General features: G+C 31.3%; 4 protein-coding genes across 4 annotated transcripts; 2 read left to right on the top strand and 2 right to left on the bottom strand.

Annotated features, from left to right (window-relative positions):
- The first annotated feature begins 709 nt into the window (after positions 1–709).
- Positions 710–7,493, top strand: GS1 (Haloacid dehalogenase-like hydrolase (HAD) superfamily protein). The gene is given in 7 exon segments (XM_021421895.2): positions 710–980; positions 1,706–1,930; positions 3,032–3,092; positions 3,260–3,407; positions 4,584–4,663; positions 6,880–6,911; positions 6,914–7,493. Coding segments are annotated over 7 exon segments (678 nt in total). The 5' UTR covers positions 710–910; the 3' UTR covers positions 6,976–7,493.
- An 8,360-nt stretch (positions 7,494–15,853) lies between these two features.
- Positions 15,854–17,152, bottom strand: IAA33 (indole-3-acetic acid inducible 33). The gene is given in 4 exon segments (XM_021421463.2): positions 15,854–16,277; positions 16,437–16,792; positions 16,795–16,823; positions 16,826–17,152. Coding segments are annotated over 4 exon segments (510 nt in total). The 5' UTR covers positions 16,884–17,152; the 3' UTR covers positions 15,854–16,210.
- Positions 17,153–29,067: 11,915 nt separating this feature from the next.
- RUXF (small nuclear ribonucleoprotein F) lies at positions 29,068–34,201 on the top strand. Its single transcript, XM_021421902.1, has 5 exons — positions 29,068–29,191; positions 29,395–29,482; positions 29,594–29,631; positions 29,883–29,947; positions 33,844–34,201. Exons 1-5 carry the CDS (start codon positions 29,186–29,188, stop codon positions 33,911–33,913), a joined length of 267 nt encoding a protein of 88 aa, XP_021277577.1. The 5' UTR covers positions 29,068–29,185; the 3' UTR covers positions 33,914–34,201.
- Positions 34,202–43,225: 9,024 nt separating this feature from the next.
- ATR2 (P450 reductase 2) lies at positions 43,226–48,636 on the bottom strand. Its single transcript, XM_021420565.2, has 17 exons — positions 48,129–48,636; positions 47,958–48,017; positions 47,779–47,855; positions 47,626–47,683; positions 47,385–47,505; positions 46,568–46,637; positions 46,280–46,474; positions 46,090–46,182; positions 45,684–45,909; positions 45,507–45,590; positions 45,265–45,416; positions 44,805–44,901; positions 44,331–44,480; positions 44,176–44,253; positions 43,944–44,066; positions 43,689–43,802; positions 43,226–43,332 (listed from the first exon to the last, which is right to left on the bottom strand). Exons 1-17 carry the CDS (start codon positions 48,480–48,482, stop codon positions 43,252–43,254), a joined length of 2,133 nt encoding a protein of 710 aa, XP_021276240.1. The 5' UTR covers positions 48,483–48,636; the 3' UTR covers positions 43,226–43,251.
- Between the last annotated feature and the right edge of the window lie 12,730 nt (positions 48,637–61,366).

The following is a 61,366-nucleotide window of genomic DNA, read 5'->3' as shown; positions in this document are numbered from 1 at the left end:
TTTTTTTTCTTTTGGCCCACCGGACTGGCCAGCACAAACTCGGGTCAACCCTTAACCCAAACGGGTTAACCCATTTAGACTCGATTTTAATATGAGCCTAAATTTTATGACCCAATCTATCCAATTTTTAATTAAAAATGGGCGCTAGGCCCATATTGACAAGTCTAACAGTCATGATCTTGATCTCTTGTGATTATAAGTCATACTTCTATGAATTGCTTAATTAGTGTTTATTAGTCATTGGTAGGCCTGTTTTTGGGGTATTGGTTTACTCTTATAAGTGATAAGCATAAGCTCATTACATTTGTTTCATTTTGACAAGGGATTAAGAGAAAAACATGTGACACTTGTTTTTGAAAAAAAAATCATATAAAAAATTAAAAAATTTTCGATTGTGGGGCAATGCACACATGCGCCCTTGAATATATATAAAATTGAAGAAAGAAATAAAAATTGAAAACAACTTACACGAATATATTAAAAGAAAAATAGATTGCGAGTGATTGACCTTAAAAAAATTTTTGTTCTAAATGAAGTTATAACAGCAGATTGGAGTGTAAAAACATTGAAGTCTGAGGGGCAAAAATGAGATAACATTTTCAACCCTTTATTAGTATAATGACAAATAAACGGCGTTACAAAATAAAAATATATCTTGGACACATAATGTATATAAGAAAATAAATTGAGCACACGATAGAGTTACACTTCCAGGAGATTTTTACTCGTAGTCATTGCCACCCTGGCGGCATATAAAATAGCTGGGAATTAGATTCCGAGTTTCTCACACTCAAAGGCAAGGCAGGCAGCCTCTCTAAACTCGACTAGTTGGGCAACGAATCAGAAATCAAGCAGCAGTCTCAGAAAAGAGAAGAAGAAAGTTCCAGCCAAAGCCACAACTGATTTCTCAATGGCAGCTGTTTCAGGCAAAGGACTCACCATTACTCACGCCATCTTCGACATGGACGGTCTCTTACTTGGTAATTCCACGCGAAAATTCTCTCTGAGTCTTCCTCTTTCTTTCCATCTGAGCTTTTTCAATTCCCACGTTCCACCCCATCCTCAGTCTATAAGGTAGGGCCTAGCTTCAATTTTACAGTTCCATTAGCAGCATTGGGGAATTTACCTGAATAAAATATATGATTAATGATTCAGTGATTCCAATGACTCTCTGGATGCCTTAAATATCCAAATGCTTTGTTCTGGTTCGTGTAGTGATTTACCCGCGCATTTTTAGACACAGGCGCTGCTGATCTAGTCTAATGCACCTGATTCTAAACTTGTCGGCTACTTCTATGGTTGTCTCACCAATACTTCTCTGTTGTCGACATTTTCTCGATTATATGCAATCGTTTCTCACAATTACGGTTTAATAGTATTATAATATATTTAGTTTATGAGTTGTTGTCAATATGCTATTCCTTTCATTTAACTCGATTGTTATATGTCTACGACCAAATGTTCCTCTAATTGTTTGCTGCTTATGGCTTTAAATTGATATTTTTCTACATGGCAACCACATTGGTGTTCCTTTTATCTCTGCCTGTTGTTTGATTTTTGGAAATTCAAAAATATTACTGTTTTTTTCGTTATAGAATCCTTGCATTGTTATGGTTTTTGGGGTGAAGGTATATACAAACTGTTCTAGGAAACAAATAAACTATCTGATCCACTGTATTCTACTGTATTCTACTGTATTCTGCAGATACAGAGAAGTTCTACACTGAAGTCCAGGAAGTTATTCTTGCTAGATTTAATAAAACTTTTGATTGGTCTCTTAAGGCAAAAATGATGGGGAAGAAAGCAATAGAAGCAGCTCGAGTCTTTGTTGAAGAGACTGGGATCAGTGATTCTCTTTCAGCTGAGGATTTCCTTGTAGAAAGAGAGGCGATGCTGCAGAAATTGTTTCCAACAAGTGAGCTCATGCCAGGTATTATTTATTAGAACATTACATCTGTCGGTTACTTATTTATAAAAAACCTTGTGCAATTTCTTTGTTTAATCTTTAGGGAGATAATAATGAATCCAAAGACAAGGATCAGAGCTATTCAAAAGATGTGTTTTGAGAAATACAATATTTTCTTATCTTTAATGCAATGATAATAATAGTTGTTGACTTGGCCCTACTGATTCTTTAGCAATTTTCCCCTCTTACGTATCATAGTTTCAATTGTTTTTAAAATTAAAGTTCAACAGCTGATTCTCCACCCTTTTTCCTGGGGTGAGGATGATATTTCTTATTAAAATAATTTATAAGGGATTTTTTTTTTTGCTTTTATCAGTTAGAAACCACTATCAAGAAAATTGCTAAAATGTTGTGCTTTTTGGAATTTTCTCACAAGTCAAACAAAAGATTTTTAGAAAAACTTATGGGAAGATGAATATGGATATAGACTGTCGAGGTATTGTTGCATACAAATTTCATTTTAGTTTTTAGCTGTCTTGAATACCTTATTATCAAACATCACTATGATAAAATTCTTTTTGATTCTGTTTTTATAAAAGGATTTTTTGAGCTACAGAGCTACCACCAAGGCTTAGATTGTTGGTGTTGTTGAAGCCACTAAATCAATCATAACCATCTGATTTCTACACAAATGTGTTCTGTATAAATATTTCCTACAAAATATAGTTTCAAGCTACAGAGCAGATTTTATTTGATAGCAAGTTGCATATAATAAATTTGAACCAAAACAAAAAAGTAGCAAATGATGAGAATTTCTAAGTGGGAAAGTACAAGGAGTAAAATGGAGAAAAGAAATTCTTTGATTCTTGCTCAAGAACAACTGAGGAGTTACTTTTAAGGATTCTGCATCTGAGAACCAGCCACTTTTTAAGTTGCTTCCCCTAATAGTTGTAACAAAGATATCCCATAATATCTCAAATCTTGTAAACGAAAAGGGATTCAATGATGGTGAATGTATGAAACTGGACAGCAAAAGGGGAAGATATACTTAGTATTTTATTTGCATTTTCTTTTTTATCACTGCAAATGAGTTAAGTAATAAGTTGTTGTAAATTACTATTCTAGGGGCTAGCCGTTTGATTGAACACCTCCATGCAAAAGGAGTACCAATTTGCTTGGCAACAGGGTAAGCTTTGTCCTTTCCAATTTTTATTCCCTTTTATTGCTTTATTTACAAATAAACGTGGAGTACATACACACGTGAATGATCTTTGCCATCCTTTTCTTTTTCAATGAAATGGTTGAGGTATTGAAGGGCCATGCAAGCATCACTTATCTAGATGTATTTTGCAGAAGCCACAGGCGGCATTTTGAGCTAAAAACACAAAGACATGGTGATCTTTTTAAACTGATGCATCATATTGTTCTTGGTGATGATCCAGAAGTTAAACAAGGCAAGCCATCACCAGATGTATTCTTTGCTGCAGCTAGAAGGTTTGAGGTATAATATAAATGTATCCTAGTATTATCTCTTATTGTACTTGATGATGATAATACATGATTGGACTTACATAAAGATTATTTTTAATTCAAATAATGCTTTAAAAAGCCCTTGAACTATTCAAGAGAACTCAAATAAACTTTTATTCTTTTATTGTGTTCGATTAAGCCTATACTTTTATTTTGGGTCAAATAAGTGCGTATGACTAATAGTTGACTAACTGTCATTAGTCAAAATATCACTTGTTATCTTTATGCCACGTGGCATTGATGCGATGTTGATGTGGAGGGTGAAAATGCCATGTGAACATGTAATCATACAATATTAGCATTCGATGTCATCATCTACTATGACATATTTGCACTATGTGGCATAAAATGACAAGTGGTATTTTGACTAATAATAGTTAGTGAACTTTTAGCCATAAGAGTCTATTTGATTCAAAATAAATGCACAAAGGGTTGATTGAATGTGATAAAAGAATAAAGGCTTATTTGAATTTTTCTGAATAGTTCAAGGGAATTTTTCAGGTATTATGCTTTTATTGTTAGTTATGTGAGAAGAGAAGTGATAAGAAAGAAGTACATAGAAGTGATTTTAAGTGAAGTTTACGCCCTCTGCTTGTTTGGAATTGATAAAACTAATAAGGAGAGGAACAAAATAATTTGACAAAAGTAGGAATGAAATATTAATGTGTTATTCATGAACATAAGTGCCATTTTCTAAAATAAAAAGGGCTGCCTAGCCCACAGGGCTCATGCATTGCAGAATCTAGTGAGTGTCAGATATGCGTAGCATTTCCATGCTATGCAAAGAGGCTGTTTCTATGGCTTTAACCTGTGATATGAATGGAGTAATGTTATTGTTGTTCCAAGGCTCATCTCATTTCAGAAATGATTAGAAAACGAAGATCTTATTGTCAATTCACACCAAAATCTCTCAACTTTCAAAGGGACTAAAAGGTGGTTAAAAGAAGCTATAAGTGGCAGTTTTTCTTCTTTACTCTCCTTAGAAGAGTAGTTTGTCAATTACTCTCAACTTTGACTTCTCCCCAGTTCTCTCAATGCAAACATGCTGAATTGTCCTCTTGTTTCAAATTTCTACCTTTCTATCTGGCCTTTGAAATGTCCAGGATCAAGCTATGCAACAACTGATAGAGAATTTGTGGGTTAACAGGGTTGGCCAATAGATTCACAGAAATTTCTTGTTTTTGAAGATGCACCTGCAGGAGCTCTTGCAGCTAAAAATGCTGGGATGTAAGTGAATTTGTTTTACTAATGTATTAGTACAATGGATTATCATACATTTCATGCTCTAAGTTCAATTATTGAGTTTTCTGTTCATTTATGTTCATTTTATGCTGATTGAGTTAATCTTGTGTAAAATAAGATTTCTTCATTCCATAGGGCTATAATTGTTGAACAGCTGGTAGTATTATCCCTTTGTTTAGCATATATCACACTTGATTCGTGGTCAGTTACATTCCTTCACTTCCTATGCTGACAATTCTTTTGAAGTATATGCTGTAAAAATATCTTGTAGATTCACATTGTCATTGCATTTAGCACCTGGTAGGATATATTTTATGACCAAAAAACACTACCTCCCACTAGATAGCATCCAGCAGAATTTGGTTGCCAATCGATCATATCTGATATTATACCTGGGGCAGATATGTGGTCTGTTGCCTCCTCTTTTGACAGCTTTAGTTATTGTTTTGCTTTCCTCCCGTCTGTGCAGCATTTAACATACATTACTTGTTTCAGATAACAATAACATTTTACCTGTTATCATGGCCTTTCCATATGCACTACTGAATTTAAACTATTTGTTGTTTTCCCAACAAATCCTGCTTTTCAGTTCCGCTTCATTTAAAGAGTTTATGTAAATTGCTATGGAAAGTGTGGGAGGTTTTTGACAGTTCAAGTTTTCAGCCAACATGATAGATGATGACCTTTGGTAAATTAGAATTAGGAAGACTTTTTCCAGCTATGTGCCTACTTTTCTTGTATTTTTTTTTTGGCGGAGAAAATGATATGTTTGCATAAGTTCTTCTATGTTGAATCAGTTAAAATATCAGGGTTGTGATTTTGTTCTATTACAAAAATTCTCACAGTAAAGATCTATGTAAGTTGGCAATGATGCACGCTTGCATAGTAGTAGTCAGTTAATGGTTGATGAATAGCTCAATATTTTATGGCATACATTGACAGGATCATGAACTAGCGAGGAGGTGAGTGTTAATATCTATTAGAGATTAAATTTATGGCACAAAATTCCTTTTTAATGAGTCCAGTGACCAGGTTCTATATAGCTTAGTCAGTTTTAGCAATATCAGCTTTTGATCTCTGGATCAAACAGGAATTAGTGCCACTTTCTAGGGGTTCAAGATTCTATATTGGATACATTTCTCCGCACAATCCAGCCTTGAATGGATATGTCTTTAGCTTTATAATACTAGTGATTAATGAATTGGGACATCATAGGCATGTTCCTCTGGTTTTAGAAATGCTATATCATTTTCTTTCTTATTACAAAATGAGATAGTTTTTAGTAGGTTATTGACCATAAAAACTACCTTCATAAGATCATGTTCAGTCCGTCAAGAAGTGGCTACCTGCTCAAACTAGTGCCCTCTCCAAGCCTTTGTTTCTTGGCATTTTTTTGACGTTTACAGGATGTTGTGGCATTCTTCATAATTTTTTTATCATCATGCTAATTTTTGAAATTAACTAGATGGTCCATTACATTCCATTGTTTGACGCATCTTATTTTGGTCATAGGAGTGGTGTATTGATGATATTGCCCGACAGTTTGGAGAAAATGCGTGTGGTTCAAATTAACCAATGATTAATTTTCTAAAATTTTTGTACATAGACTGACCTAAATAAATGGGACATTGCTGGCTTTTAGGGATTTCACTATGGATATATAGGATTGTGGAAATAAACTCTCTGTGGCACAGGCAAGTGCAAGATGTGTGATTGTTGTCATTTCTCTGAAGTTTCCTGGAAGAAGAAATTTGAGGTTAATTTTCTTTTCTTGTGAGGATTGCAACTTGGCTGAAGTACCAGGGATCCTCCATGCTTGATTACTAGATTTGAGTTATAACTATTTTGATCTGTTTGCGGGTACACATTCAAAGAACTTGTTACTTTCTTATATATGATGAGCTTTGGTTTATGTGGCAAACGAGTCAGTCGTCTAACACAATTACTGCATCATTATTTCCTTGGGATTTTTTTTTTGTCGTGAGGCTGGAAGTTCCTCTAAAAATATTGTTCTTGATGAGTTGATATATTCATTTGCTAGCAAAGCATTTAGCTTGTTTCTTATGTGGTTAAGATATATTGCCCTTAATCTAATTGTATGATGCTTTATCGTTTATAGCTTTGTGTACTACTGAATGCTTCCCTTGTGCTCCTTCTGACCTCTCTAAGTTCTTTCCCCCTTTTATTTGGCATTTGCATAGGTCTGTGGTTATGGTTCCAGATCCGAGGCTCGATAGCTCTCACCACGCCATAGCAGACCAAGTTCTGAGCTCCTTAACAGAATTCAACCCAAGTGAGTGGGGTTTGCCTCCATTTGAAAGTGCAGAAATCTAAACTGTGCTTCATGACCCTCAAACCTTTCGTTGTTGCAAACAGAAGAAAAACTGTATCAATTGATTCTTAACCTTGATCATTCTCCAGCTTAAGGTATTATTTATATGCTCTCGACCACATTAATAAATATGGAAAGTGATTCCCTAGCTCTATAGCAGATTGCTTTGCTTGTGGTTGAGATATTTTTCCCCTCCTTTTCTGCTTCTATGGAAAAGAAGATGGTAGTGGTGTAACATAGACATAGCGGTAGCATAACTGCTTTGATTGAAGGTGGTTGCCGTTATGGGGAACCGCACTAGAGGTGGTAACAGCGTTGACGTGACACTGTAGATTTGGTTGAATTTCCAAGAATGACCGTGCCTGGTCGGATATATCACCATTGTACCACACATCTACAACGTTAGTGGTGGAATGGATCAACGGATGTGAGACCTTGTAACAACCAAAGCCGCCATACCTCGTACTCTTTTCCAACTCTCAATTTTGGTGTCCTCTGCAATGATTCATGTATACGTGATCAATAAAGACATTTCATTCATATTTTCATTTTAAATTTTTCATAATTACATGGGAGTGTGATTTTAAAAGGATAAGTTTTCAATTAACAACATTATTTATTTTTTTTAAAACAATTTTTTGATAAAGACAAGTCAAATGCACGTGCAAGTCTTCATTGAAGTGGTTTTTGCATTTTGCTAAGCAGTACAAGTAATTGTGGTTTATTGGTGAAGGAATTTTTGCTGCAAAAGAAAAATCTGTCATTGGTTTGATATTTATAGTGTCAAACACATCATTTATTATTGTATCGACATATACTGCTTAAATTGATTAATAAATGTAATTGCATTTTTGAAGATAAGAAAAAATATATTGACAAATATATTTTTTATTTTTTATTGATTAAAATATAATTTATCATTTTATACTACATGGCACCAACGTGGCGTACTGAGATGTTATGATGAATGATTACGTGGTATGTTAATGTGATATGAAGAAATGACCATGTAATATTTTTTAGCTTATACGTTATTGCTATGTCAGTGTCATTTCAACACTTGATGAATGACAAAAAATGATAATTAATCAATTAGTAGTCATAAATGTTTATTTGATCTCAAATAAAAATATAAATGGGTTTAATTGAATATAAAAAAAGAATATGGGCTTATTTGAAATTTTGACACAATGTTTCAAAAAGGTTCCTAAACTATTCAAGAAAATTAAAACAAATTTTTATTCTTTTATTGTATTCAATCAAATCCTTATATTTTTATTTTAGATCAAATAAGCTTTTATGATTAATGATTGACTAATTGTTATTAGTCAAAATATCACTTATCATTTCATATCCACATAATACTAACATGATGTTGATGTGAAGGATGAAAAATGCTATATGGTTACGTTATCATGCCAATCATAATCAATTATGATATATCAGCATACCACATCATCATCAATTAAGAAATATTAGTATGTTACGTTAACATCACGTCGCATAAACTGACAAATAATATTTTGACGAAATGAATCATTAGTCATAAAAGCTTATTCTACTCAAAATAAAAATATAAAAACTTATTTGGCTTAAAATAAAAGTATAAGAACTTGATTAAACACAATAAAAGTCTAAGAGCTTATTTGAATTTTTATGAATAATTCAAGGGTTTTTTTAAATATTATGCCTAAAACTTTTTTTCAAAAAAAAAATTCAAGGATTTTTTCAAGCATTATGTCTTTATTTTTTATTTAAAATCTTTAAAACTCAACTTTTGAATTCATGATATTTTAAAAATGTAACAAATTTATTCATTATATCAACCATTATTAAAATATGACAAAATTTGCTACCTTAGATGTCCACGTGACAAAAAAGGTGGACTCATTGGACCTTTTTAGGTTGAAATCAATGCCATGTGAACGTCCACCCTGCATTAAGATAGCATATTTCGTTAATTTTTAATGGTGATTGATGAAGAGACAGACTTGGGTTATATTTAAAAGCGTGGGGATGAAATGCATGTATTACACCTAGATTTGTGATATTCCGTTTGGCAAAGAATTAATGAAAGCCACCAAGACTTGCTAATTGGAATATCTGACAATGGACATTTCATTATCATTTTAACTGCACCAAGTTTCTACTGGAGGGTGAAAGCAGTACTCATTATTTAGGTTGGGTCCATCGTTTCGAACTTTTTCCACCTTGACATCCCATCCAAGAATGCATATAATATAATATAATTGAATCCAGCCTAGACTGAGTTGTAATGTTAGATTAATTGCCCTTGTTTCCTTTCAAGGAGGGCGCTTCCCCTCAATTTGTCACTTGAAACTTTATTAATGATATATGTTCCCCTCACATGTGCATGCTTTCATCATATAATGAGGAAATAGCAGACGTTGGAGACTAATTAAAGCTGGATATGATTTCTTAAGTGGATTTTGCATGGGATTTTAATTGTTCATATATTTACTTTAAAAGTTTTTAACATGAATTTCGAATTTATTAATGAAGAAATAATAGGATTACTGAAATTGTGTGAAAGTTTGCTATAATAATTTTATTTCGGTTAAAAAAAGAACAACTTTGCTTCTTCAAATTTTATTAAAATTTTGGTATAATATATAACTAAGTCCCTCAACTATTTAAAACAAAAATTCAAATAAATTTTTATATTTTTATTATGTTTAATTAAGTTATTGAAATTTTATTTTGAACAAAATAAACTCTTATATATTATATAAAAATATAACAATGGAGTGGAGTCCTAAAAGAAAGAATTGGTGGAGATAAATTATGTACCCCTCGGGAGGACTCAATCTAGTTGAGAAGACGACTCTTTGGTTGTCAATTGCCATGCCATCAAGTATTATTTACTTTGTTGTACAATTACTCCTAATTTGGAAGCCTTGGAGAAGCAAATTGTAATAGTTTGAATTTTGAATCGAAGAGTAAAATTTATGAAGAAGTCTAAATCAAAATGTCATGCTTGTTGCTCCCTAGCAAACCTGAAACGGACAAAAGCAAAATAATACCCTTCTGTCTAATGGATCTTGGAATGAATACATCAACCACAACACCAAATTGATCAAACACTGATTTGATACTAGCCCATTAGATTACCAAGTTCTCAACGTAAAACTATGTATAGAGACCTCCTCCAACATGCCAACTTAGATTGCCTGCGATACCTAGTGCCTTGAAACGCTTGCTAATTGTGACCCATGGCTGCATCCCCTTCTCCATACCTACATGCAAAAAAACTCTCTACTCTTTTTCTCTCATGTTTAAGTTTTTTTTTTTTGGACAATAGAAAAAGGGATGTTAAAATGTTTAATAGCAATCTATAAAATTTTGATTAATACCCAATGATGGAATTTTAATTGAAATATGTAGAGATTATTTCAAATTAATTTTCTTAAGGTGAAGAATAATTTATAGGGCTCCATCAAAGTGTTAGAAAGTTTCCTTAAATTTAATTTCAATATCAAAATCAATTCAAATAATCATAAATAAATAATTAAACAAAGTATTAAATTTATATAACATGATTCAATAAAAAATAAAATAAGTTAAAAATAATAGTAAGCACAAACATAATTAATTAATTAATAAAGCAATATATTTTCAAAAAGGACAAATAGAAAAGATGGAAAGATATAATATGGAAAGGGAACAAGCAAAAATAAATACTAGATAAGCAATTAGTTCTAATAATAAGTAAATATGTCTTCCTCAGGAAAATATTAATTATAAAGAAATATATAGGATAAAAAAAAGGAAGAACAAATACAGAATAATAAATAAATCAATAATAAAAAATGAATATATTTTGGAAATTAAAAAATTATATTTAAAAGATAATAATAAAATACATCAAAAAAATTAAAAAAATTAAAAATGATAAAAATAATAAATTAATAAACCCTTATGCATCTTCATAATTTATTGTTTAGCGTATTACATTCATTCAAAGCAAGATGTTGGCACTAGTAGATAACTGAAAATCTCTGACGATGAAATTTTCTCTAAAAAATTGTAAAGCAAATTTCTTGGGAAATTCTCTAAGTGAGGAAATATTTTTATATTCCACCACCAAGGTGTTGGAGATATAGGAAAATTTTCAACATAGATTTCATTTAATATTTAATAAAATTGAAAAATTGAACAATTCATTGCATGTTTGCATCATATGCATAGAAAATGTCAATTAAGCCCATAAATGAAAATCCCTAATGATGAGATTTCTCAAGAATGTTGTATAGACAAATTCCTTGAAAATTCTTAAGATAATAGAATACTTCTTAATTTCATTAAAACTTTGGGACAAATGAGAGGAGTTTTTAATATAATGGATTTCACTTATTTAATAAAATCAATAATTATTTCAAAAATAATAAGAAAAAATGGTAAAATAATAATATAAATTAAAAATAAAAATTTAAAATTTAAAATCAAGACCTATTTTTTCATAAAATACCAAATGAATTCAACAACAGAATCTCTAGAAGAAAATAATGTGTTTTCTTGAATACTCTTAAGTTGAGGAAAATTTTCCTAAGTCCCACCAAAATGTTAGGAAGACTTAGAAAATCTCTAATATTTAATAGTGACTAAAAAATGAAAGAAAAAGAAAAAATTAACAAATAATTAAGTATGATTAATGGAAATATAAGCAAACATGAAATTAAAAGTTATTAATTGAGACCAAAATGAGATAATACACGATTAATTGGTATTGTTTTTTGAACTAGCGTTGCAGGGGTGTTAATACTTTCCTACACATAATCATAATCTCAAACCATAAAATTGTTTCATAACTCGGAAACTAGTTTTTTAAAATGAACTTATGTCAAATTTAAGATCCCATTAGAAAAGATGGATTTAATTAAGTGATCAATCATACCTAAATAAAAAGGATTGGTGGCAACTACATTTCACGTCAAGTGTGTAATGGCCCCAACTTTGATATGAATTATGTGTGATGTTAGCTTAATTATTTGATATGTTTGAGAATATATATATATATATATATAGCTTAATTATGTCTCTAGAGAATGATTTTTGAATTTTGATATGTTTGAGGATATATATATGCTAAGTTACTAAAAGTATGAACCATCATACATAGCTAAATTTTTGAAGAAATGAATGGTGAACTAACATGTTTCGGAGTTTGATGAATAATGGACTATGGCTTGAATATATGAATTGACATTATGAGTTATATGGTCATATTAAAGTGTGATGTAAGCATGAAATGATTATAGAGTTTGGAATTTGGACTTAGGAAGTTTAGGGTGTTGGAAATATGCAATTCGGGGAAAAATGTATCGATATATTCTCTCATGTATCAAATAAATTCTTTGTAGGAAGAACATAAAGAGGCATTTTATGAATTTTTTATCGATACATTCAAGAATGTATCAATAGATTTGAATTAGGGAAACATTTTGTATAATTTCTATCAATACATTGTCCAAATGTATTGATAGATTTGAAGAAAGGAACATTTTATATAATTTCTATCGATACATTGTCCAAATATATCAATAGATTTGGGTCAATGGATATTCTGTGAAAAATGTATATATATTTTCTCAAACTATCGATACACTTCCAGCAAAGAGCATTCTATTTGATTTCTATCGATACATTGCCTTATGTATCAATAGATTTAAGGGAAATCCATGAAAATGTATTGATACATTTACAAATATATCGATACATGCATGAAAATTTACAAAAAAAATAAAAGTGCTTTAGGCTATCTGCCCATTTAGAAAAGAAAAATAGGAAAGAAAGAGCTCTTTGCTACCTTTTGAAACCTTACATCCCTTATGGCATTTTAGAGATTGAGAAAGGTAGTTTAGAGCCTGGGAAATTGAACATGATTTAACTTCATCGGTTGGCCATCGTACGTCATTTGACTATGTCAAGTTTAGCATCTCACTCACTTTGTATTAGATGACTCACCTTTTTATTGTACCATGTGCAGATAAGTGAAGTTGTGGGATTCACATGGCTAGTGTTGTCTCTTTGAATGAAAATTTTTGACATACGATAGGTTTCCTATCCGATGGGTCCACTCTGTTGAGTTCGAGTTGTAATAGTTTCTACTTCTAGTTTTCATTTACGAACTATGTTTAACTTGGAATTTGTGTAGGCATTATGTTGCCGTATATTTTTGTGTTAAAAATTGTACAAGACGAACCCGCTTTGTTAGTCAATGTATGGCTTGTAAATGATATGTCTATGTCTAAGTAATGAACTTTGAATTATGTGCCGAGGGACAATGTGTATGAACTCTGAGATTATGTGTTAAACGAATATATGTTGGTTATGTAAACCCATGGATACATGTTTTGTGTTTGAATTGGAGTAATATTTCTAAGGCTTGCTCGAGTCTCATGGATTTCACTTGGTTGACTCATGCACTAATCACAACCTCCTAGTTTGAGTCGTGTTAAAGCGGTTAGGTTCTTGCACCCAAATATTGCAACAAATGAGTTATAATTTATTTTACATGGTAAAATTATATGTTCCTTGATCAATTGGGGTTATTACAGATGAGCTCTAGCTTATTTAGATACTATCTTTCTTTTTACAAGATAGAGTACCAAGATTTTAACTTAAAATTTTTACTAATTGTGCTTGATCTTTTACCATTTGAGTTATAAATCCAAATGACTTAATTAGACAAGCCTAATGTACAGTGTATCTATCTATCTATCTATATATATATATATATATTATGTTTGAACAAATTATTATCTTAAAAAGATAAAAACCCATTTAGGAAGCCTTTGCACTTAATATTTGGAAAAAAAAAATATAGAGTCCCCACATAGAATACCTAATTATTAAGCATGGTTGGTACTCCTTTCCGAGTAATGGTGGCTATTATTAGAGTATACCGTAGCCCGCAATGTATTAATATTGTTTGTAAGATGTACAGTCTCACATATAACGGCAGTGAAGTTTGAAGACCAGCTATAAGGAAACAGGGAATGAATTCCACCAGTATTAGAGTGTCATTCCTTTGGGAATCCATCACACATTTTGTAACGTTACAACCAGCTTTACTCCCATACCCGGTAAAGTACTTTTATATATATTACATATAATACCAATACTAAAAACAGGTTCAAATCTTTTTATTAATTAGACTGAAATTTTATGCATTTATTAATTAAATTTAATATTTTATTATTGTAAAAAACCAAAATTCCTTGAACATGGTGTTCTTTTATTATTTCTAATATTATTAATGTTTTAAGATTTTAATTTTAAGCAGGGGTGGAGCCTCCTATAGTAATTTTTAAAATTGTTCCCATACCTTATAAAATTTTTAAATTTTTTTATAAATTCTCTTAATGACCCTCTCAAAATAAATTCTTTATTTAATAATTTATACAAATAAAGAATAACAAAATGATCTCATATGCCTCGCTCAACTTTAAAGTGTGTTTTAATTTTTTTTTCTTTCAATTTATATTATTATTATATTTTATATTTATTTTTTTTATTTTTATTCTATTTACTCATATGTTCTAAGTCTCTATAGATTTTCTCCCATAAATTTTTTTATAATTGTAGTGTTGCACTGTTTCTTAAAATTTCATCAATACATTATTTTTTTTATTAATCCTAATTATGTAGCAGGAAATTAATTTGAGAATATTTTTTTTATGTGCTTTACATTTTATATTTAGTGAAAAGAAAATTATCTTGAATATATAGTCTTTAAACAATCTTGATTAAATAAGAGAAAATTATAAACTTATAAATCGTATTTAACTATTTATATTTTCTGCATTATAGTTTTACATTTTGTATTATAAATTTAAATAGAAATAAAATCAGATTATTGGATATTGATTGTATTAATTTTTTTTCAAATTTGATTAAAGTATGAGTTAGTTGAAAACAATTAATAAATTCTTTAAAAGAAAATATGCAAACTGTTTAAATAATTCTCCTACACTTAAACCACCAAGCCTCAATACTTCAACTCATAAATAAGAGTAATGTAAATCAAAACATCTAAAACTTAATCTTAAAGAAATTGACGTTTTTAATACATAATTAATAATTAATAAATTTAAATCAAGAAAACATAATTGAGTATAACTTTATTGAAAAACTATTTTAAATCTTTCTTTTTAGATGTCTATGTTATATAAAATTATTTTTCATTCTCATTCTTTTGATTGTTGGTTAAATTTTAAATTTTAAAATTTTTAATCCTTACTTTACTGTTTTTGATCCTCGCAACAAAAATTAGCTAACTCCATCACTGATTTTAATCAATATATAAAAAGTATTGAATGAATATGATATGTTAACTCAGATAAGTTTAACATTTTAATAATAATTTAATATAATAGTTTCTCAAAAATGAGATTCATATAACTAAGACTATGTACAAGTAAAATATTAAAAATAATAAGAGTGTCCAATATAAATTTCTTAAAATCTAAATGATTTTAATATAATTCGAATTTTAAAATGATGAGAGGGAATACGAATTCGAACTCGAAATAATTTAATATTTATGACTTGAGTTTTAGAATGAATCGATAGGTGTAGTAATTGGATCTTGAAATCACTGGATCTAAAAGGATTGGGAATCCAATAGCTCCAGAAAGCAAACACTGTGAAACCGAAAATAACCTAACCTAAATATCACAAAATGACCCGTGATCTGAGTTCACTATTTATGGCATGACTAAATAGTATCTGACTACAACCAATAAAGAAAGAGAGAAGGAAGCAAACATGAGAAATTAAAAGAAGCAGGTATATTAAGATTAAAGCCAAGTACGTTTTTTTTTTATATATATAGCACAGAAGAATTTTAACGCATTCCCTAAACAAGTAGAAGAGCAGTCACTATGAAATGCTATAGGAAAAGTTCTTTTATTCAGGAAAAAAGACAAAAAGGAGAAGGCTACAGGTAAGTCTAGATATATATATATATATATGAGTTATGAGAAGCTGCTATAATTAATCCAATTCCCAATTAAGGACTAGCTCTCGGACTAGAACATATCAAAATCTCATTGCAAATGGGCTTTAATTTGCTGCTTTTCTTTCTTTCTTTCTGTATGTTTGCACATATATAACTGCCTTGACAAATACACCATCCTCTCATAAGATGGCAAAACCCAACAAACTATGCCCCTCCTCTAATCTTTCCTTGAATTCCCCTTCGCTGGCAGTATCCGAATTCTCTTAGCCACACGTACAAAATCCCTATTTTCACACATCAAGATAATTTAAAAAGCCTTAATCATACTTAAATGGAAAATATATAACAGGGTGGTTTCAAACTACCAGTACTAAAATTTTTAGAATAATTATGTTTAAGGGAAAGAGAAATGCTTGAAATTATATAGTAATAACTAAACGTACTTCCAGTTGAGGTCTCCAGCAAGAAGAAGATCGTTTTCCATGTCTTCATAGGCAATGAGGTGACCAGGAACAGCGTTGGAAAGATCTAGTTCATTCTCCGAGGTGGGTCCATCGTCGTTTCCCTCCACAAACATTTGCCTGAGAGCCTTTGCAAGGCTATGGTAGCTTGCATGCTTATGGAGACTGATGCGCGACAGATGAACGGCCTTCGAGCACACAGTCACTGGCGGGACGACGCTGGAAACGAGATCATCATTATCAAGACCAGGGAAACTCTGGAGTTTGGTACTGTTGTTAGGGTTAGGGAGGAAGGGTGCAGAGGAGTGATGAGGTGTGATTGGAGCAGCTGCAACAAGCCAACAAATCTGGTGGTGTTGATGTTGGAAATCTTCTGTCTTGCAATCTCCTTTTCAAGGAGTCTTGTCTTTGAGATTCAAAGCTGTTCATCCCTCTCTTTCTCCGGGTGAGGAACTGCTAGTACTTCTAGTTTGGGACCGGTCGCTGGCTTTGTATGGTTGAAATATAAAAGGGGATTATGTATGAGTTGTACTAGTCTTTTTGGGAGGGGAGATACAGCTAGGAAGCTGAAATGAGTTTGGTCTACACGGTGGGCGTGTGGGGGATTTTATGTTAAAAGGCAGAGACAGAATTCAATGAGGAAACTGAAAAGGGTTGGGGTTCTGTGGGGTTATTGACAGAGAGAGAGAGTGAATTGGACAAATGGTTGGGAACTGAGGATTGCCGCGCTTGTTTTGTGTTTTGATGTGGTCTTGGTGAAAGCAAAGAGTGAAGGGGAAAAAGAAAGGAAAAAACAAATAATATATACAAACAGAAATAATGAGAGAGAGAGCACAAATGTCGGGAGGGGTCAGGTTGGTGTCTGAAAACCAGTCCTAACTTTGTGTTCTTTCGGTTCCTCTCTTCCAAAGCCATTTAATATCTCTGCTCTGCCCCTGAATCTCCTAGTTTCTTCTCTCTTTTAGACCCAGCTCTCACTTTCTCATCTGATTGCCACGGCCAAACATTCACTCCATAAATATAAATATCAAGTAGTAAATTAAAGAGACAGAGAGATTCATGCAAGTTCAAGTGCTACATGGTAGTTTTTTTACAAAAATTTTTAATTTCTTAAGAACAAAAATAGTCAATTTGTGTCTTTGTAAAAGATAGATTTGGCTAAGACAAGTACAGCTAGGGTAATATTATATATTGTGCGGGACGAGGGGAGAGAGAGCAATGGGTGGGAGTGGTGGGGGAAGGGGATGTTGCTTGCAAGTGCAAAAGGTGGTGTTGCCACAAGTTTCAATAATTAAGTTGGGCTTGATTTTGTTGTAAATTACTAATACCTTCGTATATACTAGAATTTTTCTTGCTTCTAAAATAATAATATTTATGGGGATGGTGATCAAATGCGTGAAGTAAAAGCAAGCTGATAAAGTTTTACTAGGCAAATATATAAAATAAAGATTTAAAATCAATGTAGTACTAGCAAGCAAAAACAATTTCTTTTTTTTTTTAATTAAAATATTCTTGTAAATTGAAATGCATGGGCCACAGGGACGACCGCGCAACGGTCGGCGAACGCCTCGCTTCTTTGACTATCGGGACGGTCGGGAACTTCACGTCATTTTTCTTTTCTTTTTTCTTTTTTAAATAAAAATTAGTAAATGTATATTCATTAAAATTAGTTTCGTCCTAAGAAAGGACAATTATGCCTCAAACGAAATGACATATTACACAGGCATTTCATTTTCATACTTTAATATTTATTTATATACATATATGATTTTATTATATAGAAGGAGACCTCTTATTTATTTCGTAAATCAAACTCAAAATTTTGAAGTTTAAATTTTAAATATGTATAAAGGTTCAACCAAGTGTTATACATGTTTGGTGCATAAATGTAGTATCATAATTTGGCTGCCCCATTCTTTGAAGATGAGTTCCACATGCTTTGGCACAAAACAAGATAGAACATGGTACTCCACCCACAAAACAAACCATAAAAGTTTGTGACTTAGCTTCTAGGGGCTTGCTACATCGGCCTAAAAAGGTTTTATGGACCATGTGATAGGTCATACTCTTTTAATTTAATAAATAAAATGATAACTTTATATATGGCAGAAAAGAGTGTCATAAAATAATATTAGAAGATTAATCAATGATATAAAGGTTATTTATGGAAAAAATAATTAGAATACGTTGAATCCATCGTTCCAATAGTTATAACACCTCGAATATATATTAATTACGACTAAATATATCACTTATTTTGGTAATTGTTATCGTGGTCATTGAATATACAGGGACTCATGTTTAACTAGAGAATGAGAAAAGAACAAAAATCTTTTGCCCCAAAATGTACCCCGTCTCTTTGCCCCATCAATAAACTTTTGCCACATAGGAAAAATAAAAGTTTTATATTTAACAACAAATTCCTCTTTCTTGTCAGCAATCTTGGAAACAAGTTTGACTTTGACTACAATAACTGGTTCTCAGGCGAAACACCCTTGCCCAAGACCTTAAAGTAACCAAACTGGTTAACACCAATCAAAGGGCATCCAAGGCCTCTTCCATCACCGCAGTAGATCCATTGCTTCCCTGTTTATAGGTAACAAAACAGAGCATGAAGGTAATTATTGCCTATTTGTTGGCTGTATTGAGAGGCAACACTTGCCCTTCACTTGACACTACAAAAAATCAAGTTTTTTGAAAGCAATTTTTCGTTGAAAAAAAGTTAACATTGTGTCAAAAATGTCTTTTTTTGATAAATTTTTTTATAAAATATTTCATTGAAATTTTCGTCATTTAAAATATTACCAGTAATGCTTTTTATAAAAAATTCGTCCAAAATTTTCAACAAAAATTTCGATAAGAAAAGTACATACTTTTGTTGGAAAAAGTATATATTATCGTCGAAAAAAGGCTACAAAATTGTCAACTATATCGCATCAATTTCGTAAAAAAAAATTCCTATAGAATTTTTATTGAAAAGGCATTTCCAATGGAAATTTGGTAAAACTTTTCAACTGAATTTTCTGTTGATTATGTATTTCTATCAAAATATTTCGTTGGCAATTTCTGATGGAATGTTCGGTTAGAAATTATTACCAAATTTTATTGGTGATGACTAAATTATCAATTGACATCTAAGATTTATAAGAAAAATACTTATTAAAATTTAAAATTTCAAGTAAAGTTGATATAATTAAAAATCATCATAAACATACAATATCTAAAAATGTCGAACAAATATAAATATAAAACTAAACAAGATATTATATGAAATACTAAAAAAATATTTAAGTCCAAAAATGCAAAATAAAAAATCATATCATTAAATGTCGCTTTCTTACTACTCATGATTTAAACTTAAAATACGTGCATTTCCTTATTTCAAAAATACATTACTTACGATAATCTAAAAGACATTCTTTATGTTGTGCAATTTTTTAAAAAATTTTACCCACTACTACTCTGTGTTTGTGAATCATCTATGCATTCATAGCCATCAAAAGTTGTAAAATTGTGGTTTAGACCATGTATGCAAAATATGGATAAATTTCCAAAAAAAAAAAAACACCAACCAAAGGATCTGGTCCTTCAAACCCTTGGCCTTGTCTTTAACATCTTGAGGGACGATAGACCAGAGCTTGTCGATGTTGGTGATGGGGCAATAGAACTTGTTGCGAAGCCATAGGTCAATAGACCTCTTCGTTTCTGGTTCTTGAAATGGGTCATCATTTCATTGTTTTGGGAATGTCTCTCGATTTGCGAAACTTGCTTGAGATGGAAGTGGCACAAGAGGGTATTGAGTTGGGAGACATTTCTATCGGAAGTTTGACGTCAACATTAATTATGGAATGTGGCAAAATCTAGTATTCAGGCAAAGAAGGGAGCACAAACTCGGGGTAGAAGATGCCCATTCACGACAAAGAGGTTGTTCATTTGGAGGAAAAGTAAGAGAGAAAATTTGGTCAAATGAAGAATATTAGGGTTAGTTAATATTTTTTATTTATACTTATGATCAAATGTTTTATTGATATCTAAAGTTTAAAAATTTACAATTACATACATTAATTTTGATTTTATTGAATAGTTTGCATTTGAGAGAAATTATTCCGTTAATTAAATGGACAACATGATTAAAAATAGTCTAAAATCAAAATGTTAGGTGTCTTGTATTGATTATTTTTTATCACATCACCTATTTGATTATCAGAGTTAAGAAGGTATACAATTTACTTAATAAAATGAAAATTAGAGTACTTAATTGTAAAATTATATTCCTTTGGTATCAAATTGAGCATTTTACTACAGTTAAGATATCAAATTTGTAATCACTGAAGACTATTCCATGCCATTAGGAAGCTTAAGTTATAAAATTTTGCAATTGAGCATTTCTGTAGTTGATGTTTCTAACCTTAAAAAGTAGTATTTTTTAAAGAACAAAAATTAAAAAAAAAAGAGTTTAAAGAAAAGCTCCAAAGAGGAGTTTTTTCTTATTTTCTTTTAAAAACATGTCAGCTTTTCAAGAAATACCTTCTCTCTTAATCAATCGTCCTCTCCTTTCCTTCCTTTTGCAGATCACCCTTCTCTAACGCAAAATCATAATCTCTCTCTCCTTTACCTCTCTTTACAAAGACTACTAAAAAAGGGAAAAAAATACAAAACACTCAATAACAGAATAGCAAAATCTATGATTTTTCTTGTTCTTATAAAGGTTTGGAGAAAAGAAGACTCGAAATCCAAAGTTGTATTTAGGTACTATTTAAAAGTTTTCTTTCTTCTTCACCCAAAATATCTAATACTATTGCTACTATATATGTTTGAGAGTTGTTTCGTTATTTTTATAAATTTCTTCCATTTTAACATCTGAAATAGTATATAAACTCGAAGTAGATTTCTTCCACTTTGGTTTGTTATTTGATTGAAGATGGTATGAATACCCTTTATAATAATTTTAACTAAAATTAGAGTTTATATAATTTATTTTACTAAACAGCTTTAACTTAATTTTAAAAGTTATTATTTTTCATAATAACTTTTAAGCAAAAAAAAGCTAGGCCAAATAGGATCTAACATCGAGTTGGGCTCGAGCCTAAAATTTCATGCCTCAACTCTACCTCAAGGGCATGACCATGTAACTTGTTCTTTATGTTGGTATATGCGCTTAAGCCAATTGGATTGGTCGAAGAATATATATTGTCATTTAATGTACACTTAATCTTATAATAATATATTATAAAGGTTTTCCTTCATGTTAGTACAAAAATAAAAAATTATTAAGTACTAATTAGATGAAGCCTATGAAATATAAAATGCCTTGTAAGGGAATTTAAAGTTGATACAATTATAAGATCTTTATGCATCAAAGTCATTTTCATAAAATAGTTCCTAGTCAATATATCGTCAAGATAAGGCATTAGTAATGCTCAAATATTGATACATATTAAATCTCTTTACTTAAAAAGTAAGTAGTCAATCTCATAGATTGAAGTATATGGTGTACTTGAGGATAACATGAATGCTTGTTAGAGAACTAGTTCACTGAACATAACCCGCAATGAGAACTCCATTTGATATTTCACTCAAGTATTTATAGAGTATGTTCTCATGTGATAGTCACAAAACTAATCCTCGAACTTGAGATACCAAGTCATTTTATATGAAGAGTGACATACTTTAATTTTACCTCTACGGTTTTGGAGGTGACTAGATGCCTAAATAGGGTGTTTTTGGGTATAGCATAAAACATGTAAAGGTGAATTAGTGGTTAAGAGAGGATTCATCACCTCAAGTGATTAAAGGGAATGTATTTCATTTATTCTTAATTTAAGATTAACTTGTAGAAAATCTTTGGCCGAAGCATGATGAGATTGAGGAAAGTTAGTTTCCTAAATTCATAAGGTTAATTATGAATCAAAAGAACTAATATGGAATGTCATAAGTAGACATTGAGCCATTCTTAATGTCATATTCATAATATGTGATGAAAAGATCATATTGCATTGAGAGACTTATCACTAAAAGCTTTATCAAATTCTTAATTGACTCTATAACATTTGAGTGGTCGTGATGTATTGCTAGATATCACGCATGATATATAAATATAAATCAATTATTAAATTGACTTTCAATTATGATTTATATTCATCGTCAACATCTTAAAAGCCTAATGGGTCACACATAATAAGTGACATGATTAAGATTAAATAAGGATAATTAATTAAGTTGGATATAATTGAAATAAACCAAAAATAAAGTGAAAAAATTAATTAAGTTCATAATGACTTAATCGAATAAAAATACAAATGTTGTATCTAAGGTTACAACTAAGTTTGGTTATATAAATATATTATGTTAGCCAACTTAAACTCTAAGCCTTGAGCCACTTTTCTAAGCCAAATCATAAAAGGTAAAAAAGAAAAAAAATAGTTTTTTTCTTTGTTTAAAAAAAAAGAGAGGATTCGACTAAGCTTGTTTTGGTCTGCTTATTGTCAGAAAGCAAAACTTACTAGCACAAGTAAAAATTCTACCTTGAGAAGGTTTTATTCTATCACTATGTGGATTCATATTAAATACCAAACACTTGGGTAGCTGAAGATTTGATGAATCTCAAATGTGAAAAGGTAAAGATTTTGACTGTAGGATTTTAGACTGTCTTCTGCCACAAGCATAATTTTGTTTTAGGTTTCTTGCTTCATTACAGGCTTTTTAGATTTAATTGGCTCTTGATTATAATATCTAAAGTAAGGTATATGACACTTGAACTTATGAGTGTTCATAATTAATCTGAAAATTGCATGAAAAATGCAAACAATTGATCCTGAAAGATTCAACTACTTCTTTGATTAAATGCATGTTTTATTTTTAAGTTGTGTTATGCTTTTAATCTCTTATTAATTTCACATTTGAACATAGGGCTGAATCCCAACACTTTAGACACTTCAACTTTTTAAGTTTTCTTAAATATGAAAACCCTCGAGAGCATTCAATTTGAAAATTATATTTTAATGTCGTGATTTATTTTTTAAATTTTTGAAAAAACATATAACCAAATTAAAAAACGAAATTGTTTTTTTTCTTCTCACTAAATATATGTGTTTTATATTTAAATATTTGATTTAATGAAACATGTATATCGCTACTCAAAAAGATTTTTCCTATATGCCACTAAACTAAATGCTCCTGAAAATTTTCAAACACACTTTATATAATTTCTTTTCCAACATTATGTTTACTGTTCTATATTCTATATATTGGACCCACACCATTTGTATCGCTTTATACATTCTGCAATATAGATTTATCTATTCTCTTAAACTAATATTTTATCTCACTTGTCTTAACTCATTCTACTTATGAACTATTTATCTTTTTGTGTTACTTTTGCCTCACCTTACTTGACATGATACATACTGTCACATCTCAATTTCTGGAGAGATCATAACAGGTGCATGAACCAACATAGGTATAGCCCATTAAACCCAAGCAAGCTTAACCATTAATGCCTGGGTTAGTCATCCATTGCATTCACATATATTTCCATTCACAGTTAAGAACATGCAAATAATTCATCAGGGACACCACAATACAGAACTTCTCAATATAAATTGTGGTTTCTATTATATTTCATATAAATATTCACTATGCCATAATAATTGTGGTCTAACATGCATCCCATGCTTATATTGTTGTGGTTCACCCACCATAGTTCTATCATCCACATGCAGCTATATTTGAGGCTCAATATAATGTGCAAAAGTATAAACAAGTATGAGTATATCAACATTTATTCACATTACCAAATTCATTATCAACATAATAGTCCAAAAACTAAACTTGACACACTACGAAGTGTAACAACATTGGGAGGTTGAAAAGAAGGCTCTACCAAACCTATCATGAATGAACTGGGCTATTACTTTACAAGTCACCCAACCAAGCAAGCTATGATCTATAAAACAAAATAAGGAAAAATAATGGGTGAGTTACAACGACTTTGTGAGTGAATATGAAGAAGGGGACAAATCAAGGGAAAGAGTCTTTACAAAAACACATGATAAGCATGTAAATACTTTCAAAGACAAAAATCTCATTTCTAATTTCCATAATAAATGCATATGATTCTCAATTTGCATAAGAGGTATTAACATATAAAGCTCAACTTACAAAACATTTGCAAGGAGAAATCATAAAAGAGTTCTCAAAGTCACGAATTCATCATCATTCATTCATAACATGAATGTATCATCCAATAATGATTCATATAATCATTTACACATAAGCACAATAATCATCAAGTCACCAATCATAAGTGTCACGATATCCATTATACAAGTAAGGTGTCAATATATACCATTAACAAAGACAATGGGAGACTGGGTGCTTTCGCCCAATTCATTCCTATGGTATTCTTACTCTCACATTGAGCTTAAAAAGGGAAAAAATGGTACATTTGCCCAATTTAACCTTGTGATATTCTTACCCCCACACCGAAATTCATAAGAGGAAAAGAGGGCACGTTCACTAATCTTGACCTTATGGTATTCTTACCCCCACACCAAGATTCTAAGGGAAAAATATGGCATGTTCACCAATCTTGACCCCTGTAGTATTATTACCCCTGTACCGGGCTTAAATCAACATATCACGTAATTAAAAATTCATGCAAGATCCTACCAAGATCAAGCATTGAATAGCAAATCATGACATTTATATGAATCTTGAAATGGTGGAGACTTCCTCATCCACATTCACATTTCTCACTATTTATGAACATTATATAATTCACATTCACTTTTTCAAAGAGATATCTTATTACCCACATTGGCTTATAGGTCAGAGTAATTGAGAAACTTTGAACAAAATCATTTCAAAGGGCTTTTCCCCCTTGTTGAAAACTAATATGAAATAAAGATATTTACTTACATAATAGATTTGAAAATCATGTTAAAATCATTTGTGCTTAACAAATCTAATTTATAGATTTTGAATAGCATTAAAACTATGCAATAAATACTAGTCGATAAATCATGCTAGTTTTATCATATAACATACTTAAAAATGTGCATCCATCACTCACCTTGGAAAGTTGATTTCTACGAATATGCGATCTCTAATCCAGAGAAATTCTTGGAGTTTCAACTATTCCTAAATATCCAGCAATTATTGTAATCAATACTTAGTTTAGGTATTGCATAATAATTGTTCTAATCTACTTTGAAACTATTTATGTTCACTTAAAACTAATTTTCTAGCTTAAATCTACTACTACTAACATAATATATGCTTAGAAATCCATAAATCCTTCAATCCTTACCTTAGGTGAGCCTAAATACTTAGGAAAATCTCAAAACCTTGAGTTTGAACCGTCAACAGAAAATCTAGATGCATAAATAATATTTTCAATGTTGGAAAAAGCAAGATTCAAAAATTTCAAAATTAAAAATGTTATCTTTTCCATAAAAACTCAAAACTAAGCTTTTAAATCATCAAAATGGAGATTTGGACTAAAAATGGGTTGAGAAAGCTTTAAAGTTGAGGGTTGATCTTGCAAAAATGACAAAGGGTTGCCAGCCTTCAAAAAATGTGACATATTTATAAACTAAGATATGAAAATACAATTTGACTCTTTTTATTTTTCTAAAATTGATGAAATGTATTGATACATTGTGTCCATGTATCGATACATTAGTTTCTAGAAAAATTCTATCATTATATTTGGATATGCATGGATAGATGGTCATAAAAATCTAAATCTATCAATACACTGGACTATAAATTGATACATATTATTCAAATCTCCTTTTTAAAGCCTTCCAGATTAAATCTATCGATATATGAAGGTCATATATTGATACATTTACTCCAATATGCAACAATACACTTAGAAAACATGTCCACTTGGACTCCTTTTCAACATTCAACCTTGCCCATGATCAAAGATTTCCAAAACATGAATTTTTCTAATGTTAGTCTAGTATTTCAAAACAAAAATTTCATATGCTCGCTTAAAAATTTCTTCTCTTATCATTTTATTTAAGATAAGATTTCACACATACTTTCATTCCGATGATTCTATTTTTCAACAATTTGCATATAGCAGTTTTGAAATAAAATTAGATTTCGTCTAATTATTTGTTAATTTATTTCTTCATTAGTTTCTTATATTAGATGTAAACGTTCATGCATACTTGGACACACAGACACTGGGATATTCAATGAGTTGGATGCAATTGGAGAATGCTTTTCTCAAAACCCAAATAATTATCTAGTCAGAAAACTTGGAAAAGATTTTAGTTGAAGGCTGCTTCGCTCTTTTGCACATTCAAAAGGGTTTTAATGCGAAAGTGATACCATCTAATCACTTGGATGACAAATGTAAAAGGGACAGTTGGGACGTCAATTACAAGGCATTGGAATGAACGAATTTTAGATTTTTCTGTAGCACAAGAAAATATCAATTATTATGTTCAGTTTGAAAATTAGTTCGTGACATGCCAATTAAACGAACTACCATAATACATAAAGTGGGCCAGAAACAGATCATAAACTGTTCAGCTCTTTTACTCTCAAACTATAAATTTTTTTCTTTAGTTTTCTGGTTAGTTGGGTCTTTGAGGATCATACTCATCAATTCTCCATGAAGTAATTATACTCATGTACCCAAGAAAAAAAAATTAAATTATATCTATAAATGCACTTTGTGCAACATCCTAGACTAATAGTAATGGACTACTCTATTATTCACTCATACGGCTTGATGACATTTACCCAAATTTATATGCTTAAAATAAATATCATTGAAACTTTTGTAAGATTCTATATATTTATTCTTAGAATTAATTTCTCATTAACCCGTATAGCTTAAATGTTGTATCCAAGTTAGAGAAAGTGTAAGTACGTTCAAGGGTTATAGGGGGCATTATGAGCTTGGGTCTATCAAATTTAGACTACAATTTTAATGGCGGGGTGTGGTTTTGAGTAGAGATAACCATATTTATTTGATTATATTCTAACAAGTTTGAACTGATGTAAGTCTTAATTTTTGCTTTTCTTTTTGGGATGAAGGTTACTGGTTTAGTCCGAAATTTATAATTACAACGTGAATGAGTTATCCAAACTAGAAAACATCAGCAAGGACGAGGATTGCTTCAGTTTGATGCAAAAGCCCTAGACTTCCGCAGGCTTGGGATTAGATGGCCAAAGCACAGTAACTGATGGAATACTTTTAAAGAGAAAATGCAGGGAGACAAAGGGGGGGATGATGATGATGATGTAATTCACAAGAAATGATACATATTGGGGGGTAGATAGAAACTAGAGATCGTAACATGGAGGGCAGATAGAAACTAGAGTAGGGCATGTGTTAATTAAATCAGCTTTAACAATTCAAGACCTATGACGCACTAGTAAACACAATTACTGTCAAATTAATTATAACTGTGTCTAACGTACAACAACAAACAAGGTGGCAACTATCAATTTTTTTTTTTTTTTACTATTATGAGTTAAGTCAATTAATATAGACTTCAAAGAAAGAAGATGTTCTTTTCTCAATTTCATAAACTCTTTCAACAACTATCAATTTCACAAATAAGTATGTTTTTAATTAGAATTTTGATGATATGATCATTTTGATTATTCATAATTAAGATGGTTTTTCTAGAAGCTTAAGTTGAAGTGTTTTAGAAATTTATAGCAACTTTCATTATTTTAAACTATGAAAGTTTTGATTAGAGTTCATTAAGAATCAAACTCGAGTTCAGTTTAATTGGAATGCCCACACACTTATGTTATATTGGTTACTAATTTTATGTTCATATTTTGATATTCTAAATATATTAATATTAATGTTAAATAAACATGTATTATTTATTACTATAATAATGTCTTGGGTCGAGCTGGACCCTGCCTAAACATTCATGTCTAGGCTTGAGATATCATTATTATTATTAACAAATAATGTATTTATATATAATTGTAATTCTATATAAAATTTATTTTAATATTAATATTTTGAAATATTTTAATAATATATAATTTAAAGCACTGAATTAGATCGGAACTGAATTCAAATTTAGATTTGAAAGATGTCAATCGGATTTGACCTAACTCAACTCAATTAATAAACACCTCTAATTGAGACTTAAAATTAAGATACTTAATAATTGAATTTGAAAATTTTGATTTAATGATCTTATGGTCAAATCTCCAAGATAATGTTTATGAAGTGAAGTTATCTATTCTCGTGTAATTTAAGATTTTGTGGATTTTCGAAAGTATAATTTTTTGGATTGTTATATCATATAGCATTATTGAAATTTTTGAACAAGATTTGGATAGTTATTATGTATTATATTAAATTATATTAAAAAATTTGGTTACCTATGTATGTATAATAGAATAACTTTAAATTTCATTTTTTTAAAAAATTATTAATTTTATATATAAATATTTAATTTATTAATTAATATATAATCTTTTAATTAAAAGGGTAAAATTTAAATTTTTCTTTTTGGAATCCAATGGCTTTGGAGTAAAGAAAACCTGGGCTTGGGCTTTGGCACCTGGATTCAACCCATTTTTTTCTAATAAATTGTAAACAAAAAAAACAAAGGACAAACGCTGAGAGCTCATTTCAAGAAGACAAAAACCCTAAAACCCTCTCGAAAGCAAAAGCAAAAGGCTCGAAGCCCCGACTTTCCGCTCAGCACTGAAGCTTCCTCCCTTTGTCTTTAATGGCTGTGAGTATTGTTTTTAATTTTTCAATTTGCATTTCTTCACAAAAAATCCAGTTTCCTATGCTACACTTGTGTTTTTAGATCTCTGCTGATAAATTAGAGTTTCTATTACATGCCTGTAGATTCAATTCTTAATCCCAGGAATTTGTAGATTATGTTTGTTCTACAGTTTGGGCTAAATCTTAAAATCTGTTTGAACATTGTAGACAATTCCCGTTAACCCGAAACCTTTCTTGAACAATTTGACTGGAAAGACTGTTATAGTGAAGCTCAAGTGGGGGATGGAATACAAAGGTAGTACACACTTTTTCTTTTCTATTTTTTTAATCATTAAAAAAAATTGTTCCTTTTTTCTTGTTGGTATTTGATATTCTAACATCGTGCGTGATTGTGTGCTTTTCGCAGGTTTTCTCGCCTCAGTTGATTCTTACATGAACTTGCAGGTGTGGCCTTAAAATCCTAGAATAGTATTACTTCTAAATTGCATACATTTTTTTGTAACTTGGAACCACATTGATATTATCATATAACTATGTTGTTATATTTTAAACTTAATATTGTTTTTTGAACTTGTAAAAACCATTGATTAATTCCATTTGAGTTTCTTTTTTTTTTTTTGTCATTTGTTTTCTTATCTCTGTGTTGAATGGGCATGATTGCTAATACATTCCAATGAATGGGTGTTTTTTGGTAGCTTGGCAATGCTGAAGAGTATGTCGATGGCCAATTCACTGGAAATCTGGGGGAGATTTTGATCAGGTAATTTCTTCCAGATGTTTGCTTCTTTTTGCTTGAAATTATTTTATATGAATAGATTGTTATTGCTCTTATGTTAATCTTTTGAGTTGATTGAATGTTTGCACTATCTTATATCAGGAGTCATCTTTTTCTTACTCTTCAGTTATGAGAGAATGTATTTTGCTCATTAATCTTTGTGATATTCTTAAAATTCATGTTGCTTTTGATCTTGTATAATGCACAAGGTTCTGTACCTTGAACTTTTTTGAGCCTTCCCAATATTAGTTACATATTGCATGTCTGGTTTGCTTGAGTACTAAAGACCATAAGGTTGACCTCAATTGCTATCCCCTTTAAGGGTTTGATGAAGCTAACTACTTCACGAAAATGCTCTTTCAGAAAACATTACTTAATTGATTGCCCTAGATACAAAATGAGTAGGATACTCACTTGGTTTATCTGTTCTGCTGTGTAGGCTTGTAAAATGCAAATGAACCAAGCAGTGCTGAGTATTCAGGCTCGGTTTAGTTAAATTTAGACAAGCTTGATAAATAATTAGGCTTTTAACAAACATATAAAATTGTTTTTGAGCTTGACTCAACAAAATTTACTGAGTTTACAAACTGAGCAAAAGGTTAATGAGCTCTTAGATTAGCCACCAAATAAACCTATTAACCAATAGAAACAGGGCTTAGGATCCTGCTGTAAAGGACCTCTGCTCAATGGAAGTCTCTAGCAAAATGAGCCCTTGGCTTGCTGCTGTTAAATATTAATAGTTGAAAGCATCCTAGGTGAAAAGGTGTTATTTGTAGAATCAGCCCTCCCTTGCTTGGGTTGTAATGTTGATGTGAGATTGATTTCTCTCTTTCAAACATCGATGGGAGTAAATGAACCAATCATTCATTGAACAGCTCTTGAACAAGCTTGGTTTATGCTTGTTTGTGTTAGTTTGTCATGGTAAATGAATGAATTTGAATAAGATTTTTAAGTTCAGTTAACAAATAAACTGAGCTTGAATAATGATGAGCTCATCTCATGTATCTTTCTGTACAGGATCGTTTAATGTTTGTGAACAAGGTCAATAAAAGCTTGATAATAGGTTGTTTTATTTATTAGAAATTGACTACTTTAAGCTTTAATATCTTTTAGCAATCTCCAAATCATAATTTAAAATTTATATCATTAAAAATTACACATGACATGAATTAAAAATCATCTTTTAACTTTTTAAAGTTATTATTGTAGAATAGCCTTTTTATGTGCCTACAAATGGATATTTAATAAGTTTTAAAGTTGATGTTTGAAAGAGAAGAAAAATTGTCTTTTATGAATCCCGCATCAACACAACAACCAAGGCAAGGAGGGATTGATTCTATACATAACCACTCCTAGTGCCTCAAACTAAAGCGCTAACAAGCAAGAAAAGGGCCCCTTACTACAGGCATTAGCACTTTAGAAAGATTGCACTTTCAAACAATAACAATAATAATATTTGAAGGCAACAAGTCAAGGGCCCATTTGGTTAGAGCTTTAATTGGGCATAAGTCTCCCTTGTGCTAGGATTCTAAGCCTGTTCTTTATTGGTTTTAAGGTTTATCTCGTGGCTAAGAGCTTTTGTGCAGCTTAAAGCTCAATAAACTTAACCAAGCCAAGTTTAAACAAGCTGAGATCATCATTGTTCAATCTGAGTTTTTTATTAACTGAATTTAAAATCTTGTTCAAATTCATTCATTTTCCTTAACAAGCAAATATAGATAAGCCTAAAGTGAGCTTTTTGACAATTGATTGGTTTATTTACGCCCCTATTACTATGTCTCAAATTTGCTGTCACACCTCCAGTTGCACGTTATCTGTTAGCGATATGAGTTTTAATACTATTTATGGGTAAAATCCAAAAAACCCCTCAAATCATCCTTAAATGACACTTTGACCCCTTTTGTTTCAAAATGATGTTTTTGGCCTTTTGACTATTTACACCGTTAATCAACAATTTTAAAAAAATGAAACTCAATACCACATCACCCATTATATGTCAAATAGACATTTAGGGCATAAATATTTTTTATATCATTCTGTTAATTCAGGTATATTCTTTTCAGAAAAAAAAAATTATCTACTCATCCCTTTTTCGAAAACCTTGACCAGAAAAAAAGGGAACCTAAAGGAATTTTGCTTTATTCATTCTTTGATTAAATTTCTTCCACAAATAAAATTTGATCAAAGCTCCTCGTTTGCCCAAACTTTAGGTGCTGATGCATTATATTACTCCATCTTTTTGATCATATAAAGAGATGCATGTTGTGTTGTAGGATGTCACATGGGGTGAGGAATTCAAATCCTTGGTTAGAATACCAGCTTCTTGATTTTCTTCTCAATCGATCACATTAAGCTTAGCAATGCAGTTAAAACCCTCTAGTTGGACGAGATCTAACGATAGAAATCGCTTTCAGAATTTGTCTGTGTTTTAAATAATGATGGTGGTGGACATTGAGGAAGAAATCCAAGACTTCAAGTCATGACTCTTAGGAGTGCTAAGCTTGAAAGTATCAAGGATAGGGAGTCCCCTAGAAGTCTAGAACACATTATTACAACCTTATGATTTTTAATTAAATGCCTCAAGACCACCCTATTGATTCAAAAATAAAAATACACCACTAATCTAATCCAGAAGCTAGCCACTAATCTCAGTCAAATTGGCTTGGCCTATTTGTTTCCTTTAGAAAATTCTAATGCCCTACTTACTAACAAAAGTAAATTGCTACTACTCCCATTAATACAATTACCTCCTACAACAAGTGATGCTGATGATCAAGCTCTAAGCCAAGCCGTCCGGAAGAATAGAAAGGAAAGTCCCATCCCAGAGCTAGGGTACAAAAAATAGCCATTCTTCGCATCTCTCGAGGCAGAAAAATAGTCAAACTGTTACTACTACTAATAAGACTCAAAGCTATACCCTAACTTCACCATGGGTCTTCTCTCACTTGGGAGCAATTGAATCATCTTCATCAATGAATATATAGATGGTGCATTCTTCTCTGCTTCCTCAAATTCTTTTATGAGATTGCTTTCACTCTCTCTAGCCAATTTTGACATGATCTTCAGACCATTGATGCAAAAAAAGAAAGCACCAGCCTCATTGGCAACAACATGGGCAATTCAAAGTCTTTCTAGATATAGGAGGTCCATAAAGCAAAATTCCTTTAGGTTCTGCTTTATTTTTTGGTTAAGGTTTGGGGAGAGGGATGAGCAGATCAATTTTTTTTTTCAAAGAGAATATGCCTAAATTGGGAGAATGATACAAGTGGCATTTGTATTCTAAAATGTCTATTTGGCATATAATGAGTGATGATGTTTTAGGTTTTATTTTTTCCTAACTGTTGACTTAAAAGGTCATAAATATCATTTTCTAACAAAGGGGGTCAAAGTGTTCTTTTAGGGTCATTTGAGTAGGTTTTTTGGATTTTACCCTACTATTGATCAGATTATATGCAAGCCAATCCTACAAAATCTTTTTTGGAATGAAAATCTAATTGCCACCCATAATATTTCTTAATCGTAGTCAACTAACTTCTTGATTTTTGGTCTCATGTTTGTTGTAATATGAGTTTTGTTGTGCAAGGAATGGGTACTACTTAGAGTATCAGGTTGTTTGATGTTGTTGACATGCATAAATATAAAAAGATTTTATCTCATACCAAGATTGTTTCAGCGCCCTTTGATCTTTGAGAATATTAAAACTAGAATGCCTCCATCTCCATGCCTGTTTCCCATTACCATATGAAAAGTGCAGTACAGCAATGTCTCATCAGATTATGACGTGAGTAGTATGTAGAAGAAAATTAGATTACATGTTTTGCATGTTTAAAAGGAATGAACTGACTTTATGTTTTTTACCTCATGGGCCCTTTCTTCTGCAGATGTAATAATGTTCTCTATCTTCGTGGGGTACCAGAAGATGAAGATATAGAAGACGCTGATAGGGACTAGATTGGTTCTCTTATAGTTTAGATGGAACTTTTGGCTGTTCAACCAAAAGCTTCTGTAGCATTTTAATATCATGATTGGAGGTCATTGTATTACCTGACAAACAAACTGCTACGTAGTTAACTTTGCCATGATTGATCGCCCTTACTAACATTATTTGGAATATGTATCCTTTAGATTTAAGCTAAATGTCTTGTGGGGCACAAACATGGGTGGCCCTGTGGTTAATATTGTGTCTGAAAACCAGTTACTCTAGAAAGAAATGGATTTCATGGCAACTTGTTTGAGATATCTCAATGAGTCACGTTTGCCGGTGATAGATGAACTCGTGAAACAACTCATTCAGGGTTTTCGTGACAAATTTTTGCTTCAAGGCATCGTCCATGGGCCAATCTGATGTTTACATTCTCATATCATGATTGGTACACATCTGTTATATCTGACGTCATCTGTCATTTGCTAGAAATATCAACAACTCTTAAGGTGGAAGTTCCCCAGAGGTTTTCTGTTTTCGGGTCCATAGTGCAGAAAGATCCAAATTCTATCTCCCTCGTGGTTTTCAAATAGAAATTGAAATTAGCCTAGGAGAAAGCTCAGATATTTGGGGCACACAATAATGCAAGTATCCTAAGAATCCATTTATATTGACATTGAAAGTAGAAGATTTTCATACGGGTGGCATTGGTTGGTGTGGTAGGTTTGGATTGCGAAAGACGTCTTAACCAACCAAGTCGATTAAGGTGGCCAAATTGATCGACATTGATGGATGCTAGGGGAGCCCGGCGGAGGGGGGGGGGGGTGGGGGGTGGAGTGGAAACGATCAAATCATGACCGGTCAATTATATTGGACAAATAGTATTATCTCATAAGGTTTTATCTTACATTGTTTAAGTATTAAAAATATATGTTTTTTTATAAGCAAATTCATTATAAGTTTGTTGAAAGTTAGAAAAAAAAAGTGATCTCGTGCGGTCTCGTGCACACAAGATCAAGCTAAGCTTTGAGAAAATGTGAATTCTCTCTTTCGAGTCTGCGTATACACGTAGGTTAGCCCTAAGTGATGTTTTTTATTTTTGATTCTATCAACCAAAATAAAAATATCAGCCGTTATAAGTAAAATTGTTACAGAATCAAAGTTTTCTCATTAATTTCCTAATTCCAATATTTTCAATGTTAATTTTTTTATTTCTTTTATTTTCCAAACAATCGTTCCTATAACATGCTCCATAGTCATCTCAAGACACTTTTTGCATTCAAGTTTCATACTCCAAAGAGACAAATTATCCTTAAGAATAGTGTATCATGCCTTAAACTTCTTTAAGCTGTTTAACTACTTCAATTTTCGTTAGCGATTTTAAGGATAATATAGATTCTCATATCGACAATGTTATAGTCGTTGTAGTTACTTCCACCATCGTTGTCAATGGTTCTATCTCGACAAGTGTTGCCACCATTGTAAATGTTGCAAATCCGGTGCAAGACAAAATCCAGCATCATCAAATAAAGGTACACTAATAAAAAAAACTGATTATAAATCCAAAGTTACTTATCTCACCTTTAAAAAGAAAGGTATTTGTTTTGTTCGTGAAAAGCTAGGGCATCATGCATTAGAATGCATGAAAAGATCAATGGAAAATGACAAACCTACTAATCCAAGAGTTAACTTAGTTGAAGCAAATGAATCCAAAGACATAATTGCTATGGTTCTTCTCAAGCCAATATTCTGGCCAATGTGAAAGAATGAGTGGTAGACTCAAGTGCTACCAGACATATTTATGCAAACAAAACTACCTTTAGTTCCTATACTCTAGTAAGGGAAGCAGAAGAGATAATATATCTTGATGATTTTTTAACTACTCAAGTTCTTAGTAAAAAAAAAGTTTTTCTCAAACTCATATCTGGCATAACCCTTGCTCTGCATAATGTTCTATATGTTCCTAATGTAAGGACAAATTTGGTTTTAGTGGCACTATTTGGCAAAGTTGGATTAAAGAGTTTTTCAAATCTAACAAGATTGTAATAACAAAAAATAATGTCTTTGCAGGCAAGGGTTATTGTAATCAGAGACCTTTTGTGCTCAACATTTCAAATGTCTTGAATGAAAATGGTAGTTCTTCTGCTGACTTGATTAACGATTACTCTAGTTATACTAAAGTTTATTTATTTAGGCATAAAGATGAAATTTTTGACATGTTTATTAAATATAAAGCTGAGATAAAAAATCAATTGAATAAAAAGAAAAAAGGAGTTAGATTAAATAGAGGCGGAAACAAATTGATTAATATATATCCGCATGGGTTTTGCTCATGAAAAGAAAGTTTAATCTTGGTGGTTCTATTGATAAATGTGTGTATACAAAAATTATTGATAGTGAATGTGTGATTATTAGCTTATATGTTGATGATATGCTTATTTTTGGTACATGTATTGATGTTGTCAATAAAACAAAATGTTTTTTAACTTCTAAATTTGATATAAAAGATTCGATAGAAGCCAATATTATTTTGGATGTTAAAATCATAAGATTTTATAATGGCTTAATGCTAATACAAGAGCATTATGTTAAGAGGCTACTTAAAAAGTTTAGATATTTTAATATCACACCTATGAGTACTCATTATGATGCTACTCACAATTAAAGAAAAATAAAAGTGATAGTGTGACTCAATCTAAATATGTTTAGATTATTGAGAGTTTGATACATTTGATAAATTATACTCAATCTGATATAGCTTAAGTTGTATGTAGATGGAGCAAATATACACAAAGTCCCAATCGAGATCATTAAATTGTCTTAAGTAAAGTAATGAAATATTGAAGGGTACCATAAACCATAATATTTTATATAGTGGATTTCTAGCTTTATTACAAAGATACAGTGATGCTAACTAGATCTCAAATTCAGATGAGACAAAATCTACAAGTAAATATGCATTCACCCTTAGTGGGTTGCCATTACTTGAAAATCAACCAAATAAACAATAATTGCTAAATCTACAATAGAATCAGAATTTGTAGCTTTAGAGTTGATTAACAATGAGGTTGAGTGGTTAAAAAACCTCTTCACAGATATTCCACTGGGGATAAAATCAACACCTTTTGTGTCTATATACTTTGATTGTCCAGCGGCAATAGTCATTGTAAAGAATAAAACTTTCAATAGTAAGAATAGACATATTCATTAAGACATTATTTGATAAAAACAGCGACTTAGAAATGAAATTATATCCGTTAATTAAGTGAAGTCATAATTGAATTTGGTCAATCCTCAAATAAACCCTTAGAAAAAAAATTAATTAATGATACATTGAGGGGAATGGGATTTAAGTCAATTGAGACAAATCAACAATAATCACCACCTAAACTATGTGAGTGGCGATCCCATGAATTAGATTTATATAGGTAAAAACAAATTATTTGTTAATAAATTGATGCACTATTAAAATTATCATCCTTCGTATTATGCATAAATAGTGTAAAACTGCAATGAAGGAGAGGTTGAGTTAAACTCTTAATGAATTTCATATACCTTATAAATAGTGTATTAAATTACAATATACACTTGATGGAATCACTTATATAAGTGTGGAATAGGGTCGTTCCTGTGAAAATTGTGGCAAATTCTCTGGAGCATTATGAATAACCAAGCACGTGTATGGCCTATTTGCGTAAAATCGTATTGAATAATAAAAATGTGAGGGGCGTTATGTGATTGTTAAAAATCATATTTCACATAAAGAATTTTTTGTTCATTTAAGTTATAAACTTCACCATTCTTTCTAAATTTAGTTCATAACTCAAAAAATACTAGTCTTGATGTATTACACTCGAGTGAGATTAAGCCCAACAAAAACTTTCTATTATGAAACCTTATAAAATATGTGAGAGATTATTGGACATATGGTGACATCTCATAAAGTTTCTATCCCACATTGCCTAGGTATAAAAGATGTTAATGCCTTATATAAGTGTTGTTGATTTTGCACACATAAGTATACGTATTGAACAAATAATATATACAATAAGTCTAGATTATCGTTCCCATAAGGATTTATTTCTAAAGTTTCACTGAGTACTAAAATTATAAAGCACACTAATCTTACTTGAATAATCTGAAAATTGAAGACAAACTAATTAAAAACAATTAAAAAATCAACATCAAATAAGCTAACAAACTAAATAAGTTGAGAAAACTAGTAAATTAAAGACCTAAGATTATGGGTTCATTCAACATTTCATCTGATACCACCATTTCTTGTTATTTATCGTTCTTGGATGGTTTTACTAACCTAGAATCCAAAGCTATGGACAAGTCTCCGTCTAGTTGCTTGTACAAATACCTAACTTAATTAGTTCACTATATGTATATAAGAATGAATTAAATTAAGTTCATTAATCAAGTGTCCTAATGTGACTATGTGTGGCAATTAGCGTATGTCTACTTGAATCACGAATCAAATCACCTAAGTGACGTGGATATATACTATTCAAATCTTAGTCCAATCTAAAATCTCTCTGTTGAGTCTCAATTAGATTTACAAATCAATTAATTGTTGGCCAGACAATCAAAAGCATTAAGAACAAATTTGAATAAGCAAAACTACACCCATTCATGATAAATAAAAAAGAAATTGTTATTTAAACTATATGTTGAAATCCACCACGATCCTAGAAAAATAGTTTAGTTCATAATATCTAACAAAAATAATATCTAAAGAAATTTAGCTATGAATGTCAAAGAAAATAAGAAAAACACAAAAATAGAGAAAGAAACTAATTATTGAAGCTTTGCGATCTTAATTCTCTCTCCAATTCTCTTATTTTCTTACTTTGTTCTTGGCTTCAAATCTCTAGAATAGTTTCTTGTTGCCTCCCCCTTAAAACCTTTGAAAAAAGTTCTTTAAATAGGCTCCAAGTAATCTAATTTCCAAAATCCTGTGAAATCTTTATTTTTGAAAAATCGCCCGGTGCTACGGCCATGTTTTTTTGGCTTTGCAACACTATGATCTGCCTTGGGAGTGCCACGGTGCTATGCTCTTGGGTTTTTGTATGATGCACCCTTGATGAGCAGCGCGATGACCATAGTTCATTACCGTTGTGGCAGTCGCACTTGAAGCATCGCGGCGCTCCAGCCATGTTACTTCAGTGTAGAACTACGTTTCTCCACTAAATTTAAACATGATTTTTGCCTTAATTATTTTGAATTGGACCAAATGGTAAATATAAAAGTTATAGCCCATTGTCTTATCTTTCCAATGAATTAAAAATTACCTTAACTGGAGTTTTGTAGCTCAAGTTATCTTTAAATTGCTGCAACATATACAAGTGATGCACTTATGCTATCATCTCTTCCTCTCACCTTACTCGTCATATTCTGCACAAAATCATGAGAAAATCAGCAATAACTTTTCCTAAGATAAATTGAGATAAATTAAAGTGAAATTAAACTAAAAACAACAAAGTTGACTAATCAATATAAAATTTAACTTACACTAGAAACATAGCTAACAAGGGTTAAAATTTGGTCATAAACTCAAAAATCTAGCCTAGCCACTAAAAGTCCCTAAAATGTGTTAAAAATTACTTTATGTAACAGAGTTATCAATAAGCAACTAATTGTGGGTTTGTTGAAAGCTATAAAAGAAAGTGGTCTTGCACGCACATGAAATCGTGCCAAGCCTTGAGAAAATGCGGATTTCCCTCTATGCATTACTATACACATGGGCTAGGCCCAAGTGATATTTTGTTGTCTTTGATTCTGCCAACCAAAATATAAATACCAACCGTTATAATTAAATTGTTACAAAATCAAAGTTTTCCTATTTATTTTTTGATTCCCTATCCTCCAATATCTCACTAGAATATTTTCAGTGTTTATTTGTTTCTATTGTGCAACTTATTCAAGAAGTTTCATATTGCAAAGGGATAGAAATCATCCTTAAAGATAATGTATCACATCTCGGACTTCTTTAAGTTGTTTATCTAGTTTAATTTTCACCAGTAGGTTATGAAGTTAGTTAGGCGGTATTGGGCTTTGGAAAAAGGTTTTGATTTTGGGCTTTAAGGTTTAAAAAGGTGTGAGTGTGTGATGCAGGAGTTGGTGGGGGAATTTATGAGGAGGGGTAAATATGTAATCCCCCATATAAATATAATTAAAAAAAAATAAAAAAGTTAGTCATTCGGTCGATGTTAAGGGAAAGATTCCTTAACGGCAGTCAAGGTGAACAATTGGAAGCTACCACCCTTAATCGGCATGGTCGATCAGTGCTTAGCCTTAAATTCTCATGGTGGTTTGACATCTGCTTGATGAGAAGTGGATCGAAATTGGAAAGATGTTCATGAAATTGCTTACTTTGACTTTGGGCTAAGCTAGGCTGGCTTATGGTATCTTTCTTTTTAAAAGCAAAGCTTGAATCTATCTTGGCTCATTCATTGAGTTATTATTTCATTATTAATATAATAACTACTAATTATATATGTTTAATAAATTTTAAAATTAAATTAAATAAAAATATATTATTTATTAATATAATAATTTAATTGAGCCGTATTGATTTAAATTTGAATCTAAAATTTTATGTTCAAATTAGAACTTGAAATAAATCAAGTTCACGAGTTTAAATAAGTAACTCAACTTTTGGACACTGAAATATAAAAGTTCAATCTTTTCAATTATCAAATTTCAAGAAATCTCAAAAATTTTTGCCTGACCCTTTTATGAACAAAAAGAAAAGTGCTTTCATCATACTTTTGAAACAAAAAGACTTAGTGCTTATTTGGTCTAGTTTTTTTTTAGTTTATCTATTTCTTAAAAGTAAAAGTCAAATCAAATATAAATTTTAAATTTTTTTTAAAAAAAGTAACTTTTTTTAAAAAAATAAAATTTTTTAAAAATGAGCTTCAGGAAAAGCTCTTATGAGGAGCTTTTTCTTCTCTTTTTTTAAAAATACAAAAAAAAATTTATTTTTATTTCAAAAATATCCTCTTCTGTTAAAAATAATTACAATATTACCCTTTTAAAAAAATCCTTTATAATAAATTTAACCAAAATTATAACTTATAAAAAAAATTTACCAAACAACTTCAACTTAACTCTAAAAGTTATTATTTAAAAGTTATTATTTTTCATAAAAGCTTCTTAACAACTTTTAAACTAAAAAAAAATTAGGCCAAACAGGATGTAATGCAAAGAGGATGCAAGTCATTTTCTACGTAATGGATCATAACCAAATGTTTTTAGTATGGGCGTCTTCCTACGTCAAAGTTTGCTTATGACCACACCAATCTCTTTTATAGTTATCAAATGTTTTCATGCAATCCATGGAGAAGCAATGAATTATCAACGAACCAAGTCACTTGTCTAAATGCCTCATCTATTGCTTGAAAAGCATGTTGATCTCCTTTATCTCACAAGGTGAAGCATCCATCTTGTATTTAGATCCAAGTGAAAGTAGAAAAATTAGATTAAACAACTTTACTACATTATTGAAATGTCACAAGCACGTGACAAGGGCAAAAAATAGTAGCATTTCCTTGAAAAGTATAATAAGGATCTATAAAATGCACGTGAAACTTATACTTTGGATCAGTGACTTTAAAACAAATTTTTTTTATAGTGATTTTATCAGATTGAATCTCGTTTTAAATTTTTTATTAATTTTTAAAAATTTCAAATCATCATAAAAATTTTATTTTAATCTTAAGAAGATTTTGAAAATCAAATTCGAATATCATGTAAATTTAATCTATGTTAAGTTTGTTTGTTGATTAGGTTATTTATTTATTTTTTTGGCTCGATATAATAATTACGTCAAATATACTATTTGGTTATTGTGATTATAATTTTTAGTTAAGGGCAAAAGTTTCATTATTGAAAATAATTATTAAGTTGAAAGGAAGGACAAATATAATCTTACCAACCAAAGGGTGTTGATAGTGAGGTACACGTGCACAAAGTGCAGGAGAAGAAGAGGTGAGCTACCAGTTGACGTGTGTTGCTCTCAGAAGTCAGAACAACCCATTATACTAGTAAACAATAGTATTATTATTATTATTGAAAATTGTGGTGATGCAAGTGTGTGCCCACCAATAATTCAAAGTAGTTGGTTCAATCGGTCCCTTTCATTAAGCATTAAAAGAAAAGAGGAGGGTTCAATAGACAGTGGACCAAATGCTTTTAGGAACCTCTTGCATTGGATAATTTATTTTCGATTCAGGGTCAATTTTCAACAGCACCAAATGAATGCAATGTTTTATATTTATTCTCAATCTAATTACAAATGGTTTTGGTAAAGGCATACGAAATCGTAAAAGAGCAAACCATTTTTATTTATATGTATTTTTGAGTAATGAAATGGGGTTTAGGGAAGCATAAAGGGGGCTAACTTAATTGCTTAATTAAACTGGAAACTAGAATAATTAGATTTGACAAGACAAGTGGGGCTTGGCTTGTTTTGATATGATTACTCTCCTGGACTTTATAAATAGATTATTTTGATCATTATTGTTTAATTAAAGCTGAATTACGGAGTCATTAAGAACCAGCAGAGAAGTGAAAAGAAATTAAAATTTGGTACAACTGGCAGCGGCAGGCTGATTTTGAAAAATTAGCAAAGAAGTTTTGATGAGGTGTGTGGGATGTCAAGATTTGGATTCACCTAATCCTTTACAAAGAAAATTGGAAACCCCAAGGGCTATGTGACAAATAAGATATCAAGGAAACTGCCCTCTCTGTATTTCTTTTGGAGAAGATGAATTAGCAGCCAGGGCACAACACCTGACATTTCAATTGAAGTATTTCTTTTGATGAATTTTTTAACCAAGCACAAGCAATTACAAACCTTTTCGTAACAGCCAGATCCAAGTGTAATGCAAGGGCAAAATTGACGGTCTACCATGAAGAAGAAGATAATGAATTTTACTTGAATTAAATGCTGAAACAGAAGCAATCACTTTGAGATTCCAAACTTCGATTATCCATTCAGATTCAGTACAGTTACCGTGTAGGAGTAGCAACAACAATTGCTTTGTAATTTGAACCTGCTTCCCGGTTCATACATGGAAAACTAAAGACTCCATAACCCTTACCTAATATAATTATAGTTATATATGTATACATAAATTACATGAACCAAAAAATCCTTCATATTTGGTAGACAAAAAGAATCACAGACCCCATTACTATTCATGACAACAAATTTAATTCCCCCTTTCAAGGGCAGAGATGAAGGTGGTATTACAACCACCCTTCTCTCCAGCTTCTTGCATCCAAACAATATGCCCTTCCCTATATATATATATATATATATATATATATTTTTGTTTGTATTTCATTGTAATCATCACCACACATCACGTAGATACCTGCCAGTCATTTGCAGATTTTTCACCATGCTCTCAGCCTTTGAGCTGTCTAGACATCCCTGAAACCACCAAAGTTGGTGCACCCACTTTTAGCATAACGGGCAATTTAAAATCATGTCCAGCAAATACTCCTCTTCCCAACTCATTATATTAATAGAAAAAGGGAAATGGCATGGCATTGAATGCAAGAAAAGAGAAAGGGAGCTTTCATGCACCATATGAATGTCACAGTTTTCAACATTAAGGCATGAAAATATCTAAAAACAACAGGAAAACTTTTCTAATGTTGGACCATAAACTGACAAAAGGTGGCAATAGCTTTTTTCAACCACATTGCCTTCTAAAATGGGAGCTGGGAATCACATAACTCATAATTAGCAGTTATATAGTCTCAGAATAAGCATGATGAACATACCTGCTCTTGCAAAATAGTGTGTAGAGTTCGATGGACATCTTTAGCCATGCCCTTGGCATCACCACACACATATAGGTAACCTCCCTGAGAAATCATGTTCCAGATGTCCCAGGCCTGGAAACAAGGAATAAATGTCTTTAGAACTTTAGATAAGAAACTGATAAGCAAACTGAAATATACAATTTCTCAGAAAAAAAAAAAAACTTTCAAAAGCTTCTATCCTACAGTTCATGGTAGGTAAAATGTGTCCCGTACCTTCTGCGTCATTTTATGTTGCACGTATTCCTTGGTAGGTCCCTCACGTGAAAAGGCAACCACAATCTCAGAAAGTGCACCACTGTTGACAAAGTTGTTGAGCTCATCTTCATAAATGTAATCCTGGAAAAAAAAAAGTATTAAATTAAACTTTGTAGTTGGATTACATATATATCCCCAAACCCACCAGAGATGTCAAACTATTCATAGGACTGGAACCTGCATCACTTACCATTTTCCGGTTCCTACAGCCGAAGAATAATACAGATGGACCCAGTTCAGCTCCAGCTTCTTTCAGTGCAAGTCTTTCCTGAAAATGAATATACAAATAATTAGTTTTCTTAAAATTCTCAATATGATGAACGTTAAAAAAGTGACAACACTTACCTGAAGGAATCCCCTGAAAGGAGCCAATCCAGTACCAGGGCCAATCATAATAATGGGCACTTTAGTGTCTAAAGGAAGTTTAAAGTTTGATTGCCTGACAAATATAGGTGCCCAGCTGCACTCATGGCTTTTCTCCACGGGCACAGAATTCTGAAAAACAAAGGGGGCAAATGGGGATAAAAATTATATTACTATTATTCAATGAAGAGATTCAGTAAACAACCTGGACATATAATAATAAGAGAGGAAAAACGGATGTTAATAAGTTAGCAAGTTTGCCTTGGAAGTGAGAATAGACTGTGAAATTCAGATATGATCAAAAACATAAAAAGGAAAGGATCCTTTGTTCGGTGGTATCCAGGAATTACATATCATTTATCTCCTCAAAAATATCATCTCAATTTCCATTAACTTTAAAGGTTGACCTTCCCTAACTATGTAAAAGAGAAAAAGAAAACATGTTGAACTGAGTACCTTCATCCATGTTGAACAAATTCCTTTGTGAATACGACCTGTTAGTGTTTTCTCATAAACCAATGCACAAGTTACATGAATTCTCGACGGTGCCATCCTGTAAAACATATTTATAGATGGTAAATATGCATACAGTACAGTTAAAAATATTAGAATTAGAATAGATCATGAAATCAGAGACAGTCGAAGTCTCATAAATGAGAGATTCATAATGCTACTAACTTAATTGGCTCTAATCCATTTCCTAACCTTGCTATTTAGAATGCTTTTTCATTGCTAATGTAGGAAGTGCAAAAAAAATTAAAAAAAATGGAAGATCGCTGAATTGGATAACAATTATCTCCATTGTGATCTAAAGTGTGGAATCATTTTCTCAAAGGGGCAAGCTCCCTTTGGAGATTTTCCTCTTAAAAAGCTACTGCCAAAAAGATAGAGAGAGAAGATAATATAATAGGATTACCTTGGTGAGGATGAGATTGAATAGTATCTAGGCTGCAACCGTGGAGCAACAGCTGCAAAGAAGACACCAAGTGGAGGCTTGGCTGAAGGAAATTCAGCCATGACCTCAAGGAGGCTTCTCTGACTTGCAACCATCCATTGTGCATATTCATCCTGAATAATAACGTGCCAGAAGTTGTATCAGCATACACATAAGCTGCAAAATAGACGAACCAAGCTAATAAAATTCACTACTTCCACAACCTTTCCAGCAGGTGATGCAAGGTGTCTTAATCGATCGGCTTCAGTTGGATCAGAAGCATGAGCAGCCAAAGCAAGTAAGGCAGACTGGACATTGCATGCATTAAAGAATTAGCATAGTTATTCAAAAGAAAAATAAAAAGAAAAGTTCTTGACATAGTGACCAATAAATAGTCCAACCTTTTTGGGCGAGCTCAAAAGATCAGCATATTGTGCCAATGCTGATCTTAGAGTGCAAGGTGGGAAAGGAGGAGGCAAAGAGCTTCCACCAAGTGGCGTCCCATCCTCTTTATCAGTATGAACAGAGAAATAGGTGTCTGGTGATAAACCCAATAACGTCAATGCTTCATCTACAACTTCATCTAAATTCTCACAGTAAACACCAACATGATCCCCTGTTTCATACCTGAAGAGGAAGATGATTATGAATAGACGAAGTTCAGTATGATGTTAAAAGAAAATTTGAAACAAGCAGCAATCAGCACCTGGTTATAAGAGAGGAGGAAAAGAGGAGTGGGGGAGGGTGCATTATTGCAACAATAAAAGTTTAACAGTACAGTAGCCAAATGACATAAAAGCAACTTACGAAAGTCCAGTGCCAGCAATGTCAAATTCAAGATGGGTGCAAGAACGATCAGATGCAGGAGTATGAAGCTCCTTCCTCACAGCAACATTAGACCTTCAAGTTAGAACAAGAAACCAGTTAAGATTTCATCAAAAAAGAATATAAAATAAAATGGCCACCTTGACAATGAGAACAAAATATTCTAGTATACCTGCATGGATGTTGAGCATCGTAAATAGTATGACCATTTGCATTGCTCCGGTTCTCATCCTCAACAGGTGCATCAGCAGGATCATAAAATACAACACGGTATTCTGACACAGCAGCAGTGTAAGGGGTAGAAACAGTTCTTGCATCATCTTCATCCCTCAGAAGCTGATCTAACTCAGGCCAGACTAATTCACGCCTAGAAAAGCAACCATAGCAAGATAGTTTAATGACAAATAAAGGTAAAGAATGGACAGCTTTTGATTCAAAACAAAGTTCAAGTTTTTGATACCATGCAGTAAAGTCATCTTCAATGCATTGGTCATCATCTCCAAGACCCACTGGAACTAGGCGCTTTGCTCCTACAAATATAGTAAGGGGAATGTTAGCTGATAGAAGTTCCAATGCAACATCATATATGACTGGTAAAGCAATCTTTTACTACATGAACTCAGCATTTCTGCATCAGCAGATTTCTTTTGAAAATTTGAATATATTAATATAAACATTTTGGCTACATGTCAAGAGTCAATTCACTACACCAAAACCACAATGCCACATCCAATTGCATGAATTTGAAACAAAGGAAGGCTAAAATTTTCATCAAAAGGTGCACTTTTTAGATCTGCATTGTAATGTATGTTAAGTTTTCTAGTGTAATCAGCCACAACAAAAGATATACTAACAGGTTACTAAAGCTGAATATTACATACATAGATTAAAGTTAAAAAGTTAAATGCTTGCTTTCTTTGATCAAAAAGATGTATATTAAACATATGCAGTCATCTTTCCATAAACTATTCCCATCACAAACATCAAAAAACAAAAGTAATAAATAGAGTCTTTTATACTGAAATGGTGGGATGAAACTTCTGATAGTACACCAACATGATTGCAATTTATTGAAATTCAATCATATGCATGATAATTTAACTCTGAAAAATTTTGAAGCACTATCATAATTCATGAAAAATTAAATAGTTAGCAAACATTAACAGCATAATTTGCGTCCAAGAAGCCATTTTTTAAAAGTAAACCAATTAAAAATCCATGAACCAATGCATCCATTTATATGCAAGGGGAGATAAAAGGAAAATGAAGACACATACCCAGCTCAGTAAGGAGGTCATCAACCACCTTTGCAACCTTGTTAAAATGTTCATACTGCCTGTTACCAAGGCCAAACACCCCGTACTTCATGTTCTGAAGCCGTTCTCCCCTCTCTTTTCCCTAAACACCCAATCAGACATTCACAATAACAGCCAATTAAAAAATGTCATCCTACATAATTTTTTCACTAAACACAATTGCACTCATTATTATCCTCGACTAATTACAATTAAAATTTACCTCAGTGAACCATTTATAGAACCTAGCTGCATTATCAGTCGGCTCACCATCTCCATATCTAGAGGTTCACCAACTTAACCATATCAGCAAAACAAATTCCCAAAAAGAAAAAACATATAAATATCAAAAAGAAAATTATTCAAAATAACTCACGTGGCCAAGAAGAAGAAAGCCAAACTCTCTTTCTTCATCTTTTCCTCGTATTCATCATCATCAGCCGCATAATCATCCTATTTATAGTGTAAAAAAAATATATCAATAGTTTAAATCACCAATTCCAGCTCAAAACATATCACCAAAAAGGGGGGAAAAAAGTCAAAATTAAAACTTACCAAATCTACAACTTTAAACGTCGACTTATCATAGCGTGCTTTTGCCTCCTCAGCTAGAGCCTGAGTCACATTAAATAAAAGAAAGATCTAATAAGCAAAAAATTATCAAGAAAAACAAATAAGAATAGAAAATATACAAATATATATATATATATATATATATAATGGAACCTTGGCGAAGCCTTCGGCGGTGCCGGTTTGAGTACCGAAGAAGATGGTGACTTTTTTCTTGCCATCATCGACTTCGAGTTCGGGTTCTTTAACGATCAAAGGCTTAGGAGGCTCGATTTGCTTTGGTTTTTGAGAACCGGATCTACGCCAGACCAAAACGACGACGCAGCCGATGAGAACGGCGATGGAGGTAGTTAAAATCATAACGAACTCTCTGTTCTCAAGAAGGATTGTGGCCACTTCAGCAGCTGAGTCGGAGGAAGCGTTGGAAGGGTCCATTTTGCCCTTGATTATAGCTGACATGAGATCGAGCGGCGAAACTTTGATTGAACCAGAAGAAGATGACGGTTCCATTAGTGTTGCAAATCAAGCCTAAGGAAGTGTAAATGCAGAAACGGAGGAGATTTGGAGAAGATCTCTCTTTGTTGGAAACTGGTGTTGTTGGGAGTTTGGTGGCGGTTGAGAGTTGCGAGAGACTTCTCTAAGAGAAAGAGGGAAGGGGGTAGGAGAGTGCTGGGACCTTAAAAAGCTGGCTAGAGGCAGAGGTGGAGGGAATGGGAGGGAGTGAACGAACCCAACGCCTACCAAACCCGACTAGTCAAACCCACCTAACTCCTAAGTTAACTGCGGTTAAATTTTCTTATAACAGGACTTGCTTTTACACCACACACATTGATTTTAGGTAGTTTACGTTTTTCTCAATCGTTCTGAAATGCCCTTCCCTGTCTCTTTCCTCCAGGGGAATAGCCACAGAAAACCGGCGTCCCTTCCCTGCCCCTCCCCTCCCTCGTGTGTCTTGTGAACCATGCGTCTCTTTGTCTTAAGGAATTCTAACTTTGTTCCTAACCTGCCACTCCCGTTGTTGACTTTGTTAAATTTGGCTCAAACTAAACCATTAGTTAAATCATAGGTTTAATCTATATACAATAATTTATAAAAATCATCTACTTTTCAAAATTCATCATGCCAATTCAATTATTAATGATAAATTTAAAATATATTTATTATTTTTACTAATATACAATTTGAGTTTAATGACGTGATATTAATTTTACAATCTTCTAAATAATAATTATTACACTTAAAGATATGTTTAGTTTATGAAATAAAATAAAGAGAAAATAGAATAAGTATTTTATAATAATGGAATATGGTAAGAATAGCTATGATGTAATTTAGTTCAAGGAATGAAATGAAGTAGAAATGACTATTATAGCTTATTTCAATGTTTAATTGGTAAAAGTAGTTTTAAAATAGTAAAAGAATAGGTGATAATAAAATAAAAATAACTTTTGTTGTAATATTTGATTTTAAATTTTAAATATTAATTTTTAAATAATTTATTAAAAATATGATTAAGTGCTTGTTTGGTTTAGCTTTTTTTTAATTTATCTATCTCTTAAAAGTAAAAATTAGGCCAAACATAAATTTTGAAAAGCTTTTAAAAAAAATAATTTTTTTTAAAAATAAAATTTTTTAAAAAAGAGTTTTAGGAAAAGCTCCTATGAATAGCTTTTTCTTCTCTTTTTTTAAAAATATAAAAAAAATTATTTTTATTTTAAAAATATCCTCATCTGTTAAAAATAATTACAACATATCTCTCACTCAAAAAAAATACCCTTTAATTTTAACCAAAATTATAACTTATAAAAAAGAACTTATAAAAAATAAATTACCAAACAACTTCAGCTTAATTCTAAGAGTTATTATTTTTCATAAAAGCTTCATATAGAAAAAAGCTATGCCAAAATTATTATTTAAAATTTTAATATGATTCTTTATTTTTATTTTTACTTTATTTTTAGAATATTAAGAATTTATATTTCATTTAAAATATTAATAATTTATAATTAAAATATTAACACCATTATTTTATTTTATTCTTAATTTTTAAAATATTAAAATTTTATACTTAAAATTATTTTTAAAGTTAAAATTATTTTTAATTTATAATTAAAATTTTATTTGAATTTTTTAATTATACATGTAAATTATTATAATTTATATTAAAACTTTAATTTGATTTTTAAATTTACAATATTAAGTTTCATAATTTATATTAAAATTTTAATTTAATTTAGAGAGAGAAAGATAGGTAGAGAGAGAAATGAAATGTGAAAATGATCAAATTACATATTATATCAAAGGTTAATTTTTACAATATATAAAAAGTAATTTTGTATAGTAGTATTTTTTTTATTTCCCAAGTTTGGAATAGTCATTACCAAGGTCGCTTCTTAGTAATAGTTATTTTGGTTTCTCAAGGAATGACCATTACCAAATATGAAAATAGCTAGGTAATAGAAATAGGAGAGAAATAACTATTCTATTCTCCAACTAAATATACTGCTAGTTTATAAAATGATTGAAGTTTCTCATCTTGAAGCTCTTAATCAATACCAAAATCTAGCATTTATTACATGTAAATCGCAAAATATACTAACATATTGGTCCATATTAGCATCACACCACTACTTTAAATCCATTTCTCTGTTTAATCACTGTCACATCAGTATGATCATTACATCATTCTTGAATGTTATATCAACATGAAATACCAAGATAATTCAATCAAATGCCATGTATAATGGAAAATTTTTTAACACCGTTAATTATTGAATTGACATTGTCAATTTCGAGATATATAAAAATTTAATATTTACAAATTATTGTAAAAAACTAAATCTATCACTTTCATAAAATATAAGAACTAAGGTGACATTTGGTATCTAAGGAAGTGAGAACACATTCCTTGTAATGCATCCAATTAAATTATATTACAGTGTTTATTTTACAACAGACCACTGCAATGTAAGATTGCAATGCAATCACATTACAGTCAAGGGATGTAATGTGATTGCAGTTCAAACCAATGCAATTATATTATATTGCACTCTGCAATGTTCTTAAAGATAATTTTATCCCTCAACTTTATTACCTTATTAAAAATATTTTATATTGTTATAATTAAAATAAAAAATATTAAAATAAGAATAAAAAATTAAAATAAAATATAAAAAATTAAAATTTATATAATATAGGTAAAACAAATTAAAATAAAATATATAATATAAAAAATATATTAAAAAATAAAAATAAAATATATAAGATTATAATAATAAATAAAAATAAAATATATCACATTAAAAATATATTTAAGAGATGATATTATATAAAAATTAATAATAATAAATATAAATATATTAAAAATAAAATATATAAAATTATAATAATAAATAAAAATAAAATATATGACATTAAAAATATATTTAAGAGATGATATTATATAAAAATTAATAATAAGAAATATAAATATATTAAACTTATATTTTAATAATTATGAGTAATTTTGAAAATTAACATTACATTCCCAACAAAATACTTATAAACCAAACGCTGTAATGTTATTTTTTTTACATTTTTATCATTATTTTGCTTGCATACTAAATACTGTAATGTTATTTTCTCTATAATCACATTGCTTGTAATCACATTACTTGCAATCATATTACTTATAATCACATTGCATTGTAAAATACCAAACGCCACCTAATTATATAAAATATATCTCTCTTTCCCTCAAACCTAATACCAAAAGAACTCTCTAACAATTGATAAAAGACTTTAAATGACATGGAGACTTAAGGTGCAATAAAATCACTTTTCAAAATAAAAAAAAGAATTAATTACATAATTTGACTTTAAACTTGAGATCATTGTCTTTTGAAAATTTTAAGTTTGGATTTTTGATTAAAAATTATGAAATCGATGCAAATTTTCTCATTTCGTGTGACTCAAATAAATATTTTTACACCATATTGATCCTAATATACGTATAAAAAATATAATTGATTTCTCAATCGTGCATATATATATATACATATATATAATTATCTCATAGACTGCTTTAATCAAAGCTGTTTTGACTCAATTCTCACCCAATAAATAATGGGGTGGATCAATTCAATGAGATTTCTTGACCCAGAAGGTAGAAAAAAAAATTTTAAATTGAAAATATAAAATACTATGAAAGATGTTGAAACTTGAAGCGTTGATCGCTTCATATATCCACCAGTTGAAGAGTCAAAGAGTGCCCACAGATTGGAAGTTGTCCACTTGACGAAACCGGCATTCATTGGAAAGGACAAAAACCGGATATTGGTACGGAGAACAGGCTTCACCCTTTTTAAATTTTTTTTCGGCCACGGCATGGACACGTGGAGAAAGTCCAATCACTTGGATCCACCTTTCTTCCCTTGTCTTTGGTACATACATTTATTGGCATCCTCGGCTGGCAGATATTGATTTTGAGGCTAATTGCAGAACGTATTGAGTATTCACTTCTACAAATCTACAAAGAAAATTATTCTTTTTTTTGGATGAATATAACAAAAAGGAATATAAAAAACCAAGACAAAAATCACAAGAATGGGAATGGGTCAAGAGGAATAATTTAATTATCATCAATATTTACTCTCTACATCATTTCATCTTTCCATCTAATATCCATTTTGATTTTTTGTTGTTATTTTCTTCTTGTTTATAAGATTACATTTATAAGGAAAATTGCAATCATGGTCAACCAATCCTTCAAATATATAACATAACTATTACATTTAATGTAAAAAATTAATTAACAAATTAAGCAAATTAATAAAATGAACATAAAATTGAATCAAACTAGAAGTGTCCACATATCAAATTAATCATCAGGCAAATGGGCCTTGTCTAACTTAGGTTGAATACTAGACATGGTCTTTTAGGACCAAACACAACAGAAGAACATGATTATATTAATAATAAACCTAACATTTGAGTTAGACTTGAGTTGGGTACTAAGTTTTTAAGGTGTCAATCGAATATTATTCGACTTAACACGACCCATGAACATCTCTAAACTAAATGAGTAAATATGTTTGGCCTCAAACTTGGGATGTAAAAGTATTGATCTTCTTCGTCGCTAATGAAACAATGCTTCCTTGGAACTTTAAATACATTTAAGAGAAAATTTTCTTCAACATTCACGGTTTTACGTAATTGTTTTAAGATTATATGTATATTTGTAATTTATGACTTCCTTTCCTTTATCAACATTCACTCCTTCAATTAGGGTTTTTTGGAAATATATTTTTAGATTTTTCTTAAAGTTAAAGTGTGAACTTATATGATTTGTTTTTGTATTTTATTAAAATTACGTTAAGTTAATTTGGTCATGATAATAAGACAATATTATAATTCATAATATGATTTAATAAAAGACTCCAATATTTTATGTGGATTTAATAGTGTAGGATTGTGTATTAAAACCTAGATCCTATAATGAGTAAGATTAGGAATTCATTATGTAAAGAATGCTATGTCTCTTTTTGTATCTAAAAAGCATTGAGAATCTAACTCAGTACATATTGTACGTTAAGGAAGATGAGATTCTAATACATTGAATCTCAACAGTTAAGCTACTTAGTATTATTTCTTTTGTCAAATTATGAATAAAAAAAATTACACTAAAGCATTTGGCTCATTGGTTGTTGCCTGATCCCCTACCTAAAGTGTAAGGTTTAAATTCCCTTCCCCTAATTAAAAAAATATTATGAATAAAAAATTAGATATACTTTTATGTATTCTAAATATCTATTATAGTAAATCTTAGATTTAGTATAAATAATTATACATAAAGTTTAACAATTTCTATTAAAGCAAGCATAGTTTATATTTAGAACTATAAATAACTATAATTAACTGCTAGCATTGGTTGATTGCATGAATCAATCATGATCATGCATTAGGTCTTGTGTGGTTTTTGAATATGTTTAATTATACCATTTAAATTCATAATTTGTGCAATTTGAATCTTGGGCATGCTTCATTAATGATGTATTATTGACAATGTGGTAGTTTGGTTGAACTATTGCTGTCTAACTAGTTGAAATCATGCTTAAGAAAATGGGTTCTCTAAGAGCCACAAGTTTTAAGATTTTTTAGGTTTATGAGCTCAAATAGAGATCCATGATGACAAACCTAATGTAGGCGTAAATTCTGGCATTTTAGGTTGGGTTGACTCGATTAAGAGTTAAAGAATGGCTTGGTCACGTGTGTCACGAGCCTACATTTCCAATACAAAAGACATGCATATTAGATGGAGGAGGGTCCATGTTTATATACCTAAGACCAATTCCATCTTTTACTGATGTGGGATCTAGGACATTCTACCCACTTTAATGTGCAAGGCCCTACAAATGTCCATGTGTGTCTGACTTAGGCTGAGTTTTTAGCCCAATTTTTTGGCAATTCAATCCCACTTATTGTTTGCTATTTGTTTATGCTATTGTTCTAATTTTTAATGCATGTTTGATATTTATTTATTTATTATGTGAGTTTAATTAATTATTTTAGATGTTTTCCCAATGTATTTCTAGAATGCATGCAACAAAAAAAATACATAATTTTGAGTTTGATGGTAGTATGTACTGTCCTCAAATACTTGTGTATTTTATATACTCTCAAGATAAAGTTATAATGTATAAATTAATAACAAAAATGTTATAAAGTGATATTTTTTAATATGACAAATTATTTAGTGACATGAATGGAGATGATTGACTAAATATCTCATAAGGTTATATTACATGCGTAGGTATGATTGTGAGACATGATGCCTCATGCTTATAAAATTAATTAAAAAATTATACCATAAAGTTTGTGTGGGTAACATAAAAAAAAATCCAATTATGGGAAAAGTTTCATTATGCTAGTTAATTTGTTGTCATTAAAATGAAAAATAGATTAGTTTTATGAAATTATTGTTCTCGTATGTTTCAGAGATGTCTCTGGTTTTGATGTGCATTTATTCACCTAAAGGTGGTGTTTATATATTTAAGTTATATAGTAGCACATAAGAGCATATTTGTGGAACTTAACTACCTCTAGTAATTTATTCATCAAAAGATAGTAATTTACAAAAGCTGTGTTAAATTTTCATGACCGTTTTTATATGGAAAGGCTTCTAATTACATGTCATGCATTCAGTCTAAAAGTGTTTACATGATGATGTGCCTTCAATCTTTGGGTATACTCATTTATAGTTTTGGACTATTTTATTATTTATTAATAAAATTGAATTTTTTAAATTTTTGATTACCTTTTTTTGTTAATAACAACATGGTCATCACTTAGATTTTGACTGAGTCAAACTTTAAGAATCGAAAGTGAGATATGGAATTTGTCATTCAGATAACAGACATGAACTTCGCTATAAATGTGTATAAGCTTGTAGAACTTACTATTGAAAGGTCTGAGAATGATAGAATGACCTTTAAGGTATAAGAAAGTTCAAATAAATTATTTTACTTATTATTAAGAGGGCCATTTTTAATCACCTTGTTAAATGGATTTCTTATACTGTTATACAAAAGATTTCTTAACTGCAGATGACAAAAGGTATAAAGTGTCATTAAATACTAAAATTGTCACTCCTCTGAAGGGATTTTATTCCATGAATTATGATGAGATGAGAGGAGTTAAAGAGTATTTCATTAAAATAGTCCACTATTAAATCAAAAATAAAAAAGAAAAACTCAACAAGACCCTTCTTGTGACCAAAATTCATCACAACAAAAGTAATGATCCTAAACATGTTTAGGGTAAAAAGAAAGATCTTGGTCAATTTGTTATTGTAAAGGTTAAAAGGCTATCCTCGAAAAGGAACTTACATGTTTCTTTTGTAAGAATAAGAAACATAAGAAACAACAATGTCTCAAATTCAAAACTTGACTAGATAAACGTGACCATGAAGGTAACTTTTTAACTCTAGTTATACATAAATCTAATTTAATTGAAGTTTTATCCAAGTTTTAGTGGCTAGACAATGGTGCAACTACTCATGTTGCTTTTAGCTTACAAGGGTTCATAAGAAAAAAGAAACCAAATAAGGAACGAGCTCATGGTTGGCAACAATGAAAAGGTGGAAGTGAAGATTATAGGAACAATGTGCTTAAGATCTAGTCATACACTTTTATAGAAAAACACTTTCTATGTATCGTCAATTAAATGAAATTTAATTTTTATTGTTGTGGTAGACATTGTTAATTATGCTTATGAAATAAAGCATTCAATTGTCGATACTTTAGCAAAAAAAGGTGCTTAACAACAGCCAGACATCTTGAGAACTTTCACATAAGTGTTGATCCCTTATTTTTTTGCCTTTTGGTTGCTTTGTGTTTTTGATGATGCTGTTGGATTAGAAAAAAAAAACGTGAAAGTTGAATCATTGTAAAGGTGATGAAAGGATGTTGAGGTGCAGGGAGGTTTTGAACAGTGGGTAAATCAAATCATGGAGCTTTTTTATGCCTTTATTTTTAGAGTGATCGATAGCTTGTTTTTGGCTTGTTTCAATTTTTGCCCAGCCCCAGGAAGGTGTTCAGGAGATATGGATTTGTGGGGTGGTATTTTTCAGGTCTGTAGGGACTCTGGGTTTTTTTTGGTGGATTGTTTGATGCAAGATGATAGGTTTTAGGTGTTTCTGGTGACTTGTTTCTTGGTTTTTGATAGGGCAAAAGCCTGACAGGATTGGTCAAGCCATAGGATAATGGGGGTATATCAACTGGCAGTGGCCATAATCCCAAATATTTGTGGATCTTTTTCTTTTTGTGTTCATGGCCTGTATCTTTTATGGGGAAATTTTATTCCCCTGCTTTAAATGAAATCTCTTTTAATGACTTTCAAAAAAAATAAATAAAGCATTCAATTATAAAGATAATTACTAAATCAAAAGATATTAATCAATGTTGTTTGTCTTATGAATTATATTGATTGTGTTTAGCACCTACTAATATTTATGTCACCTCATATAACGTTGAAAGAGTTGCTAAAGGGCTCCGTAATGTCTTTCATGTTGTGGCATAAAATACTTGGTAACATGTCATGACTCGTTTCTAGTAAGCCATGACCAACGCATGGACTTACATGGGTGTAGCCCACTAGGTCCAAACAAGACTTAATCTACATACATGGACTTGTCATCCGTCGCAATCATACAAACATCCATACATTATAATAGAATTCACAAGTAAGTAAACATCGTCACATCATTATGGAACCTCCTAACATAATGTGTGAGATTTCATTCATCCATTCATCACACAAGCACCATCACATAATTATGAAACTTCTCAACATAAAGTATGGAATTGCTCTCATTCCATATCAATATTCACATAAAGTATAATTCTGTGATTTGGCATGCATCTCGTGCCTTTATCATTTATGGTCTTTTCACCATAAGAACATTATTCATATGCACTTTTTCAGGGCTCATCACAATGTCCACAATCATAAACAAATATGTTGTATATTAATACTTATTTACATAACCAAGTATCAATGTAAATATAAACGTTTAAAGACTCGACTCGAGACATTGTGAAGTGTAGTGACATTAATGGGCTAGAAAGAAGGCACTACCATACCTACGAAATAAGAGTTGAGCTCTTCCTCCACAAAGCGTCTATCTAAATGTGTTATTGATCTACAAAATAAAAAAAAATAGTAGGTGACTCATAAAGACTCAGTAAGTGGATTTGGGAAGGGGACAGGCTAAGGGGAAGAGTTCTTGTAATAGACCATATTTTGCAAAGACAACATGAGTTTCATAAACATCAACATAATTCCTTTCAATATCAAATAACCTTATTTCAAACATTTTCCATATATGCCTTTGAAATCCATGACACATCAACGATTTGATAAAATAGTGACAATTCCAATTATAGTTATTTGTAAGAAAAAAACAAGATATTTCCCTTCATAGTTACCAATACCTTGACCTTGGGTAGCGATATCATTCTTACTCACAATTTGAGCATTGGGAATTATCCCTCACTTGGAGGTTTGAAAGTACCATTCGATCTTCATACTCACGAATATCAAGACATCCATTCAAGACATGATCACTAAATTGAATAATCGGTTCACACCATTAATCATACAAATACACTATCATCAAACTCATTTACATATAGTTCACAAATTTCATTGTAGTATTCTTACCCTCATAGTGGGCTTTATTCATGTGGTATTCTTACCCCCACAATGGACTTTATTCATGTGGTACTCTTGCCCCCATTTTGGGCTTTATTCATGTGGTATTCTTATCCCTCACAATGGGCTTATCTCCAAAAGTTGAAAATTGAGATCAAAAGTTGAAAATTGGGTTCCCTTTGAAGAAAAACAAATTTAAAGCTCAAGAGAAAGTTTAAAGGGGATGGCTGGTGGCTAATGGCTGGGCAAATGAAAAATATGTTAGCGCTCGGATTTTGCAACATATTTATAGTTTTGGAAGTGAAAAGATAAGTTTAACCTTTTATTTTTTGAAGTTTGATGTTGAGGTATTGGTACCTTATGCCTAGGTCTCAATACTTTTGCAACAGAATGGTTCTGCTTGAGGTTTTTTGACACAAGTGTCGAGACTTCTTGTGGAAGTCTTGAGACTTTTTTTCTAGGAAACAAAGTCTTAATACTTTTTCCAAAGTCCCAAGACTTTGTTCTTCCCAAGAATCAAGGCTTGATACTTTGGTTGCAAAATGCTATTTTTAATAGAAAACTCAAGTCTTTAAACCTTATTTAAACCCCAACTTTCCCATAACTCATTTGAAATCATTTGGAGGATTTTTTTAAAGTTAAATGTGTTCAAAATCACTAATAAAACTTTAAATCCTTAGGTCACCAAGTTAAGCCACACTTCTATCATTTAACTAAAAAGTGGGATTTCACATTTTTTCCCCCTTAAGAATATTCTTCCTCGAATTTAAGTTAAGTGTTGACTAACCTTTAAGTTAGAAATAAGTGGGGGTACTAGGTGCGTATCTTGTCCTCAGCCTCCTAAGTTACCTCCTCACTCGAGTGGTCACACCATAAGACTTTCACCAAGGTTATCTCCTTATTGTGAGTTTCTTGACTTGTTTATCTAGGATCTCCATTGTTGTCTTTTTATATGACAAGTCCTTTCGTAGTTGGATCCCCTCATACTGGATCACATGTGATGGATCAGGATGTATTTCTAAAGTGTAGAAACATGAAATACTGAGTTTTCGTGTGCAAGATTTGATAGAAGTACTAAACGAGAGGCTACAACACCAACTCTTTTAAGAATCTCATAAGGTCTCATGTATCTTAGGCTTAGCTTGCCCTTCTTACCAAATCTCTTAATTCCCTTGGTTGGCAACACCTTCAAAAACATGTGATTATAAACTTCGAACTCCAAATCTCTACGTCAATGGTTGATTTAAGCCTTTTGCCTACTCTGATTATCGATATTTGATCTTATATCATCCTAATCTTATCCAATGCATATTGGACCATGCCTAACCCTAGGAGCTATTTCTCTTTAATCTTAAACCATCCAATAGGTGATCTACACCTTCATCCATGCAAAGCCTTGTTGATAACAATTGTTGGAGGTAAACTCCATAAGTGGTAATGTCTATCCCAAGTATATCATCTACCACACTGGCATTTAACATGTCTTTAAGCATTTGGATGATCCTTTTAGACTGACCATCCATTTGAGAGTGGAAAGCTGTACTAAGATCTAGTTTGGTCCCCAATGCGTCATGAACCTTGCCCTAAAATTAACTTTAAACTAGGTGCTTTTATCTAACACTATAATGACTAGGACTCCATACAATCACACTACCTCGTCCACTTCCAATCTAGCATACTATGCTGTTCCATAGGTGTTCCTCAGCAATAGGAAATGAGCAAACTTAGTCAATTTATCCATTATCACCCAAATAGAATCGTACCCCTTACTCGTCAAAAGTAGTCTTGTCATGAAATCATGGTGATATGCTCTTACTTTCACTTGAAAATAGGTAAGGGTTATAATAGTCCGATAGGCTCTTTTTTTTTGAAAGGTAATCGGATAGGCCTCTGATGTTCTATCTTAACCTATTGGCACACTAACCATATGGCTACAAATTCTACCACATCTTCTTCAAGCCTTCCCACCAATACGATTTTCTCATGTCATGGTACATCTTAATGGTTCTTGGATGAACCACATAAGCTACCACGTGAGCTTCTTCCTGGATCTTTTGTTTTAGATCATCAATATTTGGCACATTTACTCTAAATCCATGTTGTAACAATCCATCTAGGCCTTTAGTGATTTTTTGCCTTTTCTTCTCTTAAGGATCCTTAAAGGCTCTAATCACAAAATCATCCTTGCCTTTGGCTTCTTTGAAGTGATCCATCAATATTGGCCTTATTCTAAAATGGGCTAACAATGTCCCCGTGTCATCAACTTTGAATCGTACTCCCATATCACTCAAGTCGTGCATGCGTTGCACTAAAGATCTCTTATCAATTGAAATGTGGGCTAAACTCCCCATAGACTTTCAACTTAGTGCATTTATCACCATATTGGTTTTGCCAAGATGGTATTAAATGATAAAATTATAATCCTTAAGCAATTTTATCCATATATGTTACCCAAGGTTGAGATCTCTCTACTCAAAGATATACTAGAGACATTATACAAGTAATACCTTCATATCTTCAATGCAAAGACTATGGCAACCATCTGCAAGTCATGTGTGATGTAATGATGTTCATGCCTCTTTAGCTGTCTAAATGCATACACTACCATGTTTCCATGTTGTATCAGCACACAACCAAGTCTCAATCATGATGTGTTGCAATAAATTGTATAACCCCTTTTACAATATGGCAAACTTAATACTAGAGCTATGGTAAGACAAGTCTTGAGCTTCTCAAAGTTATGCTCACATGCATCTGACCAAATGAACTTTACCCCTTTTTGTGTCAACTTGGCCATAGGAGCAGCAATCCTAAAATAGTCCATAATGAACCTACGATAGTAGTCGACCAACATAAGAAACTCTTTCTAAAATACATCTATAAAATCCATCACTATAGGCACAACTGTCGCATTAGGTACCTGCACTAGAGTATCCCATACCATCGCTAAGAATCTGTGGCATCTACGCTTTATAAATCTACTAGTAGTCATGGTCAAAATTACACTATTCAATGACATGTTGCAATTTGTTTGAATATAGAATGGTGTCTCCTGAAGGTACTAAAACTTCACCCTCTTTTAGTGATAATCCACATTAACATAGTTGGGAAATAACCAATACATAACAAGAATCACATCAAACTCAAAAATATCCAACCATAATAAATCTGCTTAGGTGTCTTTTTCCTCAACTCAAACCATA

Source organism: Theobroma umbraticum, unplaced genomic scaffold (assembly GCF_002168275.2).
Source record: "Theobroma umbraticum cultivar Fairchild unplaced genomic scaffold, ASM216827v3 scaffold_56.0, whole genome shotgun sequence".
NCBI classification, from domain to species: Eukaryota; Viridiplantae; Streptophyta; class Magnoliopsida; order Malvales; family Malvaceae; genus Theobroma; species Theobroma umbraticum.
This window is presented reverse-complemented; position numbering and strand designations above follow the sequence as displayed.

Excerpts from the sequence above, each read along its gene's own strand:
- RUXF (XM_021421902.1), top strand. Across the intron at positions 29,483-29,593 it reads GTGGGGGATGGAATACAAAG|GTTTTCTCGCCTCAGTTGAT; the intron begins GTAGTACACACT and ends TGCTTTTCGCAG. Across the intron at positions 29,632-29,882 it reads ATTCTTACATGAACTTGCAG|CTTGGCAATGCTGAAGAGTA; the intron begins GTGTGGCCTTAA and ends GTTTTTTGGTAG.
- ATR2 (XM_021420565.2), bottom strand. The coding sequence starts at position 48,482 with ATGGAACCGTCATCTTCTTCTGGTTCAATCAAAGTTTCGCCGCTCGAT. Across the intron at positions 45,910-46,089 it reads ATTGCTGGCACTGGACTTTC|GTATGAAACAGGGGATCATG; the intron begins GTAAGTTGCTTT and ends CTTCCTCTTCAG. Across the intron at positions 44,067-44,175 it reads GCTGTAGGAACCGGAAAATG|GATTACATTTATGAAGATGA; the intron begins GTAAGTGATGCA and ends TTTTTTTTCCAG.